This window comes from Nycticebus coucang, chromosome Y (genome assembly GCF_027406575.1).
Source record: "Nycticebus coucang isolate mNycCou1 chromosome Y, mNycCou1.pri, whole genome shotgun sequence".
NCBI classification, from domain to species: Eukaryota; Metazoa; Chordata; class Mammalia; order Primates; family Lorisidae; genus Nycticebus; species Nycticebus coucang.
The window spans coordinates 8,236,210-8,308,298 of NC_069805.1; positions in this window are offsets into that span (position 1 = coordinate 8,236,210).

A 72,089-nucleotide genomic window follows, 5' to 3' on the forward strand; every position below is an offset into this window, starting at 1 on the left:
GAAAGAAGCTGAGCAAAGAAATCTTAGATTTAAAAATAACCATCCAATATTTAGATTCATCAGACATCTACAGAACATTTCAATCCAACAAAACTGAATACACATACTTCTCATCACCCCATGGAAATTACTCCAAAATTGACCACATTTTAGGTCACAAGTCTAACCTCAGTAAATTTAAAGGAATAGAAATTTTTCCATGCATCTTCTCGGACCATCATGGAATAAAACTTGAATTGAGTAACAACAGGAATCTGCATACCCATACAAAAACATAGAAATTAAATAACCTTATGCTGAATGATAGCTGGGTCAGAGATGAGATTAAGAAAGAAATCGCCAATTTTTTGGAACAAAATGACAATGAAGACACAAACTATCAGAACCTCTGGGACACTGCAAAGGCAGTTCTAAGAGGGAAATTTATAGCACTGCAAGCCTTCCTCAAGAGAACGGAAAGAGAGGAAGGTTAAGAACTTAATGGGACATCTCACGCAACTGGAAAAAGAAGAACATTCCAACCCCAAACCCAGTAGAAGAAAAGACATAATCAAAATTAGAGCAAAAATAAATGAAATTGAAAACAAAAGAATAATACAACAGATCAATAAATCAAAAAGCTGGTTTTTTGAAAATGTCAATAAAATAGATAAACCTCTGGCCAACCTAATCAGGAAAAAAAGAGTAAAATCTCTAATGTCATCAATCAGAAACAACAAAGACGAAATAACCACAGACTCATAAGTAATCCGAAAAATCCTTAATGAATATTACAAGAAACTTTATTCTCAGAAATATGAAAATCTGAAGGAAATAGACCGATACTTGGAAGCACACCACCTTCCAAGACTTAACCAGAATCAACTGGAAATGTTGAACAGACCCATATCAAGTTCAGAAATAGCATCGACTATACAAAACCTCCCTAAAAAGAAAAGCCCGGGACCAGATGGTTTCACGTCAGAATTCTACCAAACCTTTAAAGAGGAATTAGTACCTATATTACTCAACCTGTTCCAAAATGTAGAAAAAGAAGGAAGACTACCCAACACGTTCTATGAAGCAAACATCACCCTGATCCCCAAACCAGGAAAAGACCCAACAAGAAAAGAAAATTATACACAAATATCACTAATGAATATAGATGCAAAAATATTCAACAAGACCCTAACAAACAGAATCCAGTAACACATCAAACAAATTATACATCATGACCAAGTTGGTTTTACCCCAGGGTCTCAAGGCTGGTTCAATATACGTAAATCTATAAATGTAATTCAGCACATAAACAAATTAAAAAACAAAGACCATATGATTCTCTCAATTGATGCAGAAAAAGCTTTCGATAATATCCAGCATCGCTTCATGATCAGAACACTCAAGAAAATTGGTCTAGAAGGGACTTTTCTTAAACTGATAGAGGCTATCTACAGCAAACCCACAGCCAATATCATATTGAATGGAGTTGAATTGGAATCATTTCCACTCAGATCAGGAACCAGACAAGGCTGCCCGTTGTCTCCATTGTTTTTCAACATTGTAATGGAAGTTTTAGCCACCGTAATTAGGGAAGAAAAGGCGATCAAGAGTATCCATATGGGTCAGAAGAGATCAAACTCTCGCTCTTCACAGATGATATGATTGTGTATCTGGAAAACAAGAGGGACTCTACTACAAAACTCCTAGAAGTGATCAAGGAATACAGCAGCGTCTCAGGTTACAAAATCAACATTCATAAATCGGTAGCCTTTATATACACCAACAACAGTCAAATTGAAAAAGCAGTTAAGGACTCTATCCCATTCACAGTAGTGCCAAAGAAGATGAAATATTTGGGAATTTACCTAACAAAAGACGTGAAAGATCTCTATAAAGAGAACTATGAAACTCTAAGAAAAGAAATAGCTTGAAATGTTAACAAATGGAAAAACATACCATGCTCATGGCTAGGAAGAATCAACATTATCAAAATGTCCATACTACCCAAAGCAATATATAATTTCAACGCACTCCCTATTAAAGCTCCACTGTCATGTTTTAAAGATCTTGAAAAAACATTACTTCCTTTTATATGGAATCAGAAAAAACCTCGAATAGCCAAGACATTACTCAGACATAAAAACAAAACAGGAGGAATCACACTACCAGACCTCAGACTTTACTACAAATTGATAGTGATCAAAACAGCATGGTATTGGCACAAAAACAGAGAAGTAGATATGTGGAACAGAATAGAGAACCAAGAGATGAATTCAGCTACTTACCGCTATTAGATTTTTGACAAGCCAATTAAAAACATTCAGTGGGGAAAAGATTCCCTATTTAACAAATGGTGCTGGGTGAACTGGCTGGCAACCTGCAGAAGACTGAAATTGGACCCACAGCTTTCACCATTAACTAAGATAGACCCTCATTGGATTAAACATTTAAACTTAAGACATGAAACTATAAAAATACTAGAGGAGAATGCAGGGAAAACCCTTGAAGAAATTGGTCTGGGTGAGTATTTCATGAGGATAACCCCCCGGGCAATTGAAGCAGCTTCAAAAATACACTACTGGGACTTGATCCAACTAAAAAGCTTCTGCACAGCTAAGAACACAGTAAGCAGAGTAAGCAGACAGCCCTCAGAATGGGAGAAGATATTTGCAGGGTATATCTCTGACAAAGGTTTAATAACCAGAATCCACAGAGAACTCAAACCTATCAGCAAGAAAAAAACAAGGGATCCCATTGCAGGCTGGGCAAGGGATTTGAAGAGAAACTTCTCTGAAGAAGACAGGCGCATGGCCTTCAGACATATGAAAAAATGCTCATCATCTTTAATCATCAGAGAAATGCAAATCAAAACTACTTAGAGATATCATCTAACTCCAATGAGACTAGCCTATATCACAAAATCTCAAGACCAGAGATGTTGGCGTGGATGCGGAGAAAAGCGAACACTTCTGCACTGCTGGTGGGAATACAAATTAATACATTCCTTTTGGAAAGATATATGGAGAACACTCAGATCTAAAAATAGATCTGCCATTCAATCCTGTAATTCCTCTGCTGGGCATATACCCAGAAGAGCAAAAATCACAACATAACAAAGATATTTGTACCAGAATGTTTATTGCAGCCCTATTCATAATAGCTAAGTCATGGAAGAAGCCCAAGTGCCTATTGATCCACGAATGGATTAATAAATTGTGGTATATGTATACCATGGAATACTATGCAGCCTTAAAGAAAGATGGAGACTTTACCTCTTTCATGTTTACATGGATGGAGCTGGAACATATTCTTCTTAGCAAAGTATCCCAAGAACGGAAGAAAAAGTACCCAATGTACACAGCCCTACTATGAAAGTAATTTGGGACTCTCACATGAAAGCTATAACCCAGCTACAACTTAACAATAGGGGGAAGTGGAAAAGGGGGGGTGGTGGGTGGAGGGAGGGGGATCGGTGGGATCACACCTGTGGTGCATATTACAGGGGTATTTGTGAAACTTGGTAAATGTAGAAGGTAAATGTTTTGGCACAGTAGCTGAGATAACGCCGGAAAGGCTATGTTAACCACTGTGATAAAAATGTGTCAAATGGTTTATGAAGCGAGTGTATGATGCCCCATGATCATATCAATGTATACAGTTATGATTTAATAAAAAAAATAAAAAATAAATAAAAGAATAAATAAAATGTACAGGGTTCTTACCTAAAGCGTTACCCCATCAAAAACCTCAACCCTCGCTTTTCTTGAATTATATTAAAAGAATGCTGATAGTAACCATTCATTTTTTTCATCTCTGTGTAATTATTTCCTATAGACCCAATATGAGTTCCTTTTTCCCAGGCATGGTTGACACAGGAGTATTAATTACTTAGAATTCCAGCAGCATTAAATGACATGACAGAGTGAGGAAAACCCCTGACCTCTACATAAATAAGAGGTAGTGTATATACAGGGACATCTTGATTTGTTTCTCCATACTGTATTCTTTTTTTTTATTATTTTTTTTTTTTTTGTAGAGACAGAGTCTTACTGTACCGCCCTCGGGTAGAGTGCAGTGGCGTCACACGGCTCAAAGCAACCTCTAACTCTTGGGCTTATGCGATTCTCTTGCCTCAGCCTCCCGAGTAGCTGGGACTACAGGCGCCCGCCACAATGCCCGGCTATTTTTTTGTTGCAGTTTGACCGGGGCTGGGTTTGAACCCGCCACCCTCGGCATATGGGTCCAGCGCCCTACTCACTGAGCCACAGGCGCCGCCCTCCATACTGTATTCTACGGCATGTAATATTCAAATAAGCCAATATGCCAATGATACACATGCAAATTGAGATGAGAATATCACTGGGAATTATGAATAATACTAAAACTATGATTTTGATAATACTAAAATTAATTAAAATTATCAAATAAAAAGTATATTTTCTTTTTCTTTAGTAGAAAGTCACTTCTCACTACCATTGGAGTGTTTAAAAAAAAAAGTTAAAAGGAAGAAGAAAGTCACCAACTTACATAACACAGGTCTATTCAGCAGGACTTCCACTGTCTGAGCTAATACTGGACATAGATGGCATGATTCTTGTGTCAATGTTCTGCATTCACCTGAGAAATAATTAACATTATAATTTTATTTAATTAAAATTAACTCTTTATTAGGAACATTGCATACCTGGAATCTAAATTCTATAGCAAACATGCCAGGAAAAAAAGGTTATAAAAACTTAGAGAATAGGCCAATCAAATCTAATTCATGCCCTGAAAAATACTAATAATTTAAGGTTAAGTAGTTATGTAACTTTAAGTGAACACATATGCCATAGGAACACCCCAAGTATGTATTTAATCGTCACAAAAAATTACAGTTTGGAAGAAACCAATCAATGAACAAATATTTCCTGAATAACTAACATACACTATGACAGTGTAATAGGAAGGGAGGAGTATTAAAATATATATTACCAGTCCTTTCCTCGGGAGCAATTGTAAGCAACGTGTTAAAAATATTAATATGCATAACTGATATCGAGTGATAAAGTTGTAATCTCAAAGTAGTTCAGATTTTAAACTCCCCAAAATCTCTATACCCAACATTTTATTTATGTTACCACTCTAATTCTATCCATAAAATGCTTATTAAATGCCTAGTATGTTTAACAAATTTGGATATGAGCAGGGTATCAGGGCATGCACTGACTGAAGAAAAACATGCATGTATAGGATAGAACGTGTCTTAATTTGACTTTGCGGTTCCTAGGAGACAGAAACCTATAATCGTAAACACAGTTAGATGTTTGCAAAGCAAAAAAAAAAAAAAAAAGAAAGAAAGAAAGAAAGAAAAAGAAAATCTGGGGCAATTCCCTTGCCCTTGAGAAAGTAGATTCAACTGGAGAGAAAAGGTACAGTGTGAAAAGTAGTAAGAGTAGTGTGCTACCGAGTGCTGAATAAATATTTCCAGTGATTTGTGTTCAGAGAGAGAAGGTCAGTGTGATTTCTGAAGTCATGGCCAGCACCCAGAAGATGTAGAACCTGAGCACAGCCATGATGGATTTGGATATAAAGAGAGAAAGCCGGGCGGCGCCTGTGGCTCAGTGAGTAGGGCGCCGGCCCCATATGCCGAGGGTGGCGGGTTCAAACCCAGCCCCGGCCAAACTGCAACAAAAAAAAATAGCCGGGCGTTGTGGCGGGCGCCTGTAGTCCCAGCTGCTCGGGAGGCTGAGGCAAGAGAATCGCGTAAGCCCAAGAGTTAGAGGTTGCTGTGAGCCGTGTGACGCCACGGCACTCTATCGGAGGGCAGTACAGTGAGACTCTGTCTCTACAAAAAAAAAAAAAAAAGAGAGAGAGAAAGCCAAATAGCACTTGGGAGTAAACACCGTAAACAACAAGATAGGTAGGAAAACAAGCCTTGGGGATGAACAGCAAATCACTCTGACCATAGAATTGGGTTTTTAAGTATAGAAGAGATGTAAGTGGTAACTGCATTTAACTCCAACTCATTGCAATAGCCATTGGTACAACCTATCACAATATCACATACTCCTGTTCCTCTGTTGCTTGTTTTATCTATCTTCTCTGGTTTTAAGAGGCTATTTTGCAATCATTGTATTGAATATTTTAAAACAAAACTAAAGCAAATAAAGCATATGTGGAAGGCAAATAATGGCCCTTCAAATATGTTTATGCCCCAATCCCTGGAATCTGTGACCATGCTACCTTACTTGGCAAAAGGGACTTTGTACATGAAATTATGGCGACAGATCTTAAAATTGGAGATTTACTGAGATTACCCCAGTGGTTCCACGGTAATCAAATATGCCTTAAAAATGGAAGAGGTCGGCAAAAGAGTCAGAGATAGGAGACAGAAGAAGAGGTGGGAAAAATTGAAAGTTAGAGACTGACTTCATGACTTCACCCCCCTCCCCCATTGCTGGCTTTGAAGACAGAGAAAGAGGCTACACGGCAAAAAATACAGTCAGCCTCAGTGACTAGAAAAACCCTGAGTGACAGTCATCAATGAAACACAGACCTCGGTCCTACACAAGTGCAAGGAACTGAATTCCACCAAGAAACTGAATGAGCAAGGAATCCGACTATCCCTTACAGAAGTTGTTCTCAACTTGTGGGTGGCAACCTCTTTTTAACAATGAAAATACATTGTGGCATTAGGAAGGTTGATAAACACTGCCTTAGAGCCTAGAGAAATGAACACAGCCCTGCCAACACTTCGATTTTAGCATAGTGAGAATCTTGTCTTACTTCTGTTTCCCAGAACATAAGATAATGACTTTGTATTGGTTTGAGCCGTAAGTTTTTGGTGATTTATTACAGTAATGGGAGAAAATTAACTTATCATTTATAATTTTACAGTTATGTAAATAACAAGAGAGATGTGGCTTAGCACCCATAGCTCAATTGTTATAGTTCCAGCAGAGGCTGGCGGTTTCCAACCCGGCCCAGCACATCTAAATGATGACAAGGAAACCTGTAACAAAAATTACAAAGGCATTATGGTGAGCGCCTGTAGTCCCAGCTCCTTGGGAGGCTGAGTCAAGAGAATTGCTTGATCCCAGGAGTTTGAGGTTGCTTTGATCTGTGATGCCATAGCACTCTATCCAGGGAGATAGCTTGAGGCTTTGCCTCAAAGAAAAAAGAAGAAAAAATAAATAAAATCAAAATGTATCAAATAAAGACCAAGTAGAATTCTAAAAACGAAATGTAAATATTCATGAATCCAGAGAACTTGAAAGAAATCTCTTATTTTGAGCCCATCGGTAAAGTCTTTCATAAGCTTCTGCTGCTTTATTTAATTTTTTTTTTGAGACAGTCTCTTTACGTCGCCCTGGGTAGAGGGCTGTGGTATCACAGCTCACAGGAACCTCAAACTCTTGAGCTTAAGTGATTTTCTTGCCTCAGCCTCCCAATTAGCTGGGACTAAAGGTGCTTGCCACAACGCCAGGCTATTTTTTGGTTGTAGATGTCATTGTTGATTGTCAGGCCCAGGTTGGATTCCAAACCGCCAGCTCCAGGGTATGTGGGCTGGGGCTCCAGCTGCTGCGCTGTAGGCACTGAGCACATAAGCTGATTATTTAGGCAATGGCATCTGTTCCATAATTCTAAACTAAAAAAAAAAAAAAAAAAATTAGCATTTAATATAATTTAAACTTTTAGTCAACGTTACACCTAAGCACCAATTATTTTGTTTAATTATAGAATGACTTGGGTACAGTATACTAAATTTGATCATTTATGCAATGATTTTTTACAGTTAAACAAATGTCAAATTTTAATGCTACCAATTACTTATCAATAGCTGTTTTAATGTCAACATGTCAGGGTGTAAATTTCCACTTTTTCAAAGATAAATAGCTTTCATGTGAAAGTCATAAAATAGTTTCATAGCAGGGCTGAGTACATTGTATACTTTTTCTTCCATTCTTGAGACATTTTACTAAGAAGAATATGTTCCAGCTGTAACCCTATTATAACCTAAGAATAAGAGAAAGGGGGAGAAGGATAGTAGAGAGGGGGGAGGATGGGCAGAGGGAGGGTGATAGGTGGGATTACACCTGCAGGGCATCTTACAAGGATACATGTGAAACTTAGTAAATGTAGAATATAAATGTTTTAGCACAATAACTAAGAAAATACCAGGAAGGCTATGTTAACCAGTGTGATGAAAATGTGTCAAACAGTCTATAAAAGCAGTGTACGGTGCCCCATGATCGCATTAATGTACACAGGTATGATTTTTTTTAAAGAAAAACGTTCAAAAAGTAAGATAAATAAAGATTAAACTTCTATTTCACAAAATGTCACACAGTTTCAAAAAGAATCTCTTAATAAAACAGCTTTAAAATTTTGGAAATGTAAGTAGCAATTTAATTAGTTCAATGAACTGTTACTCACCCAGCTGTTTGCCGATTTGTACACAAGAGAACTTTGTCATAATTATGAATCTGTTTTACTCTTCCCAGTGTCTTGAAAAAATCCTTTAAAATTAAGTGTGTGATGTTTTGCCCATGCTTTCCGGTAAAATTACATTACTTGAAATTGAAAGATCACTGTGAAGGGAAAACAATTTTTTTCACCTATTCTAATTAGCCTTCCCATATAGATATCAACTTTCTCTAAATTTTCATGGAAGGTCTAACAGGCATTTATTCACATTTTAAATCATGGATTAATTCAATTCCTTCTATGTGCCAAATACAAATAGTGTGCTAGTTGCTAGTAACACAAAATTTATAACAACAAAACTCCCTGCTCTCAACAAGTATATAGTCTAGTGAAAGGGAAATGCAAACCTAAACCTGAAGATTATGACATAAAGAAACGCATACTCCACATCACACATCTCTGATGTAAGCACAACATTCTTAGGCTGAAGATGATGTTTTATATATGTGTTAAACACTTGTTCTTGCCACCTCATTCTGGAGCAGAATGCCAAGGTGGACAAATAAAAGCTGCTTATTAAATATATGGTTGACTGATGTCAACACTGATTTCTTTGTTTTATATTACATACTGAATCCTAGCATTCTGGGAGGCCAAGGTGGGTGGACTGCCCCAGCTCACAGGTTCAAGACCAGCCTGAGCCAGAGCGAGACATCATCTCCAAAGAAAGTAGCCAGATGCAGGCAGGATCAGCACCGATAGCTCAGCGGTTAGGACACATGCACCAAGGCTGGTAGGTTCGAACCCTGCCAGAGACTGCTAAACAAACAAACAACAAAACAAAACAAACAAAAAAAGGAAATCAATTGTCTGAAGGAAAAGAAAAAGAAACCATATGTAACATTTTCATACATAATATTACAACATATTAACATAATTAATAATTATTACATAATAAAGAAAATGTAATTATGTAAATAAAATTTATTTTCATTCTATAGCGAGTGGATTAAATTCGCAAGTATTAAAAAGCATTATTTATGCATTGAAATAATTGACCTTAATGTGGTTCAGTGCTTAGGGCACTGGCTCAGGTATGCTGAAAAGTGACAACTACAACAAAAAATAGTTGGGCATTGTGGCACCTGTAGTTCCAGCTACTTGGGAGGTTAAGGCAAGAGAATCACTTTAAACCCATGAGTTTGAGGTTGCTATGAGCTGTGATGGCACGGCTCTCTACTGAGGGGGACATAGTGAGAATCTGTTTCAAAAAAGAAAAATAAATAAATAAACAATTGACCTTAATCTGAAAAATTCATACTTTAAGATTCAGTAACAAGTAGCTTAATTCTAACTAATCTCCAATGGAGTAAAGGTTGTTAAGGAGGGAACAGTCCAATTGGAATGCCATTCAAAGACATGTTATTTTTTGTTTAAAAAGATAAAATTCGTAAGATAATCTCCTAGAACAATAATACAGCTTTCTAAGATCCAGCATTAGTGGAGATCTAATTCTAAATCACAATAATATGTGGTCCAAATAGAGACCAAGATACAACATGAGTAGCTAAGCCTTTTATCTGGACATATAGAACAGCAAACATATCAACCTGATTAAAAAATATTAGCACAGACACAGGTATAGAGTACCTTCTCAATATATGCAATGTGAAAAGAGTTTACATACCCCTTTTACTTCCTTAAAAATGCCTACAAATTTTTCATTGATGGCTAAATGTCTATATTCAGTATCTCCAAATAAATTACTTCAAGTCTGCAAACTATTTTGAATGAAAAATGTTGAAAGTGCCTTGAGAGCTTCCAACATTTCCTACATGATTGGTAAGAGAAAAAAGCCCAAGGGACTTTTATTTCTTTCGATTATTTTATTTATTTATTTACTTATTTTTATGAGACAGACTCTCAAGCTGTCGTCCAGAGTAGAGTGCCATACCATCACAGTTAACAGCAACCTCTAACACTTGGGCTTAAGCAATTCTCTTGTCTCAGCCTCCCAAGTAGCTTGGACTACAGGCACCCACCACAAACACTGGCTATTTTTTGGTTGCAGTTGTCATTGTTGCTTAGAAGGCCTGGTCCAGGTTCAAACCTGCCACCCTAGGTGTATGTGGCCGGGGACCAGCCAACTGAGCTGGGACTGACTTTTAAACATTTCCTAATCTCAAGCTAAAATATAATAAGATCATTTTCAAATAATTTATTTCTATTAATCCAAAAAGTGTTGGCTACCCTTCAAATTACTGAATGTTAAACTTATCTCCAGAAAACAGTAAAGGTATACTTACTTTTGCATAACAGCAGATATGTACACATACACACATATATTTCTATTTATATATGTACATGTATATATGTATATGTATGGATATATGCATATATAATCATTCATTGCAGAACTGCTTGGAATTGCAAAGATTGCAAATAGTACAAATACCTATCAAATGATATATTTATTTTTTTAACAAGAGAAAATTCTTTATATAGTGACATAGTATGAACTTTGAGATACGGTAAGTGAAACACCTAGGTAAATTTATAATACCAACTGTTACAAAATAAAAAGGAATATACACATGTATATTTAATTGTATATACATAAAGTATACCTGGAAGTATCTACAGAAGAATAAGTACCACTGGCAGTCTCTAGACAAGGAACTGAGTAACTGGAAACAACTCACAGAAGGAGGCCTCTGTGAGGGGACTTTTGAACTGAAGACTGAGTGGTAGACAACAGACAGTCATGGGGGCCAAGCCTTCCCCAAACAGAGGAAACATTGAGTACAATTGACCCTAAAGCAGTAGAAAGGCAAGTATTGACTGGAGGTATGGGAAACTATTAAGGTGTTAAGCAGCAATATGCACTATATGTTTAAAAGTTTATTCCAGGGTGGCACCTGTGGCTCAGTGAGTAGGGCGCAGACCCCATATACCAAGGGTGGCTGGTTCAAACCCAGCCCTGGCTGAACTGCAACCCAAAAATAGCCGGGCATTGTGGCGGGTGCCTGGAGTCCCAGCTGCTCTGAAGGCTGAGGCAGGAGAATCACTGAAGCCCAAGAGCTAGAGGTTGCTGTGAGTCCTGTGACATCATGGGACTCTACTGAAGGTGGTAAAATGAGACTCTGTCTCTACAAAAAAAAAAAAAAAAAAAAATTAAAAGTTTATTCCAGCTTTGTAAAGAGAATGAATGGTTGAGGGGTACAAGTAAGGAAGCAGGTAGGATAAAATCAAAAACCAAGCCAGATGTGATAGTGACTTAGACCAAGATGGCAATAAGGCAGATGAAAAAGATATTCCAGGGTTGGCATCAGCCACATACACTGAGGCTGGTGAGTTCTAACCCAGTCTGGGGACCAGCTAAACAATGATGACTGCAAGAAAAAAAATAGCTGGGCGTTGTGGAGGGTGCCTGTAATCCCAGTTACTTGGGATTCAGAGGCAAGAGAATCACTTAAGCCCAAGAGTTTGAGGTTGTTGTGAGATGTGACCCCATGGCACTCTACCAAGGGCAACATAATGAGACTGTCTAAAAAAAAAAAAAAAAAAAAAGAGAGAGAGAGAGAAAAAAAGAAAAGAAAGGAAAAGGTATTCCAAAAACATGTTTTTCAAGGTCAACCCTAGAGGATGTGTTAACAGATTGGATTGTCTACAGTGACAGGGACCAAAAATTATTTATATCTTTCTTGCTTGAGTAGATAAATGATAATTTTCTTTACTAACCATGAGGGTGAAACAAGTTTAGGGAAAAATCCAGATTCTGCTCATGTTATGTTACTATGATGTCAATCAGATACACAACTGGATGTATAAATAGACAGCTGATTGTACAAATGTGGAGCTCTATTGAGATGTCAGGAACAGGGTTATAAATCTGACAGTCATAATGCTTGTTAGTATTTAAATCATAAGAGTAAAAGATTCCTTCTACAAAGAGAATACAGATTGAGGAAAGGACCAAACCCAGGACATCCCAATAATAAACCTAAGCTCTACATATTTCTACACTTCAACTAATGTGTATATTCTAACAGGCTTATCCTTTTATGTCTGTTATAATGTTATTTTTGAAATATTGGCTGACTTGACAAAAACAGTAAAGCTACTCAAATTAAATTTAATATTTGAGAGCAAAAAAGTATTTACAATTACCAGTACTTATACAAAAGAAAAAAAATGTCCACAAAGTGAAGCACTTTCTTTTCACTACAGCCTAGGACCTGGTTCAAAGTATTAGTTAGTAAATGCAGAATGAACAACAATCACACAGACTCAGGTGCAGATTACAGCTCCACCAGTTATTAGTTACAGAACTTAACCCAACTGCACTCTCTCCATGCCTTATTTTGCTCAGGGTTAAGAGTAGCTGTATTAAATGAAATAATAAATATCAATACTAGGCACACTGAAAACTTTATAAATTGCGTGATAAAATTAACATTCATTAAGAAACAGTAAGTGCTGGGCATTGTACTAAGGGCTTCACCTGGATTCTCTCAGAGTCCTCACAGCAGCCATGAGAAATTACCAGCTCTGTTCTCAATTCCTAAACAGAAGCTTAGAGAAGTTAAAGGACTCATTCAAATCGAAGCACACATATTTAATGATTACATCTTGTAGTAAGTGGTGGCTAACGCTCTTCTTTTTCATTACAGTGTAATGTTATTTTTTTTTACACACAGGAGTTAAAGTCTTAGTAACGGCTTATTTTCACTCACCTCAAGATTCTCTATAAAGTTGTCATTTTCACAGACCTTTTTTATGTGACACTGGCATGGCCAATTTATCTAGCCACTCAGGGACACTGAAGAGATAACTAGGTAGCTGGAAAGTTCAGCTAAAGTTTCTGGAGTTACTTGGGAGAGCTTGTGGACGATTTATGTTATAAAGAAACAGAGCCTGACCTCGTAAATCCTATACCGTGTTTAGCTAACAATAAAATTAGTAGTTATCAGTTCACATGAGCCAAAGGCAGAAGGGTAAATAGTTCTTTCAGGCTGTGGCTGTTGTCACTTCTCTTACCTTAGACACTGTTCTCCGGTTTCTGCCACGCCCCATTCCTCTGCCTCATCTGCATTGGTTTCAGATCCTGACCGCTGCTCTTCTCCTCTCTCCTATCTGAGACCACCGAAGACCTCCTGGGGTGCATGGGTGCCACGAAAAGTGGCGCCCCAGTCCACTAACCCCGTCCATTGAGTCTTCAAGAGGTTTTTTTTTTGTTGTTGTTTTTGTTTTTGTTTTTTTTTTAAACAGTCTCACTTTGTCCTCCCGGTAGAGTGCAGTCGGCATCACAACTCACAGCAACCTCAGCCTTCAGGGCTCAAGCGATTCTCTTGTCTCAGATTCCCAAGTAGCTTGGACTAAAGGCGCCTGCCACAACGTACGGCTTTTTTTTTTTTGAGAGGGGGGTCACGCTCTTGCTCAGGCTGGTCTCAAACATGTGAGCTCAGGTAATTCATCCGCCTCGGTCCTCCAGAGTGCTGGGATTACAGGTGTGACCCACCGCGCCCAAGGAACCTTTCTAAGCAGGGAAAGCACCAGAGAAACCCTTTGCTTATCCGGGGGCTCCTTGCCTCCCCAATCACACCCACTTATCTCCCGCTAAGCAGCTACACCCTCAGTGGCAGGAAGACCACAGCAGCTGCGGGACTAACCGCCACAGCCAGCGGGTGACCCAGAACATCACACACACCGCCCCGGTTTACCTTGTCCTTTTCCAGCCTTGTCTCCACGCAGCTTGAGGGAGAGTGTGTTGGTGGATGGCATCGAGGTCCCCCCTTTTCCACCGCTGAGGCCTTTGGCAGCCCCGGAAGTCGGCACTGCGATCACTTCCCTGGTGCCCAGGACCATAGCCCAGGGAGACCCGACCGCTGCAGCTGAGGTACAGCCACGGTCTGCCACAGAAACCGCTGCGACTGCGCAAGTACTGCGCATGTGCGGGCCTTACCTCTCAGGCATTCCAGCCCCGGAAGCCTCTACTGGTGAGCCGGGATCAGGCTCTAGGAAGCAGGAGGAGTGGAGTTGTGGGAGGGCGGCACTAGGTCTTCCGGTGGGAGGAGGAAATTTCAGGAATTAAGAGAGGCTGGAGTTCTAAATGTGTGCCCTTGAGAAATGCGTGTAAAACACAATGAGACCTGTGCCTAAATTATACGTTCTAATTAAATTATCTTTATCTGTGAGAAGTATTTATTGAGCAAACAGTGTGTACCCTGTACTCTGGTAGGCACTGGAGGAAGGAGTTGGTAGATGTTATTAGATTGTGATGGGTGCTCAGAAGGAAATGAAGTTCAGTGAATGAATGACGGTGGGAGAGGCCCAATTTACTCAGTAAGTTGGGAAAGGAGCTTACAGTTCAACTGAGATCTGATGGAGAAATAGAAACTTAAAGAGAAATCATTCCCAGGCAAGAAAAAGTGTAATGTAAGTTCAAGAAACTTGGTTCTTCCACAAATGGACCAGAGCAAGTGTTAACTGTGAAGCAATGAATAAGCATGGGAGTGAGAAAGGAGAGAAATCAATTCCAAGGAAACTCTGGAAGACAAATATTGTCATTTTTTTCCTTTCTTTTCTCACCTTTTAAATTTTGCATTGAAACAAAATCCTTGAATTTCTTGGAAAGTATTTATCTGAAACACTAACCGTTTAGCTCTTGTACATTTCATATTGTTTCACATATATAAACAGGTAGAGATATACTGTTTATCAGACTTCGGGGAAAATTGTCTATTACACAGATCACATAGAGAGCACTAACAGAATCACTCATCTCTACTCTGGTAAGTGAAGAAGAGAAGACTCAAGTAGAAAAAAGAAAAAAGATGAAAAAGAAGCAATAGCTAGGGATGAATTCAGTAGGAAAGGTGAAAGACCTAGTGTGGAAAAACATTAAAGTGCTATGGAGGAAACTTCAAACTTAAGTAAATGAAAGAATACATTGTTGTTTTCAGCAGGAAGACTCAGTATAAAGATACCATTTCTTTCTCATAGATAAATTTAAATTTAGCATAACCAAAATTAAAATATTAAAGATGTATATAAGTGTGTATATGCACAAATCTCAGACTTTCACAAATCTGTATGATTAAAGGGAATGACAGTGATAGCACACAAAATGATAGGGATTACAAAAGAACACACATGACTTCTATATGGGAAATCCTCAAAATAGTAAACATAGAAAGTGCCTGTGGCTCAGTGAGTAGGGCGCCGGCCCCATATGCGGAGGGTGGCAGGTTCAAACCCGGCCCCGGCCAAACTGCAACAAAAAAATAGGCGGGCGTTTTGGCGGGCGCCTGTAGTCCCAGTTGTTCGGGAGGCTGAGGCAAGAGAATCGTGTACGTCCAAGAGTTAGAGGTTGCTCTGAGCCGTGTGACGCCATGGCACTCTACCCGAGGGCGGTACAGTGAGACTCTGTCTCTACAAAAAAAAAAAAAAAAGTAGATTAGTTCCAGGAAAAGGAGTGTTGTTAGGAGGGAATGGAGAGTGTCAGCTCATAGAGGTTTGTTTTGGGGGGTAATGAAAATGTTCTCAAGCTACATTGTGGTGATGCTTGCATGACTGTGAATATACTACTGAAAACTGCTGAACTTTACACCTTAAATGGGGGAGTTGTATGGTACATGACATATTTCAAAATTTTTCTTTTTTTTTCTTTTCTTAAGTAAAGGGGAGGTAAACAGACAAAAATGTTTAGGTCATAAAAAAATACTAAGATACTTTATTTTTACAAAATTTATTCAGATACAATTTATGGGCCATAAACTTCACCTGTTTAAAATATAAAATACAACAGCTTTTAGTTTATTTACAGAGTTGGCAAATGTTGCTATACCCTCTTAGTATAGCATTTTACACAATAGGTAAGATAAAGGCTTAATGAACAAAAAGTTCTGAAATGAAGTTTTATGGCTTTATAACTTAGGGCTATTAATTAGAATTTGTAGAAGCTGACTGTGAATGTTTTAAACAGAAATGTATTTGTTGAAATAATATTGGGTAAGTCTTAGAATCAACAAGAAGGAAGAAGAACCAAGCTTATAAGAGAGAAATAAAAAGAGGCTAGGCACATAACCATTGCCAAAACTACTGCACAAAACATCTCATCCTGGACTAATTGTCACCCCTGAACCATGGGTAGACAGACTGCTTCACCCACACTAGTGACATGCTTCCAGAGCACAGCTGTTAGTTCTATCCCTGAAAACTCTGTGTTGCTTAAAATTTTTCTACCTCTTGAAGAATTCTCCGTAGTCCTCGATTTTTTGTGTCACTTCCTCTTGAGTCAAAGCTTCTCACTGACAGAGCTCAGATGAAGTATTTGTCCCTACTTCCAGGGGAACTGAGAAAATGGAAAATTAGCATTAAAAGTAACATGAAAGAGAATTCATGTCCTACACAACCCTCACTCCCACTAGGAAGTAAATCAATGGACAAATGAATGAAGGAAGGAATACATGAATAAATAAATAGAAAATATCCTCCACAATGTACCCTTGAGGTAAGCAATATCAATATATACTATACTCTTCTCATACTTATACTTGAAGTAGCATGATGCAATTTATTTCCCACTTAACCAAAATCTGACCTTATACCCCCCTAAAAATAAGCCATTGTTTTTCTATTCAGCTCAAAGTAAAATCAATGTATGTATCAATAGCGTATTACTTATGGAATAAATGCAAAGTAGCCACCAACCACCAGTCCTAGCTCACATCTTTCTTTTTTTCTTTTTTTTTCCTTTTTTTTATTTTTATTAAATCACAGCTGTGTACATTAATATGATCATGGGGCACCATACACTTGGTTCATAGATCGCTTGACACATTTTCATCATGCTAGTTAACATAGCTTTCATAAAATAACTAAGAATATATTTCTTGAGAAATAAAAGACAGATTAGAAAACAGGAGTAGGACAGCTCCCCTAGTTCAATGGGTAGGGTGCTAGGAACATACACAGAAGCTGTGAAGTTCAAACCCAGCCCTGTCCAGCTAAAACAACATCCTGGACAAATGCTATCCTCAAGACCTTATACCCCTAGATATACCTTATACCCCTCCACGTGGGTCTTTCCCTCTGCCAGAAACTCTGGTGTTTTTTTAGTCCTTCTGTCCAAAAGCTCTGGTGCTTTCTTACCTTTTTCTGTCTAATAAAATCCTATTTTACCACTGATCTGTTGTCTGCAGTTTCATTCTTTGACTCTCCAAGACCAAGGACCTACCAAAGAAAGAAATTCTGGTAACACTAGGATTACAGATTTGAGTCAAGGTGCCTACCATCTTATGGGCATTTTTAAACACACCTATTTCCCCCAGTATCTTTTTTTCTGGATTTGAATTAACATGCTAATATATATATACACTTTTTTTTCTTTTGAGACAGAGTCTGACTTTTTTGCCCTCGGTAGAGTGCCATGGCGTCATAGCTCACAGCAACCTCAAACTCTTGGGCTCACCAATTATCTTGCCTCAGCCTCCCAAGTAGCTGGGACTACAGGTGACTGCCACAACGTCCAGCTGTTTTTAGTGGCAGGGTCTCAGTCTGGCTCAGGCTGGAGCAGAACCTATTAGCTCACACCATCCAATCCCCTAGGCCTCCCAGAGTGGGAGGATTACAGGGTCTTACTATGTCACCCTCACTACTATGAGCCACTGTATCCAGCTAAGGTGCTAATCTTAATCTTTCTGTCAAAGGCTCCTTAAAACATCTTGGCTTTGGCCATAGCTCATTATCCAGATTCCAGGCCATTTAACCCCACAGATAAGAGTTGGAGTGAGGTATCTTTTTACTTACAGCTACGTACATATATCAAAATAGGAACTTTTTAGGTTTAGGATATCTCAGAGTTAAAAGATGAAAAAGATACACAGGAACTGGTGGGAATGTTGGGTGATTAAGCAGATAGTGTATGGAACAACTTTCCCTAGGGATCCACTTACACCAGGGTATGTTAAAACATTAACCAACTTTTCTGACAAGCAACTATCTGTCTGTCCATTTTCATTCCATACTCTGTCATCAATAAACTAAACAAAAGTCAATGTTCTGACACCTGGAATGGTCTATGTTAGGCTGTGACACATTAAGGAATGTATGATGTCCCCTAACAAGCCAATGCACTGATCTGACATTACAAAATTATTTAATAAAGTGAACTATTAAAACATTTTTGAAAAACTAGGTATAACTAAGTTGATATATCCTCAGATTAGGAATATTCTGGAAACCATATTTGACAAAGGATTATCATCTAGAATACATACAGAACTCTTACAACTCAGCAGCAAATAACCCAATTAAAAGATAGACAAGGCAGTGCCTGTAGCTCAGTGTGCAAGGCACTGGCTACATACACGGAGGCTGGCGAGTTTGAACCTGGCCAGGCCAGTTAAAACAGCAATGACAACAGCAACAAAGAAAAAGATAACTGGGAATTGTGGAGGGTGGCTGTAGTCCCAGCTACTTGGGAGGCTGAGGCAAGAGAATTGCTTGAAACCGAGGGTATTAGGTTGCTGTGAGCTGTAATGCCATGGTACTCTACCCAGGGGGACAGCTTGAGACTCTGTCTCAGACGAGAAAAAAAAAAAAAAAGATAGGCAAAATATGCTTGGTACTCATAGGACAGTAGTTATGGTGCCGGCCATATGTGGGTTCAAGCCCAGGCAGGGCCAGCTAAACAATAATGACAGCTGCCATAAGAATATAGCCTAGCGTTGTGGCAGGTGCCTGTAGTCCCAGCTACTTGGGAGGCTGAGGCAAGAGAATCACTTAAGCCCAAGAGTTGCAGGTTGATGTGAGCTGTGACACCATGGCACTCTACCAAGAGCAACATACTAAGACCCTGTCTCAAAAAAAAAAAAAAAAAGAAAGAAAGAAAAAAAGAAAGAAAGAAAACATAGGCATGAAATTTGTTTTTTTTGTTTTTTTTTTCATCTTTTGTATTGTCCTTTATTTTTAACATGAACTCATTCAAAACACCAAAGAAAAAGATTGTCAATGAAAAATCATTCAAGATTGACCAGCACGATTAGAACATTAGCAAACTATAAGAGCAAAATTGACAGCTGCTACATTCATAATTTTGTTTTATTTCTTTTTTCTTTTTTTTATTAAATCATAACTGTATACATTGATATGATCATGGGGCATCATACACTTGCTTCATAGACCATTTGACACATATTTGAAGAGAAATTTCCCCAAAGATGGATAGATGGCCAATAACCCATGAAAAAATTTTGCTCAATATCATTAGTCAAAGAAATGCTCATTTAACCCACAAGGAGAAAGTACATATGTATCCATGAAAAAGGCTAACATTATGTTGACAGAAAATAATAAATGATAGCAACTAAAACTTTTACACATTGTTGGTGGAATGCTGTCTCGTAATTTCTTATAAAACTAAATGTTTAACTACTCTATGACCTAGCAATTCCATGTCTATATACTAATTCCAAGTGAATAAAAACATATGTTGATAAAGGACTTACATAGGTCTTTTCAGAATAGCCCCACACCTGAAACAGCCCATGTGGCCAGTAACAGGAAAATGGATAAGCACACTGTGGTACATTCATACAAGGGAATACCACTCTGTGGTAAAAAGATGCTATATACATATGCAGCAACACTGATGAATCTCAAAAGCATTATGCCTAACAAGAAAAGCCAGAGAAAAAAGACAACACACTTCATGATTCCATTTATATAAATTCAAATGTAGATAAAAGTAGGCCAGGTGCAGTCGCTCATTCTTGTAATATTAGTACTGAGGAGGCTGAGGTGGGTGGATTGCCTGAGCTCACAGGTTCGAGACCAGCCTGAGCCAGAGCGATATCCCTGTCTCTAAAAATAGGCGGGCATTGTGGTGAGTGCCTGTGGTCCTAGCTACTTGGGAGGCTGAGGCAAGAGAATTGCTTACACCCAGGAGTTTGAGGTTGCTATGAGCTGTGACGCCATGGCACTCTAGCAGGGGTGACCAAGTGAGACTCTGTCTAAAACAAAACAAAACAAAACAAAAAACCGGAAAAAAATAGGTAAAAACTTACTAAATGCAGAATACATATGTCTACATACAATAACTAAGAAACTATGTTGAAAAGTTTGATGAGAATGTTTCAGATTGTATATGAAACCAGCACATTGTAACCCTTAATTCCACTAATGTACACAGCTGTGATTTAACAATTAAAAAAAAACAAGCAAAAACTAATATATGTTGGAGAAAAATTTTAAAACAGTGATTTGCCTCTATTGGGTTGGAGGTGGGGACTGACTGGGAAGGGGCATTTTGAGGTGATGGTAGGATGGTAGGAGTCTTCAAAAGTGCAAGTCAAACTCAAAATCAAGTAAACATATACTATATAAAATTTATAACAAAGAAAAAATTAGATGAGGGACTTAAGCTAATTTTCTCTATAGCACATTATAAAAAAAGTGAAGCATGAATGGAAGAAATATTTAAGTGGTAGAATCTGGTGATGAGTATTCAGCTATTAAATTATTTCAACCTTGCTGTTCCATCTGGAAATTTCTGTAGTAAAATATCAGAAAGACAGACAAGTGAACTGGGGTCAGCATCACAAGAGAACACATAGACCCACATCTCCAGGCACTGGTTGCCCCAGGTTGTGGCAGGGGAACAACCTACCTTATCTTTATAAGTATCAGGCAATGACTTGGCTGTCTCTGGGTCTTCAGGAAGGTATATATAAAAATCCCAGGATGTCTCTCTGTCCATAGCCAGAAGACTAGTGTTTCCCAATAGACTGGTGAAACTTGGTTCCCTTTTTGCTCCAGCAAGAATAGCTAAATTTATCATAACATAAGGGAGCTTGAAGATTACCTGTCCAAATGAAAAGACATGTAGCAAGTCATGAGTCCAAGGTAATTCTGGTTTGTTGAAGGAAAAAAAAGATTCTACTCCTTTTTTTATTTATTGTCCATTTTGTAAAGTTGCTTAAAAATGGTTTCTTACAAGAAAAGAATTACAATAATATTCTAAGAACTGAAAACAAATTAAACCCTTGGGAACTGAATTTTATGTCCACAGTCTAATAAACCAAATAATCTCAAAGAATTAGCTATCCTGTTTCTCTGAAAATAAGACAGTGTCTTATATTAATTTTTGCTCCCAAAGATGCGCTAGGTCTTATTTTCAGGGGATGTCTTATTTTTCCATAAAGAATATGGTACACATTTATTATTAAATGAAAATAAAGGAAATTTATTACCTGTATATGGTATGGTTACGGTAGTCGTCAACACAAACCAGACAAACTGTGAATCCTACCTTCAGTCATCATGAGGGCAGCCACGAGCATCAGGCAGTGTCACCAGAGACAGATCAGCACTCACCACCTTCGCTGAGTCCCGTCCGCTCTGATCCTCCTGTTCTTCTACACGCATCTGCGAAAGTCTCCTCCTCTCTCCCACCTCATGCTCATAGCTCACTCCGACCTTAACTCCGCCTCCACACAGCAGTGATGTCAGGACTCCATGTAAAGTCACTGGTTGCTAGATGCCAGTCGGGGTGGCCCTAGCAACAAGTTTACCGTAAATTAATTTTCATTCCGAGACAGAGACTGGGGGGGCCTTATTTTCGGGGGATTCCTTATATTTCACCCAGAAGGAAACTGTAAGTGGATCTTATTTTCGGAGGATGTTTTATTTTTGGGGAAACACAGTAGATGGCTGAAACCGCCACACTTGCTGTGATGCTAACACCATGGCCCCAGCTTACCTAAGGGCTGGGACCAACCCAGTATGGCAGCAGTGTCTGCTGGCATCTGATCCACGGTAATTTCAAAGTACCAGGCACCTTTCCATACTCCATGAGAGGCCTGTACCATAGAGTAACCCTTCTCTCCAACTCCAGTCAGCCGATCATCAGAGATCATTAACTGGGGAGCTGCAGTGACAGAGATTAAAAGAGGCCTGCAATTATTGGAGACTTGGGAGATAAATGTGAGTCTTCAGCCAGGTGCTGTGGCTTATGTCTATAATCCTAACACTCTGGGAAGCCAAAGTAGGAGTTTTGATTAAGCTTCAGAGTTTGACACCAGCCTGAGCAAGAGTGGGCATCCTTGCCTTATTCCTGATCTGATAAATGTGAGTCTTGCTTGGCCAGGACCCTGGGAATAGGGGCCTTTAGGAGACATGAGCGGATGGTGGAGCCTGTATCAGGTGATGGGTAAAAAGTCTGGCTTTGACTCCTTCCTCATCCCATGCACAGGACAAATCGGGCAAGCCAGGTGGTGGTGTCTCTTTTCACACAGTCAAGTTGGGCACCAATATTTGACTTCCACTGAAGAGAAGTTGAAGTGAGGCTTTGGTTGCTTGCCCCACTCCCCCCGAATACCTGCAGCACTCTCTGTGAGGAGAGGAGATTTGGGTTCAGAGGCCAAGGCTGACGGGTCAAATCCCAAGCACAGGCAGCCCTTTTCTCAGGAGATTGGGGTGCTACTACCTCTCTAGATCTGGCCAACCTGAACAGGCCTGGCCTTCCAGAAATCTGCCCTCACTGAGCTCCAGCGGGTCAGCCATCCTTGCCATCCCATGCAAGAGGGTCTTTTGGACCCTAGAAGATGTCTGGAGACACAGGCTGTGACTGAGAATCAGGCCCGGGACTGTAGAGTGCAGGCAGCAGAGCTCCACAGCGCTGCGCCGCCCTGGTCATGGCGGGCTCAGAGTCCTGACGCAGGCCGCCACCTGCCCTCTCATCCAGGGCCTTCCGGCACAGACTCTACTTCAGGAAAGTGGCCCATCCCTGCTCGACCCACGGGAATACTCACTGGCACCTCGACAAATGACCCAAGAAAACGAGTCCGTGCGTGGGGAGCTCCTGCTCACAAGGCAGACCGTGGATAAGCTCCTGGAGGAGAAAGTTCAGGCCATCCTGCTGGCCCAGCTGGCATTCCAGGAGCTGCGCCAAGACCAAGGTGAATGGATTTGGTAAGGGCTGGCCCAGCGTGGGACAACCTAGTGGCCTCTGTGCCTTCTCACACTCTTTCCTGGTGCTTTAGGAGCTCCTGGAAGCCTGCAGGAAATGGAACCATCAGCTGCAGGCCCAGTTCAGCCTGATCACTGACATTGGGAAGCGTAATTGGGATGGCTCTTGCCAAGGGGAGGGACATGGAAAGGGCTGAGATGTGTCAGGGAGGGCTGGCCTTTCTCTGGCCTGGAGCATGCACTGTGGGAGGAGGGCTCACTCAGCCTCCCTCCTTGGGCTTTTCTGAGGATCCTTCTTGCTGCCCCCAGTGGGAGTCCAAAAGGAGGAGGGAAAGGAAGAAGTCGAGGAGGGTCCAGCCAAGACCCACACACAAGACCATGGAGAAGTGGAGGGAGGGAGTGGAGGAATGGTAGCCCAAGAGAAAGAGTGAACTTTTGATGGGGAGATTGATAGGCCCAGGATGAGCATCCTGGAGGATGTGGAGAGCCCAGGAGCTCAGGTAGGTCCTAACTCTTCCTGCCTCTCCTCTGTCCTCCATTTCAGACCTGCTCTGTGTCCCTGCAGGAGACCCTTGTGTTCCTAGTTTCCCTGCACCCTGGTCTCTCCTGACACCCACCCCCCACCATTCTTTGGGAGCAATTTCACAGACACTGTGCCACAAATGAACCACAGGTACACCTCTGAGACACCCCTGGTGGGGAAGGCTCTTCTCAGCTTCCCTGAGTCCCTACATGCCAAGCACACTAAACAAACATACCCACTTTTTCCCTGCAGGTGGCAATTTTTCTCAGGGGTCATGCTGAGGAAGAGAAAGAGTCAGCCCCTTTGACTGGGCACCTGAAGGAACCAATGTGACAGCATCAGGGCCCACCTCAACAGGTGGCCCCAGCTCAGCAGCAGCTGGAGGTGCTGCTCCAGGGATCCTGTCCCACCAGGCAAGGCTGCAGCAGCCACAGGGCCCAGAAGTGGGGCCGATCAGTGCACAGCAGGGAGGATTCCCTGGAGGCACCTAGAGCCCTGCCCAGACTCCCACTCAGGGCCCAGGGCGGGCAACCCACAGTCATTGTGGTTAGTAGAGCGGGTGGGCAGGGTGGGAGTTAGCAGGGGAGGGCCACAGGGGTATCAGAACTCTGCCTCTCTCCCCCTGAAGGATTTTCCCCAACCACATAGAGCTGGCACAGGGAGAGGCCAGGGAGGGGTCACTACCCCAGAGGCCCCCTGCACAGTAGGTCATGCAGCTGCTGGGCCAAGGTAAGAAGCCCCAGAAGCACCCCAGGTGAGACACACCTACCGAACTCCCCTTCTTCTACCGGGCTGCTTAAAAGAACATACACAACATTCTCACCTGCTAGGGGTGGCTTTTTCCCCCCCACCTCCTTATGCAGCTGAAGTTCTTTATTTTTTTTATTTTTTTTTAATCAACATTTTTTTTTTATTTATTTTATTTATTTTTTTTGTGTGTGTGTGTGTGATTTTTGGCCAGGGCTGGGTTTGAACCTGCCACCTCCGGCATGTGGGACCGGTGCCCTACTCCTTGAGCCACAGGCGCCGCCCCAACAGCTGAAGTTCTTTAATACAGGGCCACCACCTGGCTGTCTCCATTCTCTTCTCCTGTCACCTCTGCTTTCCCTCATCCTGCTCCCTTAATCCCTTTCTCAGGATTTTTCATCACTAACATTGACAACAGAGTTGAAAGGATTCACTTGTGAGTGTGTGCATCTTTGTCTGTTGAACCAGCCTTCTCTGCTAAATGATGACCTCTCCTGGGCATCCTATGCCCCCGCCTGCAAAAGAGGGCATTGGATGGAGTAAGCGTGCCATGAGTATGCCCAGCCTGGGGAGATGAACCCTGCCTAAGAGTACAGTTCTCAGAGCCTCAGGCCTTTGACCCATGGATCTAGAGAGAGTACAGAGCCAGGCAAACCAAGGCCCCTTCCCCCTGGTGGAAGCTGACCAGCACAGAGAGGTCTCTCTCCACGGTAGAAAGCAGCGCTCCCCCATGCAGGAGATCCCTACCCAAGGACTTGATTTACTGGCTCAGTTGTTGATGGGCCAGGGAGTATTGACGTCAGTCAAGCAGTGATGGTCCCTTTCCTGTGGCAGAATCTGTGTGGGAAGACCCTGGACGTGAGGGCAGGTGGAGGCCTGCTTCCGGACGCTGAGCCCGCGGTGACCAGGGGAGTGCAGCGCTAAATACGCCCTCAAGGCCCGGGTCTGATTCTCAGTACGAGCCTGTGGCTCCAGACATCTTCTAAGGTCCAACAGGCCCTCTGGCAGGAGATAGCAAGGATGACTGACCCGCTGGAGCTCGGAGAGGGCAGAGTTCTGGGAAGGTCATGCCTGGTCAGGGAAGCCAGGTCTGGAGACCAAGTGGCGCCCCTACCGCCAGCGAAAAGAGCTGCCCGTGTCAGATCCGACCCTTCAGGGTTGGCCTCTGAAAATCCAAATTTCCTACTCTCCTAACAGCGAGTGCTGCGGAGCTTGGGGGAAAGTGGAGTGAGACATTGGTCCCTGCAGCTCTGCAACTAAAGACTCATTTCAACTTCTCTTTAGTGGAAGTAAAAGATTGGTGCCCTGTCTTGAAAATGTGAAAAGAGACACCCCCAACCGATTTGCCCAATTTGCCCTGTGAATGGGGAGAGGTAGGGGTCATAGCCAGACTTCTTACCCGTTACCTGATGACTCTCTTCACGATCCACTCATGTCCCCTAAAGGCTCCTATGCCCAGAGTGCTGGCCAAGCAAGACTCACATTCTCCGGCGAGTAATCACCATCACCGGTAGCCTGGGAACTACTTTCCCGTTCTCTTCCTCTCTTATTCTTGATGTAAGAAGAGGGCAAATTGTGTTTGAGTTGCTACTCCATATCTGTGGAGGGGGCAAGCGGTAGTGCTCATGAACAGTGGAAGCCTTTCTGCCACGGTCACCTTTCCAAGGATCTTGTTCGTCTGTCGGTATACTTTACAGTTTTGACAAAAGACTAGGTATCGTGTGCACCATCTGATTTCATGACGCAGACAACCAGACAAGTGAGTGTGATCGTAACTCAGTGGATGGAAGAAACCCATGACATGGCTCACAAAAGGCAAGAGAATAATGGCGTCTAAATTCAGTCGTCTGACACGAAGTTACTGAGTTTTGGCAGGAATCTGCAAGTGCCAGGGGACAAAACCAAAATGTTTTGAAAAATAACCAGAGAAGGAAGCCTCCAGTGGGCACGAGCTGTGCACTGTGCCATGTGGAGTCAGACAGCGGGGCCCTACCTTGCACAGGTGTGACTGGCGCACCCCAGCATGGATCCAACTTTGATGTCAGTGTATCCTAATGGCACAAGGGTGGTGAATACGTGCGCCCAGTCAAGCTGGGAACCTCACAGAAAGAGGCCAAGGTGGACATCATTTCAGGGAGAGGTCTACCTGACAAGTCACAACCTGACACAACCTGAATATCTAGGCAGATCTTATCCTTGAGCCCAAAAATGCTTTTTGACTCTCCAGAGCTTCTGGGAAAACGATGCTCCGCAAAGTTGCCCCACTTAAGCGTGTGGCAGCCAGAGAACCTCAGGTTGAGATGATTGGGGGAAGATGCCTGGCTGTGAAGTTCACTTTGCGGGAGGTCTGACCCACAGAAGCCAAGTAGATCTCACTCCAGATAGAAGCGAGTGAACACAAGGAGAGAACTCCGTGAAAAATATCAGTCTCTCCAGTCGCACAGCGCAGTGAACTAAGCCTGTTCCCCCATTGCCACTCAGGGATATTGCCGAAGACTGAGTGAAGGGAGTGAGGGAGCCCGAGGCTTCTTAGACCTGAATGCTCTGCTCCTTAGACCCCTTCCCCGGGAAATCTGCATGGAGATGGGCGAAAGCTGAAAGGGAGTGAACAGCTGGGGTAGGCGGCTGTCCGATGAGGGGCCAGGCTTTGGGCGGTAATGTCAGTTCTGAGGGGCGTGGTGACTTCACTGCGTTTTACTCCTGCCCACCTAGTCCACCCGTGTCCCCACTCTCTGCTCTGCTGGGTGGGAGGGACTGGAGCACAGGGCAGAGCCCAGGGAGGGCAGGATTGGGGTGGCAGGAGGCCAGGGTCCAGGCCAGAGCCCAGACTAGGGGGAATCACCAGCCCCGAGTCACTGGAGGGTCACCGGGCTGTCTGTTGAGGGGCCACGCCTGGCTGAGGAGACGTTGCGGAGGGAGTCGAGTGGTACCCTGGGGGCAGCTCTGTTTTCGTCAGGCATGGCACACAGACTGTAGCCGTGGTCCTGTCCTGGGACCCTGTGGTGGGGTGGGGACTTCGGGCTATGTTGGGAGCCACCACGCTGGCACATTGTACCTTCTTTCTGGCTCTGGCCAGTTTGTCCTGTAGGATTTCTTCCGACATCCCGGGTGGTGGCGGGAGAAAGCGGGACCTATGGAAAGGGGGATGGGAATTCATGGATGGGACCCAGCTGAATACAGCGCCACATCCAGACAGACTCCACTCCCTAGCGGAGCAGAAAGACAACTGAGCATGGACAAGTGGGATCCAGAGTTACCAGGGAAACAGCTGTGGGTGGGCGTGGCGTCAATTGTCCCAGCCCACTGGTCCAGGAGGAAAGGCGTGCCAAAGGGGACATGGCCAGTCAGCCCAGCGGAGGAGAGTTACAATGGATGCTGCCCACGGGGCACCGGCTCCAGCCCCGCCCACGACACGAAGATGGGGGTGTGCGGGTGGGGTGAGCCCAGCGGGACCCTGGATGGCCTCCTTGAAAGACTTCTAGGACCTCCTGCACCTGAGAGAGGCTGCTCTCCCGGCTAAACTCCGAACCCAGTGGCGCCTCTGAACCCCCACCACCTCCCGCCGCTTGGGGAGGTCTGTGGCTCCCCGATCTCGGCACAGCCCCGTGCACGCAGTCTTCCTTATTCCCGAAATCAGCTCCAGGGACACCCAACCGGTCCTCTGAAAAGACCCCTTCCTCAAGGGTCAATTATCAGATCCTGGAAGCCTCTCTGTCCCACTCGCCTCCGAATCCAGCCCAGGGCATTCCCACTGCTTCTCCAGCTATTCCTCCTCCTGGACCCTGAGGTCAGTCCCCTTTCCTCTGAAAGCCAGCTCTGGGTCCCGAGTTTACCGTGGCCAGGGTCCTTCCAAAGCCCTGTCTGTGCACCGGGACCTCTGCCCTACCCTCAGCAAGTCAATCACTGCTGCCCCCCGCCCTTCTCTGCATTCCAACCCCAGGCCTGCCCAGCTCAGAACCCCCAGGCCATTTCTCAAGCCCTGTCCTCCCTTTCCCCTTGCTCTCCCATCTTCCAAGCGGTGCTGTGCCGTCCTGGCCAGAGACTAGGGTGACCACTCCTCCTCCTGCTTCCCCGCCCTGATTCTGCAGCCTGGCTCCCTTAGTGTCTGTCCCGTAACTAGCTGATTCTCAATCTAAATCAACCTCTTTTGATACTAATCGGAAGAGAAACAAACAAGTCCCTTCACACTTAGGATTTTGGAAGGAGAGGGCTGCCGGTGCCTGCCGAGTCCTAGAACTTGTCCTTCACTCCTTGGCGTGGCAGCGGCGTTTTCTTGAGAGCGGTCTCATCTGCGCCCTCTGCTGACTATTGGCTCACTCTGGATTTTCCTGTATTGCACACTAGGCTACCCTGGCCCCCCAGCTACAGAGAGATTTTGATGGCTTGAACGTTTCATCTGTGAGATATGAGCATTTAGATGTTGCCAGACGTGGCCACAGTGCCCTCCCAGGTGCTACTCTGCCTGTGCAGTAGAGCTTGTGTCCACATACTTGGGCCAAACCGGTCATGATCGATATCGATTCTTTATCTACCAGGTCTCAAAAGGGTCTGTTTTCAATTAGCGTTGATGGATGAAGGCCAGCCTTTCTCATGTGTACTTATGGGTTGTGTGTCTATCCTGTGCCTGCCCTGGAAGGGAGTCAGGTCCTGCCCTCACCTCGTGGAGACCTGGCCTGCAGGCAGGGCCCAGCTGAGGCCTGCTACCCCCACCTCCTGAGAGTCCCAAGCAGGGTGGGGGCTGAGGGAGCAGGAGGTCCCCTCTTGGGTTTGGGAGGGCTGGTGGTGGTCAAGGGGAGGACAAAGGATGCTGGTCAGGGCAGGGAGCGGATGGTGGGGATTGGATCGGATCTCGGAATGTGGGGTGGACTCAGGGGCACAGATGTTAGACCACCTGGAGGGATGCCTTGCCTGAGCAGGACGGGAATGAGAGGGATGGCGGGCTGCCTGGCTCTTATGGTCACTGGTAAAGAACACGGTGCCACCACCCCCACCCACAGCTCAGCTGCCAATTGGCCTTGCAGCTGAGGTTGTCAGCGAGGGTTTGGGGAAGATAGAGAGGTGTATGTAGGGCTCTAGGTGCCCAGTTTTGCCACAGAGGGCTTTTCTCTGGCACCCAGGCCTTCTACTCTTGTGCTCCATGGATTTTCTGAGGAGGGGCCATTGAGATGAGGTCCCGGAAGGGAGCAGAGGCAGAGATACTGTTCTCTCAGCCACACCTGCTGCCAGGGCTTAGCCAGTGACCTCGGTTTGGGTGTGAAATTTACACTCCCTGCCCTATGGCCTCAGCTCAAAATAGTACGGGGGAATGGCTGCTTTCTGCCAGGGAGAGGGACCTCTCTTTGATGGTCAGCTTCCAGCAGGAGGAAGGGGCCTGGGCATGCCTGGTTCAGTCCTTTATCCTGCTCTGTGGGCCAAGAGCCAGAGTCTCTGAGATCCGAACCCATAGACATGGTTCATCTCCCCAGACCAGGCATACTGATCTCACGCTTACTGCATGGAAGACCCTCTTCAGCATTCTTGGACACAGGATGCACAAAAAAGGTCATCATTTAGCAGAGGACACTGATTCAACAGACAAAGATACACACCCTCACAAAAGAATCCTTTCAACTCTGTCATTGCTACTGAGGAAAAAACCTGAGGGAAGGATTAAGGGAGCAGGATGTGGGAGGGCAGAGGTGACAGTAGGAGAGAAGCTGGAGGGCCAGGGGTGGTTTGTATTAAAGAACTCCAGCTGCACAAGAAGGCAGGGGAAGGAGCCACCCCTAGCAGGTGAGGATGTTGAGTATGGTCTTTGCTGCAGCCCAGTAGAAGAAGATGAGGCAGGTGGTTGTATCCCATCTATGATGCTCCTGGGGCTTCTGAGGTTGGCCCAGCAGCTGCATGACCTGTGGTGCAGGGGTCCTCTGGGGCAGAGACCCCTCCATGGCATCTACGTGTACCAGGTTCACGTGGTTGGGGAAAACCTTTTGGGAGAGAGAAGCAGAGCTCTGAGACCTTTGTGGCCCTCTCTTGCTCACGCCCACCCTGCCCATGGTCTCTACTCACCACCCTACTTCGAGGGTGACCTGGGCCCTGAGTGGACTCCTGGGCAGAGCTCTGGGTGGACCCAGGGAATCCTCCCTGATGCATGCTCCTCGTTTCCACTGCTGGGCCTTGTGGCTGCTGCCGCCTGGCTTTGGGGGACTGAAGCCCTGGAGCCACCACCTCCAGTTGCTGCTGAGATGGGGCGCCCTGTTGAGGTTGGCCCTAATGCTACCATATTGGGTACTGCAGCTGCCCAGGCAAAGGGGTTGACTCTTTCTCCTCCTCGCTAGAGCCCCGAGAAAAAATGCCATCTGCAGGGAAGAAGTGGGTATGCTTGTGGAGGATGCTTGGCAGGTAGGGACTCAGAGAAGCCAAGAAGTGTCCTCCCAACCTGGGGTTTCTCAGGGGTGCACCTGTGGTTCATTTGTGGCACAGTGTCTGGCCACTGGCTCCTAAGGAATGGTGGCGGGTGGGTGTCAGGAGAGACCAAAGAGCAGGGAAGCCAGGAACACAAGGGTCTCTGGCAGGGACACAGAGCAGGTCGGCAATGGTGCACAGAGGAGGAACAAAAAGAGAAAGGGCTATAGTTGGGTTATAGCCTTCATGTGAAAGCTATAATTTATCTTCATAGTAGGGCTGAGTACATTGGATACTTTTTCTTCCATTCCTGAGATACTTTGCTAAGAAGAATATGTTCCAACTCCATCCATGTAAACATGAAAGAGGTAAAGTCTCCATCTTTTTTAAGGTTGCATAATATTCCATGGTATACATGTACCACTATCTGCTAGTCCATTCCTGGGTCGTTGGGCACTTGGGTTTCTTCTGTGACTTAGCAATTATGAATCAGACTGCAATAAACATTCTGCTACACATGTCTTTGTTATATTGAGATTTTTGGTCTTCTGTGTATAAACCTAGTTTATATGTTACACAATCTGAATGTTGTAAAACTAATTAAGAACTGTGAAAATACCATAGCCACTGTTGGCTATAACAGTTATGAATATGAAACAATTGAGAATACTTCTTTAGATCATCTAATACTTAAGGACTTACTACATCTAGAATGCTATGCTGAAGGACAGTATGATTAAAAAATCTTGATATTTTCTCACATCAAGGTGAAAGATGAATGCGAAGAAACATACCCTTGTAGGAAAATAGTTATAACATTTAACATGTAGCTACTTTATAACTTCGTAGGAAGACATGGATAGTTACTACGTTGCATTAACTAAGACCTTATTGTTTGTCTCACTGATGACATTTAAAATGTAAATTAATGTGCTTTTAATTCTTATTGATTGGTTATAAATGTAATTTGTGATTTATCTTCCTCAGTGTATGAAGCTTTAAACCAAAACTAAATTTCCAAACCATCATCTATAAATGTTAATGATATGAAATACAACTTCTGGATTCTAAAAATTTTAGTAATGAGAATATAAAGTTTTATTAAATGAGCCTATTATGATATGGCATAACTCTTTGGTCAGTAAAACTGTTGACATCACATAGTGAGGAGTAAAGAGTTATTTTTCTTTGGAAAGTGAAGGGGAAGGAATTCATATCTCTATCACTTAAAATGAGAGAAGAAAACACTTCTAAGACTTTTATTTAATACCTGCATTTAAAAAACAACTTTAAAATAATATTGCTAATTTTTTCTAGTTGATAAGCATGAAAGTTTTCAGAGAAATGATTAACATAAAAAATTAATAAAAATAATAGTTAATATATGTATTTTTTTGAGACTCATGAGTCTCACCATATTACCCTTGGTAGAGTGCCATGGTGTCACAGCTCACAGCAACCTCAAACTCTTGGGCTCAAGTGATTCTCTTGCCTCAGCCTCCCAAGCATCTGGGACCACAGGCGCCTCACCACAACACCTGGCTGCTTTTTGTTGCATTTGTCTTTGTGGCTGGCACCATAACTACTGCACTACGGGTGCTGAGCCAATAGTTAATATTTATTGAAAAACTGACTGTGTTTATTTCTCCTGCTAATAAGATGAATATTTTATTAGTAGCTCAGTTTTCTAAAGAGGAAATGACATTATGAGCATCTAACAGCATTTACATCATCCTATAGGTGGTGGAAGTGATTATATTACCTGAAAGAGACACTTTTTAGTTGTTAGGTTTCTATGTGTTTCTTGGCAGTGTGAAATGTCAGCAGTTTTTCACATCTGCACATAGTGTATTTACCTTAAACATGCTGAGAGCTTTTGAGATATATATTTTAAGGCTGATCTGTTTTTATAAATTGTTTTGAATTAATTAAAACTAGTAGACAACTAGGCCCGGTGTGGTGGCTCATGCCTGTAATCCTAGAATTGGGAGACCATGGTGGGTGGAACACCTGAGCTCAGGAGTTTGAGTCCAGCCCGAGCAAGAGCAAGACCTTACCTCTAAAAAAAGCTGGGCATTGTGGTGGGTGCCTGTAGTTAAAACTACTGAGGAGGCTGAGGTAAGAGAACCACTTGACCCCAAGAGTTTGAGTTTGCTGTGTGCTATGATGTCATGGCACTCTACTAAGAGTGACAAGGTGAGATTCTGTCTCAAAAAAAAAAAAATAAAATAAAGAAAGAAAGAAAAAGAAAGGTGCCCATTTCACAGTGGTTATGGCACCACCCATATACACTGAGGCTGGCAGATATGAACACTACCCACACCAGCTAAACAACCTTGACAAGTGTAACAAAAAACAGCCAGGCATTGTGGCAAGTGCCTGTAGTTCCAGCTACATGGGAGGTAGAGGCAAGAGAACCATTTAATCCCAAGAGTTTGAGGTTGCTATGAGCTGTGAGATGTGAGCCAGATACTCTACTGAGGGTGACATAGTAAAACTGTCTCAAAACAAAACAACAACAAAAAAAATTGGTAGACAACTGATTAAGAAATCAAGACAAAAAGACTGATCTGAAAAGTATCTAATGACTTTCTGGTTATAAGAAAGGAAGTTCAAGTTCATTATGTTAAATATTAGGTTTTTATAACACTAATAAAACCATTATGTAAAACTCAGACAAATATTTACATGTAGATGAATCTGATGTAACACCTATATTACCCCTTACTTTGAATTAGTAAAAATACTGACAGGCTTTATTCATAATTCAGAATATTAGACATTTATTGTCAGCTGAAGTGTTATTCAGAGATATTGGCCAACCAACAGACTGATCAGGGAACAAGAATGCTGGATCCACTTTCAGCACTTCTTGGTTTTCAGTGTAGCATGTTGTGTACTTATAAGAGCCTGTTTTTAAAGATGTCAAATGTGAACAAAGGTAAGACTCTATTTATATTTTATTAATACCCAACTAGGTTTTGTAAAATAGTTCAGCTCTCATAGTTGATAATATTTTTGGATTGCTTGACCCAGTGGATTATCTGCATTAATTTTGCCTACTAGTAAAGTTATCAGTCAAAAAATCAACCGTGTATCAATTAAAGTTCTTTTTTTTTCTTTGACATAAAGTCTCACTTTGTTGCCCTTTGGATGCCACTATGTGGTATCATAGCTCACAGCAACCTAAAACTCTTGGGCTCAAGCAGTCCTCTTGCCTCAGCCTCCCTAGAAGCTGGGGCTACAAGGTGCCCACCACAACACCAAGTTATTTTCAGAGATGGGGTCTTTATATTGCTCAGGCTGGTCTCCCACTCCTGAACTCAAGCAATCTAGCCACCCATCCATTAACGTTCTTTTTTTTTTTTTTATTTTTGGCCGGGGCTGGGCTTGAACCCGCCACCTCCGGCATATGGGACCGGCGCCCTACCCGTTGAGCCACAGGTGCAGCCCTCCATTAACGTTCTTAAACATAATATAACATCTGGGTTTATCTGATTACTCTTGAAGTACCTTGAAGTAATTCATTATTTCATAGTTAAAAATAGCAAAATTTGCTAACTTTTCCTTCCCAGAAATCCCTACATTATCCTCATAGTATCACTTCCAGTGCTTTCCTTTCCATCTAGGGAAGAGATGCAATTAAAGATCTCTTGTCAAGTATTTGTAGTATAATTTCACCTATGAAGAATATTTCTTGTTATCATATATAGCAAAAATGTTCAAGTTTCATAATTTTAAGTCTCCTCTCTTTTGCACACCTTCCTTATCGGAACTTGGCCAATTAATAAATCTCTGAACAGAAAGATTCTGTGCTTTGGAGGAAAAGTGTAAAAACATCCAGAAACCACTTAGTGGTATAGGTGGAAAGCGTATAAGTAAACCTTTCAACAAAATCCATTCTGAGACAGCAAGTTAGAAGTCTTTTGTAAGAAAGGGAAAAGAAAGACCTTGATAAAACTCCTTAAATGAGTCAGAACTTTGTCACGTAGAAGTGATTGAAAGGCCTGATCATGGAGGCAGTCCTGCAAACAGGTACCCATATATCTCAGGAATTTCTAAAGACCATTTCTTAAGATGGATGACAGCCTCCAGATGGTCTATTAAAGGTCAAGCATTCAAACAGCTTGTTCTCCCAGAGTTTTATTTTGTGGTTTTGTTTTGATTATAAAATGTTAGAATCTTTTAGATAAGGTTGGTGGAATGGTTATCAGTTAATCAACAGACTCAGTGGTGCTGGGCAATTGAAGCCTAGGTCATGGGACCTGAGCCACAAGAGTCATGAAATTTGAGTCACAAGATTATTAATTAGTAGTGTGTATGTGTAGTATGGTTTATATAATTGTGGTAAAAATAAAGAACATTGCTAAATGCCTAAGAGAGCTTGTAGTCTTTCTTATCTGCCATACAATTTCACTGCAGGTCTCAGCCTCTGCATTGCTACTTTCTACACCATTACTACAACAAGTGGTGCCCAAAAAATATAGAGAGCAGTAAGCTATTTTTAAATTCTTTTAAGCTTTCCTATAAGTCTTAAGTTATTTCAGAAGAAAAAGCTTTAAATATTATAATGAACTCCTTTGTATACTTTCAACTTGTAGTCAAAGTTTGAACCACATTTCAACCACATTTCTCTCTCTCTCTTTTTTTTTTTTTTTGAGACAGAGCCTCAAGCAATATCCCTGGGTAGAGTGCTGTGCTGTCACAGCTCACAGCAACCTCAAACTTCTGGGCTTAAGCGATTCTCTTGCCTCAGCCTCCCAAGTACTTGGGAGTATAGGCGCCCACCACAATTCCCAGCTATTTTTTGGTAGCAGTTGTCATTGTTTGGCAGGCACGGACTGGATTTCAACCCAGCAGCTCTGATGTATGTGGCTGGCACTTTAGGTGCTTGAGCTATAGGCACCACCATCAGCCACATTTCTCATTTGTTAATATGTTATTGTGTGTACATGTATGTATACATGCACATAAATACATTTCCATTTCATTTGTGTTCCCTGTTCAGATAGCCTCTGTCTTTCATTGAGAATCTATTTTCTTACTACCTCAATCTTAGAATACGCATTAAAGTAATTTAATAATTTCTAAACTACATCACTGATAAAACATATACTTACTACCTGGAGCAGAGTTTGGTAAACTATGGCTGGAAGGCTGGATGCCTGTTATTATTAACTGTATTGGAACAGCCATGCCCATTTATTTACAGGTTGCCTTTGGGTGTTTTTGGCTGCTTTTGCACTATGATGGTCGAATTAAGTCATTGCATCAAAGTCATTATACCATAAGCATAAGCTATCGGACTTTTTAAAGAAAATGTGTGATGATTTCTATTCTAGAGTCTAGAGTTTAATATTTAATTACAGTTTCATTGCTTCCCAGTTCCACATACTTAACCGTATACTGTGATCATGCCCATGTTTTCTTTTAAGCGTTTTATAATTTTTTTTAGAAATATCACGAATTATAATTATTTTCTTTTTTTTTATTGTTGGGGATTCATTGAGGGTACAATAAGCCAGGCTACACTGATTGCAATTGTTAGGTAAAGTCCCTCTTGCAATCATGTCTTGCCCCCATAAAGTGTAACACACACCAAGACCCCACCCCCGTCCCTCCATCCCTCTTTCTGTTTCCCCCCCATAACCATAATCGTCATTAATTGTAATCATATCAAAATTGAGTACATAGGATTCATGCTTCTCCATTCTTGGGAAGCTTTACTAAGAATAAGGTCTTCCATATCAATCCAGGTTAATACGAAGGATGTAAAGTCTCCATTTTTTGTGTTTTTTTTTTTTTTTTTTGTTTGTTTGTTTTATGGCCGGGGCTGGGTTTGAACCCACCACCTCCGGCATATGGGACTGGCGCCCTACTCCTTGAGCCACAAGCACCACCCATCTCCATTTTTTTTTAATGGCTGAATAGTATTCCATGGTATACATATACCACAGCTTGTTAATCCATTCCTGGGTTGGTGGGCATTTAGGCTGTTTCCACATTTTGGCGATTGTAAATTGAGCTGCAATAAACAGTCTAGTACAAGTGTCCTTATGATAAAAGGATTTCTTTCCTTCTGGGTAGATGCCCAGTAATGGGATTGCAGGATCAAATGGGAGGTCTACCTTGAGTTCTTTGAGGTTTCTAAATACTTCCTTCCAGAAAGGTTGTACTAGTTTGCAGTCCCACCAGCAGTGTAAAAGTGTTCCCTTCTCTCCACAAACACGCCAGCATCTGCAGTTTTGAGATTTTGTGATGTGGGCCATTCTCACTGGGGTTAGATGATATCTCAGGGTTGTTTTGATTTGTATTTCTCCAATATATAGAGATGATGAACATTTTTTCATGTGTTTGTTAGCCATTCCTCTGTCGTCCTTAGAGAAAGTTCTATTCATGTCTCTTGCCCATTGATATAAGGGATTGTTGGCTATTTTTATGTGGATTAATTTGAGTTCTCTATAGATCCTAGTTATCAAGCTTTTGTCTGATTGAAAATATGCAAATATCTTTTCCCATTGTGTAGGTTGTCTCTTTGCTTTGGTTATTGCTCCTTAGCTGTACAGAAGCTTTTCAGTTTAATGAAGTCCCATTTGTTTATTTTTGCTGTTGTTGCAATTGCCATGGCAGACTTCTTCATGAAGTCTTTCCCCAGGCCAATATCTTCCAGTATTTTTCCTATGCTTTCTTTAAGGATTTTTGTTGTTTCATGCCTTAAGTTTAAGTCCTTATCCATGTTGAATCAATTTTTGTGAGTGGGGAATGGTGTGGGTCCAGTTTCAGTCTTTTACATGTAGACATCCAGTTCTCCCAACACCATTTATTGAATAGGGAGTCTTTCCCCCAAGGTATGTTCTTGTTGGGTTTATCAAAGATTAGATGGTTGTAAAATGTTAGTTTCATTTCTTGGTTTTCAATTTGATTCCAAGTGTCTATGTCTGTTTTTGGGCCAGTACCATGCTGTCTTGAGCACTATGGCTTTGTAGTACAGACTAAAATCTGGTATGCTGCTGCCCCCAGCTTTATTTTTGTTACAGAGAACTATCTTAGCTATATGGGGTTTTTTCCGCTTCCATACAAAATGCAGAATCATTTTATCCAAATCTTGAAAGTATGATGTTGGTATTTTGATAGGAATGGCATTGAATAGGTAGATTGCTTTGGGAAGTATAGACATGTTAACAATGTTGATTCTTCCCATCCATGAGCATGGTATGCTCTTCCATTTGTTAATATCCTCTGCTATTTCCTTTCCTGAGGATTTCATAGTTTTCTTTATAGAGATCCTTCACCTCCTTTGTTAGGTATACTCCTAGGTATTTCATTTTCTTTGAGACTATGGTGAAGGGAGTTGTGTCCTAAATTAGCGTCTCATCTTGACTGTTATTTGTGTACACAAAGGCTACTGACTTGTGGAAATTGATTTTATATCCAGAAACATTACTGTATTTTTTGATGACTTCTAGGAGTCTTGTGGTTGGGTCTTTGCGGTTCTCTAAGTATAAGATCATGTCGTCGGCAAAGAGGGAGAGTTTGACCTCCTCTGCTCCCATTTGTATTCCTTTTATTTCCTTGTCTTGCCTAATTGTATGGGCTAGAACTTCTAGCACTACGTTGAATAGTAAAGGTGACAGAGGACAACCTTGTCTGGTTCCAGTTCTAAGAAGAAAAGCTTTCAGTTTTACTCCATTCAGTAAAATATTGGCTGTGGGTTTGTCATAGATAGCTTCAATCAGTTTTTGAAATGTGCCACCTATACCTATACTCTTCAGTGTTCTAATTAGAAAAGGATGCTGGATTTTATCAAATGTTTTACCTGCATCTATTGAGAGGATCATGTGATCTTCATTTTTGCCTCTGTTAATATGGTGTATAATGTTTATAGACTTGCATATGTTAAACCAGCCTTGTATCCCTGGGATGAAGCCTACTTGATCATGATGAATGACTTTTTTGATGATAAGCTGTAATCTATTGGCTAGGATTTTGTTGAGAATTTTTGCGTCCATATTCATGAGTGACATTGGTCTGAAATTCTCCTTTTTGTTTGGGTCTTTTCCTGGTTTTGGTATCAGGGTGATGTTTGCTTCATAGAATGTGTTGGGGAAGATTCCTTCTTCCTCAATTTTTTGGAATAATTTCTGCAGTACAGGAATAAGCTCTTCCTTCAAGGTTTGATAGAATTCTGGTGTGAAGCCATCTGGACGAGGGCATTTTTTGGTTGGAAGAATTTTTATTGTTTCTTTGATCTCAATGCTTGAAATTGGTCTGTTCAGGAGCTCTATTTCTTCCTGGCTGAGTCTAGGGAGAGGGTGTGATTCCAAATATTGATCCATTTCTTTCACATTGTCAAATTTCTGGGCATAGAGTTTCTGGTAGTATTCAGAAATGATCTCTTGTATCTCTGTGGGATCAGTTGTTATTTCCCCTTTATCATTTCTGATTGAGGTTACTAGAGATATTACTTTTCTATTCCTTGTTAGTCTGGCCAATGGTTTATCTATTTTATTTATTTTTTTCAAAAAACCAACTCCTTGTTTCATTAATTTTCTAAATGATTATTTTGTTTTCAATTTCATTGATCTCTGATATGATTCTGTATATTTCTTTTCTTCTGCTGAGTTTAGGCTTAGATTGTTCTTCTTTTTCCAATTCCATAAGATCTCTTGTGAGATTGTTGATGTGCTCTGTTTTTCGAATGTAGGTATCTTAAGCGATGAATTTTCCTCTCAAAACTGCTTTTGCAGTATCCCACAGGTTTTGGTAGCTTGTGTCTTCATTGTTGTTATGCTCAAGGAAGTTAATAATTTCCTTTTTTATTTCTTCCTGCACCCATCTGTTATTCAACAGAAGATTGTTTAATTTCCATGCCTTTGGGTGGGGTTGAGCATTTTTGTTAGAGTTGAGTTCCACCTTTAGTGCCTTATGGTCTGAGAAGATACAAGGTAAAATTTCAATTCTTTTGATTCTGTTGATATTTGTTTTGTGTCCCAGGATATGATCAATTTTGGAGAATGTTCCATGGGGTTATGAGAAGAATGTATATTCTTTATCTTCGGCTGGAGTGTTCTATATGCGTCTATCAAGCACAGTTGTTCTAGGGTCTCATTTAAATCTCTTATATCCTTGCTTAATTTCTGTTTAGAGGATCTCTACAGCTCTGTAAGAGGAGTGTTAAAGTCCCCTGTAATTATGGTATTATCAGATATCATATTGCTCAGACTGAGTAAGATCTGTTTCAAGAATCTGGGAGCATTTAAATTGGGTGCATAGATATTTAGAATTGAAATGTCTTCTTGTTGTATTTTTCCCTTGACCAATATAAAGTGACCATCTTTGTCTTTTTTGACTTTAGTTGCTTTAAATCCACATGTATCTGAAAATAAGATTGCAACTCCTCTTTTCTTCTGAATTCCATTTGCCTGAAAAATTGTCTTCCAACCCTTGACTCGGAGCTTTAATTTGTCTTTTGAAGCCAGGTGTGTTTTTTGCAGACAGCAAATGGATGGCTTGTGTTTTTTAATCCAGTCAACCAATCTATGTCTCTTCAGTGGGGAATTCAAGCCATTAACATTTATTGAGATAATTGATAAGTGTGGTAGTATTCTATTCATCTTATTTTGTGAGAGTCCATTGCTTTGTTTTATCTTTTGCATCAGTGTGGAGGTTAGGTTCTGTCCTTTAATTTCTGAGATCTTACTTTGCTGCTGATCCATTGTGCTGGTCAGTGTGCAGGACAGGTTGAAGTATTTCCTGTAGAGCTGGTCTTGTTTTGGCGAATTTCCTCAATGTTTGTATATCAGTAAATGATTTGATTTCTCCATCAATTTTGAAGCTTAGCTTAGCAGGGTACAGATTTCTGGGTTGGAAATTTTTCTGTTTAAGTTCATTAAAGGTAGATGACCATTGTCTTCTTGCTTGGAAAGTTTCATTAGAGAAGTCTGCGGTCACTCTGATGGATTTGCCCCTGTAGGTCAACTGGCGCTTACTCCAGGCAGCTTGCAGAATCTTTTCTTTTGTCTTGACTTTGGACAGGTTCATCACAATGTGTCTTGGAGAAGCTCGGTTAGAGTTGAGGCGACGTGGGGTCCGATAGCCCTCTGAAAGCAGTGTGTCAGAATCTTTGGTGATATTTGCGAAATTTTCTTTTATAATATTCTCTAGTATGGCTTCCATTTCTCTGGGGCATTCTTCTTCCCCTTCTGGAATTCCTATAACTCGTATGTTGGAACGCTTCATAAAGTCCCATAATTCTGACAGTGAATGTTCTGCTTTCTCTCTCTTCTTTTCTGCCTCTTTTACTATCTGAGTTATCTCAAAAACTTTGTCTTCTACCTCTGAAATTCTTTCTTCTGCATGGTCTAACCTGTTGCTGATACTTTCCATTGCATCTTTAAGTTCCCTGATTGTTTCATTTCCTTCAGCTCTGCTATATCCTTTTTATATTCTTCATATCGTTCATCTCTTGTTTGATTCTGTTTTTGAATTTCCTTTTGGTTATTTTCCACTTTATTAGCAGTTTCCTTCATTGTTTCCATCATTTCTTTCATTGTTTTCAACATGTGTATTCTAAATTCCCTTTCTGTCATTCCTAACATTTCTGTATAGGTGGAATCCTCTGCAGTTGCTACCTCATGGTCCCTTGGCGGGGTTGTTCTGGACTGGTTCTTCATGTTGCCTGGAGTTTTCTGTTGATTCTTCCTCATGAATGATTTCTTTTATCTGTTTCCTTGCCGTAATTTTCCTTTTACTTCCTCTTGCTCTTTAAATTCTCGTGCCTGTGGAAGTTGTGGGCGGGTTTAGACGGATTGAACACACGCGACCACTTCCCAGTTTTCCAATGTTTTAGTCCTCCTCTTGGGGTCCAGAAGTCTCTCGCTGACTCCCTGTACCCTCTCAGGAGTGATGATAGGCAGATCCCACCAGTCAGAGATCCCTGGAGTCCTATCTTTGCAGACTCACGGTTCCCAGATGCAAGGAAGCTGTTACTTGGCTGCCATCTTGCTCCGCCTCCCTATTATTTTCTTTTTTATTGTTAAATCATAGCTTTGTACATTGGTGCAATTAAGAGATACAATGTGCTGGTTTCATATACAATCTGAAATAGTCTCATCAAACTGTTCAATGTAGCCTTCATGCCATTTTCTTAGTATTTTATGTAGAATTTGTATTCTTCATTTAGTAAGTTTCGCCTGTATCCATTCTAAGAAACACCGAGGTGTGGCCCGACACATTACCTCCCTGTGCCCTATTCTCCCCCCTCGCTCCTCTACCCTTGTCCCTTTAGCCATATTGTTGTGCTATAGTTGGGGTATAACCTTCATGTGAAAGCTATAAATTAGCTTCATAGTAGTGCTGAGTACATTGTATATTTTTTCTTCAATTCTTGAGATACTTTGCTAAGAACAAAATGTGCCAGCTCAATCCATGTAAACATGAAAGTGGTAAAGTCTCCATCTTTCCTTAAGGCTGCATAATATTCCATGATATACATGTTCCACAATTTGCTAGTCCATTCGTGGGTCGATGGGCACTTGGACTTCTTCCATGACTTAGCAATTATGAATTGGGCTGCAATAAACATTCTCATAAAGATGTCTTTGTTATATTGTGATTTTTGGTCTTCTGGGTATAAAACTACTAAGGGAATTATAGAATAGAATGGCAGGTCTATTTTTAGATTTCTAAGTATTCTCCAAACAACCTTCCAGAAGGAACACATTTAGTGTACATTCCCACCAGCAATGTAGAAGTGTGCCCTTTTCTCCACATCCAGGCCCAAATCTCTAGTTTTGTGATTTTTTTATGTGGTTTACTCTTACTGGGATTAGGTGATATCTCAAAGTATTTTTTATTTGCATTTCTCTGATGATTAAGGATGATGAGCTTTTTTTCATGTGTTTGTATATCGAGTGTCCGTCTTCCTTAGAGAAGTTTCTCTTCAAGTTCCTTACCCACCCTGAGATGGGATCACGTGTTCTTTTCTTGCTAATACGTTTGAATTCTTTGTGGATTCTGGTTATTAGACCTTTATTGGAGGTATAACCTGCAAATATTTTCTCCCATTCTGAGGGCTGTCTACTTGCTTTACTTAATATGTTCTTCGCTGTGCAGAAGCTGTTTAGTTTGATCAGGTCCCAGTAATGTATTTTTATTACTGCTTCAATTGCCTGGGGAGTCCTTCTCATAAAATATTCACCCAGGCTGATTCCTTCAAGAGATTTCCCCTCACTTTCTTCAAATATTTTTATAGTTTCATGTCTTAAGTTTAAATCTTTTATCCAGTGAGAGTCTATCTTAGTTAATGGTGAAAGTATGTGTCTAGTTTAAGTCTTCTACAACTTGCCATCCAGTTCACCCAGCACCATTTGTTAAATAGGGAATCTTTTCTCCACTGAATGTTTTTAATTGGCTTGTCAAAGATCAGATAATGGTAAGTAGTTGGATTCATCTCTTGGTTCTCTATTCTGTTCCAGACATCTACCTCTCTATTTTTGTGCCAGTACAATGTTTTTTGTTTGTCTTTTTCTTTTTTGTTTTTGATCACTATCAATTCGTAGTACAGTCTTAGATCTTGTAGCGTCATTCCTCCTGCTTTGTTTTTATTTCTGAGTAATATTTTGGCTATTTGAGTTTTTTTCTGATTCCATATAAAATGAAGTGGTAAAGATGAAATAACTACAGACCCCTCAGAAATTCAAAAAATCCTTAATGAATATTACAAGAAACTTTACTCTCAGAAATATGAAAATATGAAAGAAATCGACTGATACTTGGAAGTAGTACACCTACCAAGACTTAACCAGACAAAGTGTAAACGTTGAAAAGACCAATATCAAGTTCTGAAATAGCATCAACTATAAAAAATCTCCCCAAAAAGAAAAGCCCAGGATGAGATGGCTTTACAGCAGAATTCTACCAAACCTTTAAAGAAGAATTAGTACCTATATTACTAAACCTCTTCCAAAATATAACAAAAGAAGGAATACTACCAAACACATTCCATGAATCAAACATCATCTTGATCCCTAAACCAGGAAAAGATCCAACAAGAAAAGAAACTTATAAACCAATATCACTAGTGAATATTGATGCAAAAATACTCAATAAGATCCTAACAAACGGAATTAAACAACGCATCAAAAAAATTATACACCATGACCAAGTGAGATTTATCCCAGGGTCTCAATGCTGGTTCAATAAAGGTAAATCTATAAATGTAATTCAGCACATAAACAAAATAAAAAATAAAGACCATATGATTTTCTCAATTGGTGCAGAAAAAGCCTTTGATAATATCCAGCATCGCTTCACGATCACAACACTTATGAAAATTTGTATAGAAGGGACATTTCTTAAACTCATAGAGGCCATCTACAGCAAACCTACAGCCAATACCGTATGGAAAGGAATTAAATTGAAACCATTAGATCAGAAACCAGGCAAGATTGCTCATTGTCTCTATTGCTCTTTAACATTGTAATGGAAGTTTTAGCCATTGCAGTTAGGGAAGAAAAGGTGATCAATAATATCCACATAGGGTCAGAAGAGATCAAACTTTCACTCTTCACAGAAGATATAATCATATATCTGGAAAAAACTAGCTATTCTACTACAAAACTTTTAGGCGTGATCAACAAATACAGTAGTTTCTCAGGCTACAAAATCAACACCCATAAATCTGTAGCCTTTATATTTGCCAATAATAGCCAAGCTGAAAAAACAGTCAAGGACCCTATTCCGTTCATAGTAGCACCAAAGAAGATGAAATATTTGGGAGTATACCTAACAAATGACGTGAAAAATCTCTAGTAAAGAGAACTATGAATCTTTTAAGAAAAGAAATAGCTGAAGATTTTAACGAATGGAAAAACATACCATGCTCATGGCTGGGAAGAATCAATATTCTTAAAATGTCTATATAACAAAACCAATATATAATTTTAAGGCAATTCCTATTAAAGCTCCATTGCCATATTTTAAAGATCTTGAAGAAAATACTTTGAGTTTTATAATTTTGACATTTAAATCCATGATCCATTTAAAATTTTTTGTTTCACATGATATTTGTTAAAGGTTCCCTTTTTTGCCTATGGAGAGTCTTAACTCACAAAAAAATATTCTATTATATTTACCCGTACTTTTGTCCAATTGATTGTTTTCTTCCTGAAGTTCAAGCTTCCTTCAGGATAGAGGAATTTTTCAGTCATCCAGGGTAGATATGCTAGCCACAAATCTGTTTTCTTTGCCTGAAAATGTGATTTCCCTTTCATTCCAGAAAGATATTTTCACTGGACATGGAATTCAGGGTTGACATTTTTTGGGGGGGAGTGTATATGAAAGATTTTTTCCATTTCCTTCTGGCCTTTACAAGATGAGAAATCTATATTCATTCAGGTAATTTCCTGCCCTTTAGGCAATTATTCTGCAGCTTTTTTTTTTATTATTATCAAATCATTGCTGTGTACATTAATGCGATTATGGGGCACCATACACTGGTTTTATAGACCGTTTGACACATTTTCATCACACTGGTTAACAAAGCCTTCCTGGCATTTTCTTAGTTATTATGTTAAGACATTTATTTATTTTTTTAATTTTTTTATTAAATCATAACTGTATACAATGATATGATTATGGGGCATCATACACTCACTTCATAAACCATTTGACACATTTTTATCACAGTGGTTAACATAGCCTTTCCGGCGTTATCTCAGTTACTGTGCCAAAACATTTACATTCTACATTTACCAAGTTTCGCAAATACTTACTAAGTTTCACATGTACCCTTGTAAGATGCACCACAGGTGTAATCCCACCAATCACCCTCCCTCCGCCAATCCTCTCCCCTCCCTTCCTTCCCTCTACCCTTCCCCATATTCTTAGATTATAACTGGGTTATAGCTTTAATATGAAAGCCATACATTAGTTTCATAGTGGGTCTGAGTACATTGGATATTTTTTCTTCCATTCTTGAGATACTTTACTAAGAAAAATATGTTCCAGCTCCATCCATGTAAACATGAAAGAGGTAAAGTCTCCATCTTTCTTTAAGGCTGCATAATATTCCATGGTGTACATATACCACAGTTTATTAATCCATTTGTGGATCGATGGGCACTTGGGCCTTTTCCATGACTTAGCAATTATGAATTGGGCTGCAATAAACATTCTGGTACAAATATCTTTGTTATAATGTGATTTTTTTTTCTTCCGGGTATATACCTAGTAGAGGAATTATAGGATCGAATGGCAGGTCTATTTTTAGATCTCTAAGTGTTCTCCAAACATCTTTTCAAAAGGAATGTATTAATTTGCATTCCCACAAGCAGTGTAGACGTGTTCCCTTTTCTCCACATCTTCGCCAATATGTCTGGTCTTGGGATTTTGTGATATGGGCTAATCTTACTGGAGTTGGATTATATCTCAAAATAGTTTTGATTTGCATTTCTCTGATGAGTAAGGATGATGATGAGTATTTTTTCATATGTCTGTAGTCTGTGGCCTGTCTTCTTCAGAGAAGTTTTTCTTCAAGTCCCTTGCCCAGCCTGTGATCAATCACTTGTTCTTTTCCTGCTTATACATTTGAGTTCTCTGTGGATTCTGGTTATTAAAACTTTGTCAGAGGCAAAACCTGCAAATATCTTCTCCCATTATGAGGACTGTTTACTTGCTTTACTTACTGTGTAGAAGCTTTTTGGCTGTGCCTAAGCTTTTTAGTTTGATTAGGTCCCAGTATTGTATTGTTGAAGCTGCTTAATTTGCCCGGTGGTGTCCTCCTCATAAAATACTCGTCCAGACCGATTTCGTCAAGGGTTTTCCCTGCACACTCTTCTATTTTTTTTTAATTATTAAATCATAGCTGTGTACATTAATGAAATCATGGGGCACCATACACTGGTTTTATAAACGGTTTGACACATTTCAATCACACTGGTTAACATAGCCTCCCTGGCATTTTCTTAGTTATTGCCTTAAGACATTTATATTCTACATTTACTAAGACAGAGACTTTACCTCTTTCATGTTTGCATGGATGGAGCTGGAACATATTCTTCTTAATAAAGTATCTCAATAATGGAAGAAAAAGTATTCAATGTTCTCAGAGCTACTCTGAAACTAATGTATGGCTTTCATATGAAGGCTATAACTTAGTTATAACCTAAGAATATGGGGAATGGGGAGAGGAAGGGGAGGGAGGAGGAGAATGGGCAGAGGGAGGGTGATTATTGGGATTACATCTGTGGTGCATCTTACAAGGGTACATGTGACTCTTCTAGTATTTTTATAGTTTCATGTCTTAAGTTTTATTCTTTAATCCAGTAACAGTCTATCTTAGTTAATAGTGAAAAGTGTGGGTCCAGTTTCAGTCTTCTACATGTTGCAAGCCAGTTCACCCAGCACCACTTGTTAAATACGGTATATTTTCCCCACTGAATGTTTTTAATTGGCTTGTAAAAGATCAAATAATGGTAAATAGTTGGGTTCATCTCTAGGTTCTCTATTCTGTTTCTTACATCTACCTCTCTGTTTATGTGGCAGTACCATGCTCTTTTGATCACTATCAATTTATAGTATAGTCTGGGCTCCAGTAGTATGAATCCTCCTTCTTTGTTTCTATTTCTGAGTAATATCTTGACTATTGGAAGTTTTTGCTGATTCCATATAAAATGAAGTATTATTTTTTCAAGATCTTTAAAGTATGACAGTAGAGCTTTAGTAGGGATTGCATTCAAATTGTATATTGTTTTGACTAATATGGACATTTTAACAATGTTGATTCTTCCCAGCCATGAGCATGGTCAGTTTTTCCATTTGTTAACATTTTCAGCTATTTCTTTTCTTAGAGTTTCAAAATTCTCTTTATAGAGATTTTTCACATCCTTTGTTAGATAAACTCCCAAATATTTCATCTCCTTTGGCACTACTGTTAACGGAATATAGTCCTTCACTCCTTTTTCAGCTTGACTATTATTGGTATATATAAAGGCTACCAATTCATGAATGTTGATTTTGTAACCTGAGATGCTGCTATATTCCTTTTTCACTTCTAAGAGTTTTGAAGTAGAATCTCTGATGTTTTCCAGATATATAATCATATCATCTGTTAAGAGTGAATGTTTGATCTCTTCTGACCATATATGGATACCCTTGATCGCCTTTTCTTTTCTAATTGTGATGGCTAAAACTTCATTACAATGTTAAAGAGCAGTGGAGACAATGAACAGCCTTGTCTGGTTCCTGATCTGATTGGAAATGATTTTGATTTAACTCCATTCATTATGATATTTACTGTGGGTTTGCTATAGATGGCCTCTATCAGTTTAAGAAAAATCCCTTCTATACCAATTTTCTTAAGTGTTCTGATCATGAAGTGATGCTGGATATTATCAAAAGATTTTCTGCATCAATTGAGAGAATCATATGGTCTTTGTTTTTTAATTTGTTTATGTGCTGAATTATACTTATAGATTTATGTATATAGAACCACCACAGAGACTCTGGGATAAAACTGACTTTTTCTTGATGTACAATTTGTTTGATGTGTTGCTGGATTCTGTTTGTTAGGATCTTGTTGAATATTTTTGCATCTATATTTGTTAATGATATTTGTCTATAATTTTCTTTTCTTGTTAGGTTTTTTCCTGGTTTTGGGTTCAGGGTAATGTTTGCTTCATAGAATGTGTTGGGTAGTCTTTTTTATTTTTCTATATTTTGGAACAGGCTGAGTAATATAGGTACTAGTTTCTATTTAAATGTTTCTTTGGAATTCTGATGTGAAGCCATCTGATCCCGAGTTTTTCTTTTTAGCAAGATTTCATGTGCATGATGCTGTTTCATAACTTGATATTGGCCTGTTCAACATTTCCAGTTGATTCTGGCTAAGTCTTGGAAGGTGACGTGCTTCCACGTAATGGTAAATTTCCTTCAGATTTTCATATTTTTTAGAATAAAGTTTCTTGCAATATTCATTAAAGATTTTTTTAATTTCTGAGGAGTCTGTTGTTATTTTGTCTCTGTCGTTTCTGACTGATGAAATTAAAGATTTTACTCTTTTTTTTCTGGTTAGGTTAGCCTAAGTTTTATCTATTTTATTGACCTTTTCAAAAAACCAACTTTTTGATTTATTGATCTTTTGTATAATTCTTTTGTTATAATCCTGTTCTAATTCTGTTAATTCTGTTCTACTTTTGGTTATTTCTTTTCTTCTACTGGGTTTGTGGTTGGAATGTTCTTCCTTTTCCCGTTGCTTGAGACATCCCATTAAGTTGTTTACTTCCTCTCTTTTCATTCTCTTGAGGAAGGCTTGCAGTACTATAAAATTTCCTCTTAGGACTTCTTTGCAGTATTCCAGAGGTTATGATAATTCGTGTCTTCATTGTCATTTTATTCCAAAAGTTTGGCAATTTCTTTCTTAATCTTGTCTATGACCCAGCTATCATTCAGCATAAGGTTATTTAACTTCCGTGTTTTTGTATGAGTATGCAGATTCCTGTTGTTACTGAGTTCAACTTTTATTCCTTGGTGGTTTGAGAAGATGCAAGGAATAATTTCTATTCCTTTAAATTTACTGAGGTTAGACTTGTGACCTAAGATATGATTGAGTTTTGAGTATGTTCCATGGGCTGATAAGAAGTACGTGTATTCAGTTTTTTGGGGAGGAGATGTTCTATATTTAGCAGACATCTGTCTGCTAAATCCAAGTGTTGGATGGTAACGTTTAAATCTAAAATTTCTTTGCTCAGTTTCTTTTCTTTCTTTCTTTTTTTTTTTGACAGTTAACCACATCCTTCCCTGTATATTTAAACACAGCTTTCAGAGATTTGATATTTGATATTTAAACACAGATTTGATATTTGATATTTAAACACAGATTTGATATTTGATATTTAAACACAGATTTGATATTTGATATTTAAACACAGCTTTCAGAGATTTTATCAAATCTTGGTTTAGAGTATAGATTATTATACAGGTCTTATGAACTAATTTCTATTTAGAATTAATTTACTTTCCCCATTTAGCTCCACACAAGATTGTCAGGAAACATCTATTCCTTTGGGTGCAGGTATTTTCTTCACAACTTGTTGGCTTATTTTGTCCATATCTGATTTCAGGCGTAACTGATTTCCAGCATCTTCCTCCAGCTCAGTTTGGCATTCTTTGGCAGACCTCCACTTCCCGGCAGAGTCAAATCAATATGAAGTTGATACCAAGAAAGATATCCCCAGATCAAAACCATAGTGTTTGCTTCTTGGTCTTTAGACTCTTCTGTTCCAGGCAGAAAGGGTCAGTCATTAACTTCCATCCAGTGGATGTTTGAGAATGTTCATTTGGTCAATGAACAAGCAACTCTGCAAGTGGTCCATCTTGTATCGGATAAGGCAGACTGCCCAGCTACTCACCTGCCACACCACCTCCTCTCCTTCGGGGTCTATCCCTGAGATTTGCATGGCCTGGAAGTGGGGTACACAAGCCAGGAAGCCAGAGATGCTCTCACAGCCTTCAGGGAAGGTGTCCAGGCAGTTGACCAGCACACACAGGCTAGGATTCACGAACACACGCAGGAGGAAGGGCTCAATTTGGCACAGCTCACATATGCATGGCAGGCAGGTGCAGTACAGCACCTCAGGCAGCTCCAGAGCCAGCACATGCTGGGGCACCCACAGCTGCAGCACACTCAGCCTCACACAGCACCAGTGCTGCATCACCTGCACCTACCGCCACACCAGTTGCTCCAGGTTGGGTCCACTCATCTGAGCCCACTCCACCGGTGCCACAACGGTGCACAGCACTGGGTCAATGACCTGGCACATGTGCAGGAAGGTCAGCTGTGGTGCTTCCAGCACCAGGCGCCTCACATAGTGCCAATAGGAGCACTGGTGTGCTGTGCCCTAAAGGCTGTCCCAGGCTATGGCAGAGCTGCAGGCCCGGGTGATGCTGGCTTCTGTCTCCTCTAGCCACAGCAGAGCTGGCCTTTGCTCAGCTTCTTATTGGAGGATCTATCCAACACTGCCAAAGGAACGTTGAAATCTCCGACTATTATGGAGCTGGAGGAAATCAACTTGGTCATGACTATTAGAGTGTCTCTTATAAATTGAGACACATTCTGATTGGGTGCATAAATATTAATAATTGAAATCTCATAATATTGAGTATTACCCTTAACAAATATGAAGTGACCATTCTTATTCTTTCTTACGTTTGTTGGTTTAAAGCCTATTGTGTCTGCAAATAGAATTGCAACACCTGCTTTTTTTTATTATCATTTGCCTGAAATATGGATGACCATCCTTCACCCTGAATCTATATTTATCTTTTAAGGTAAGATGTGATTCTTGTATGAAGCAAATATCTGGCCTGAGGTTTTGTATCAAGTCAGCCAACCAGTGCCTCTTTAGAGGACAGTTTAGCCATTCACATTAAAGGAGAATATTGATAAGTCTTGTAAAATTTGGGGTATCGAGTTTTTCAAAAGTCCAGTGACTCGCCACTGTGGAAGTTGGAGTTTGATCAAAAGTTTTTGAGTGAGTTTACTTTTGTGATAGAGGATTGGGCTGGTCATTATAAAGGATAGGTCTGACAATACCCTGAAGAGCTTGTTTGGTTATGGCAAATTTCTTCAACATATGAATGTCATTAAAGTATTTAATTTATCCATCATAAATGAAACTCAGTTTAGCTGGATACAGGATCTGTGGTTGAAAGTTATTTTGCTTTTAGAGATTAAAAGTCGATGACCACCATATTTTGGCTTAAAAAACTTCGGCGGAGAGATGTGCAGTCATTCTAATATTCTTCCCTTTGTAGGAAATGGATTTCTTACATCTGGCTACTATCAGAATTTTCTTCTTCATATTCACTTTAGCAAAGTTAATTATGATGTGCTTGGGGGGTGTCTTATTTGGGTTAAGTCATGCTGGGGTTCTGAAACTGTCTGCTATCTGAATTTCAGAATCTCTTGGCATGTCTGGAAAATTATCTTTCATAATTTCATTGAAAAGGGCCTCTGTGCCTTGCAAGGCCAGTTCATCACTTTCAGGGATTCCAATGAGGCAGATATAAGCCTTCTTTAAATTGTCCCAGAGCTCTCTGAGAGAATAATCCATTTTTGTTCTCCCTTTCTCTTCTTCTTTGAGAGTTTGAGAGCATTCAAAAGTTTTGCCTTCAATGTCAGAAATCCTTTCTTCTGCTTGCTCCACTCTGTTAGTGAGGGATTCTAATGTATTTTTCAGATCTTTGAGGGCTGCAAATTCTTGCTTTAGTGTGTCAAAATCTTTGGTGGTTTTTTCTTTAAATTTGTTAAATTCTTGGGACAACTTTTGAATTTCTCCTTGAATTTCTAATTCCGACTTTTGAATTGCTCCTCAAATTTCTAATTCCAAATTTTCCTCCATTTTATTAATCATGTTTACAATACAAATTTTGAATTTGATTTCAGACAACTCAACCAACTGTTTATGAATGGGATCTTCAGTTACATCTGCCGTATCTTTCCTTGGGAGGGTTGATCGATACTTGTTATTCATGCTACCAGAGTTTTTCCAATAATTCTGCCCCATGATTATTTTATACCATTTGACTTTTCCCTTGGATATTTTTCGAGGAACTTTACAGGGCTACCGCCTGAGAAACTGGGGACCTGTTTGGTGTTGTGGGGCTAAGTGGTTCTGTCTTGTTTTCAGCTGGTCTCAGTCTGACCCTAGTGAAACAGTTACTCTGGGTTAAAGTCTCAACTGTGGAAAAGTACCACTAATTAAGTCACCTACACCCAACAGGTAACAATTGGAAAAGGAAAATCAAACCTTTCTACAACCACACCTCCAGGGCACCACTTGGATAGTCCTTTGGAAATTGGCTCAGTTCACAAAAAGTCCCAATCAATTGTCTCAGTCAGCACCTGTCTCAGGTGGGAGAGTTTGAAAAGTCTCTGGCAACTAGATTGCAGGGGTCTGTTGACAACTCAAATATGACTTGGTCCAGTGCTCCATGAAGTCAGGAGGATCTACCCAGCAAATAGATTACTCTGGAAAGTTTGATGCCTCCTTCCCCACCTTGCACCTCTGTCACACCCAATCACAGATATCTCCACAGGGCTGTGACCCAGTTGCCTCCAGTGAGCAGATACTTCAGGCGATTGTACCTGCCTGAATCACAAGGAAATTCATATCTGCTCATCCAGGCCACTGCTCTCTGCCTCCACCCAGCAGGGTGAGGTGAATCCTGACAACCTCAGGTGCTTGATGGAGGCTTGGGTGTGTTCACTCACTTCCAGCCCCATCCCGGATGTTACTGACAGAAAAAAACAACTTTGCGGGAATTTGTTTGTGTCCCTGCTAAATTCCCCTGAAGAAGAGAAGCTGTTTTGAGTTCCAGAACCTGCACCTCAGGGCCTGTGTTTGCTCCAGCAGGTTTGTATTTGCAGCATGGTTAGCTGTCAGTTCTAGCCTCCTGCCTTCATTTGTCTATAGGCTGACAATCTCCTGAGGTCCAGGTGCATCTTGGGTGCAGTAAAGTGGTCTTCTGGGTCAGCCCCACCCTGGGAGTCTGTGGCAGTGTGCATGCATTTTCTAGTCCCTGAGCTCCACCCAGGCCGGTATTACCTCAGGCAAACCCTTTACTCATGGGGCCTGCGTTTCCATCCCAGATCTGTTCTGCGATGGTTGCCACCTGAGATGATGCCTGGCCTCCTCTGGTTGCCCATAGAAACAGGGGGTGTGACTTTGGGATATCCGGAGGTAAGTGCTTTTGTTGCCAAAAATGGCTGCTGCTCAGTGTCTCAGGGCACCGCAGCTCCGGCGTGGTTCCCTCTCAGCCAACCATCCTCTCTTCACTCCTATGCCGCAGAATCAGCACTGACTGGCTGCAGTCTAGGCCCTGTCCACACCCCTCGAGAAATCACCCAAGAATCTGGACTCCTGGGGGACAGGCCTCTAGACCTCAGATTGACAGTGGAGGGGAGTGCTTTTTATATTTTAGGGTATGTTAACATACTGATTTTTTTTTTTTTTTTGAGACAGAGTCTTACCACATCACCCTGTGTAGAGTGCAAAGAGCACACGGCAACCTCAAATCTTAGGCTTTAGTCTCTTGCCTCAGCAAGGCACCAAATAGCTGGGACTACAGGTGCCTGACACAATGGCTATTTATAGTTTTCATTGTTGTTTGGGGGTGGGGGGGCTGGCGTAGTTTCAAACCCACCTGCTCTGGTGTATGTGGCTGGCACCCTAGCAATTGAGCTATGGGCACCGAGTCAACATATTGATATTTTTATCTAATTCTCACTGAGGGAAAGCAATTCCTGTTGATTTATATCTCATATGGAAGTATGTGTTGATAAGTTTACTAATTTGTAAAATTTATTTTTTTAACAGATCCTGTCTGCCATTCATGACCAATTATAGTTTTCATTGCAATATATGCCATCATACTGTTAATACTTACTTTTTCCAGAAGCAAGCAAGTAACAGCAAACTCTGGACTATTTCAAGATAACTATGTGCTGCAAAAGAAGCAGATCTAGGCATAGCAGAATCAGAAGACCTTTTTCTGGTAGCTGGTAGAAGTTAAGTTGGGGTTTAATTCTGAATAATTGCTATTGCCTTTTTCAGATAAAGTGATGGCTCCACTTTTTTTTTTTTTTTTTTTTTTTGATACAGAGTTTCACTATGTCACCCTCGGTAGAGTTCCATGGTATCACAGCTCACAGCAAACTCAAACTCTTTGGCTTAAGAGAGTGTCTTGCCTCAGCCTCCCAAGTAGCTAGGATTACAGGCGCCTGCCACAATGCCTGGCCATTTTTTTTTTGTTGTTGTTGTTCTTTTATTGCAGTTGTCATTGTTGTTTCACTGGCCTGGGCCAAGTTCGAACCTGCCAGCCTTGGTGCAAGTGGCTGGCACCATAACCACTGTTCTCTGAGCCAATGGCTCCACTTTTTCTGCTAAAGTTATCATATAATGGACCATCTTGTTGAATATTCCTTTGGTGATAGAGATACGGTACTACAGGTAACTTCTTTCCTTTTTATTTTTCATACAATTGAAGGAAATGTGCCTTTGGCCAACCTAACATGGCAGTCCCAAACACAGGATGAACATCCAAAAACCATGTTTACCAAAGACAGGGTAGAAACGGAATGAACATAATTGCAATTATGCCAATGGGTGGAACTTCTAATACACTCTTAAGTGCTTTTCTCTCCAATTTTTATGAATATGTGAATCAGGTTAGTGGTTACATTTTTCTGGTATTATTTATTGATTTTCTAGATATGTGTCACTTGGCTTAGCTATCTGTAATATGAATCCTTAAATAATTTTGCTTGGCTTTCCAGAAGCAAACAATTGTCAATCCCATAATAATCAGATCTGAGGTGAGCAATGTCAGCCTAAAGAAGGTGAGCCTTGGGCGGCGCCTGTGGCTCAGTGAGTAGGGTGCCGGCCCCATATGCCGAGGGTGGCAGGTTCAAACCCAGCCCCCACCAAACTGCAACAAAAAAATAGCCGGGCATTGTGGAGGGCTCCTGTAGTCCCAGCTACTCGGGAGGCTGAGGAAAGAGAATCGCGTAAACCCAAGAGTTAGAGGTTGCTGTGAGCTGTGTGACGCCACAGCACTCTACCCGAGGGCGGTACAGTGAGACTCTGTCTCTACAAGAAAAAAAAAAGAAGGTGAGCCTTTTTATGGATGCCTATTATAAATTTTGTCAAGGAGGTCAGTTTCTTTTTGTTACCAAACAAATTAGGTTTTGTTATTAAACTAGAAAACCAAGTGACTAAAATCAGAAATCAAAAATAGGTGATTAGCTCCTTCATTAGTTTTTCCTACTGTGATTTCTGATTAAAAAAACGGGAAAAAGACATAAATTATAAATGGAATTTACATTCTGTCCATTGTTGAATGCATTCATACTAACCTGCTTTCATTTAAAACCAAAACAAAAGTTCCACAGGACAATGTTAAACCTTTAATGTTTTCCCTCTGCACTTTAATATTTTCTATTTTAGGCAATGCCACTTTTGACCTACAAATTGATTGTGACCTATAGTTTGAAAAACACTGGTGTGGTGTGTCTTGTGAGATCAGTGCGGTCTGGATGAAACTGGCAAAGGCCATGTGTACTAAAGAGGAATTTACACTTAATCTTGTAAGTTGCAGCAGTCAGTAGAGGTTCTTCTTCCTCTTTTTTTCTGTACTAAAAGTCATTAAACGGGGAGTGTTATAGATTACATTTTTCTTAGTTAATATATTCCCAGATTCTTTTAAAATTTTCAAACACAGAAAAATTTAATTAGCATAGTGAAAATCTTTATGCTCTGCTTAGATTTGCTAGTTTTAATATTTTGCTACATTGCTTTATCTCTCTGAGTCCTTATTTTTCCTGTAAACCATATAATATTAATTTAGAGAAAAGTTGAAGGGCTTCCTAGTTGGATCCCCACTCTCCGCTGCCAGAGGTTCTGTTCCCCTTCTTTTGCTTATCAATTTTTCTATTGGTCTGGGCACAATGGCTCAAGCTTGTAATCCTAGCACTATGGGAGGCCAAGGTAGGAGGATTGCTTGAACTCACTAGTTCAAGACCAGCCTGAGCAAGTATGAGACCCTATCTCTAAAAATAGCTGGACATTTTGGTGGGTGCCCTAAGTCCCAGCTCCTTGGGAGGCTAAGGCAAGAGGATGTCTTAACCCCAAGAATTTGAGGTTGCTGTAAGCCATGATGCCATGACACTCTACCTAAATCAAAAAAGTGAGACTATCTCAAAATTTTTTTTTTCTCTCAACCTTTTTGTGTCAATAAACTGATTCTTGTCACTTGTCAGTGTGGTCTGTGGTTTCAGTCTTTGTACTCTGAGACCAAAGATTCAGCATAGAGAAAAATTCTGGCAATGACACTTTCTTTAAAAGAATTATGGTTTAAGAGAAAAGAAGAGGAAAAAAAATTTCTTATACCTGTCTTTGGATTCTAGGACTCTGGGAGGCAAAGGGCAGAGGATCTCTTAAGCTCGGGTGTTTGAGACCAGCCTAAGCAAGAGCAAGACCCCATCTCTACCAAAAAATAGAAAAATTAGCCTTCTCTTTTCTCCAAAGTAGAGTGCTGTGGAACCATCATAACTCATGGCAACCTCCTGTCTCAGCCTCTCAAGTAGCTGGAAATACATGCATGCACCACCATGCCCAGCTTTTTCTATTTTTTCGTAGAGGTGGGGTGTGGGGGTCTTCTTCTTACTCAGGCTGATTTTGAACTCCCAGACTAAAGTGATCCTTTTTCCCTGGTGTTTGGATTGTAAGTGTAAGCTATCATCTCAGCCCCAGAGTTCTGTTTTAGTCACAGGGAGTTTGAGGTGCCTTTAGGATGTTCACATGGAAATATCTCAAACGGGAGCTCAGGAGGGAATTTGGGAGACATTTTCCAGTGCATAACTAAGGGACTATGGTTGAGCTTTCCCACCAAATGGGTTGAAAGCTTTATGTGGCTGAGATGTATATAGCCTTTTGTTTTGTTTTGTTTTGTTTTGTTTTGTTTTGTTCTGAGACAGTTTCTCACTCTGATGCCCTGGTGAGAGAGCTGGGGTGTCATAGCTCACACAAACCTCAAACTTCTGGGCTCAAAGAGTCCTCTTGCCTTAGCCTCACAAGTCCTACACCTGGCTAATTTTTCTATTTTAGTAGAGACAGGGTCTCATTCTTGCCCAGTCTGGTCTTGAAGTCCTGAGCTTAGGCAATTTGCCTTCCTAAAGGGCTAGTATTACAGATGTGAGCCACCACATCTGGCCAGATTTGTATATACTTCTTAAAATCCTAATGAGGCCATGTGCTGTGGCTCATGCCTCTAATTCTAGAACTATGGAAGCCCAAAGTAGGTGTATTGCTGGAGCTTATGAGTTCGAGACCAGCTTGAGAAAAAGGGAGACCCCTTCTCTACTAAATATAGAAAAATGGAGACAAGAGGATCACTTGAGCCTAAGAGTTAGAGGTTGCTGTGAGCTATGCTGCCATATCTCTCTACCCTGGACAACAGCTTGAGAGTCTGTCTCAAAAAAAAATAAATAAAATCCTCACAATATATTTGCATATGTGTTGTGTTAATTGAATACAAAGATGACAACGCAGAGGCTGAGACCTGCAGTGAAATTGTATTGTGGATAAGGAAGACTACAAGCTCTTAGGCATGTAGCAATGTTCTTCATGTTTACCACAACTTATATAGACCATACTGCACGTACACACTACTACTTAATAATCTTGTGACTCAATTTTCATAACTCTTGTGACTCAGGTCCCATGACCTAGGCTTGAATTGCCCAGCACCACTGAGTCTGTTGATTAACTGATAACCATTCCACCAAACTTATCTAAAACTATTCTAACATTTTATAACCAAAACGAAACCACACACACACACACACACACACACACACACACACACACACACACACACACAACCTCTGGGAGAACAAGCTGTTTGAATGCTTGACCTTTAACAGACCATCTGGAGGCTGTCATCCATCTTAAGGAGTGGTCTTGAGAAATTCCTGAGATAAACAGGTATTTGTTTGCAGGGCTGCCTCCACGAGTATAGGCCTTTCAATCACTTTTACATGACAAAGCCCTGACTCATTTGAGGAGTTCTATCCAGGTCTTTCTTTTGCCCTTGCTCACAAGAGATTTCTAACTTGCTCTCTTAGAATGGATCTTGTTTAAAGGTTTATTTATAGGCCTTTCACCTATACATGTGATTGCATGCAATTAAATATTTAGTGATTCAGTGATTAAAAGATTAAGTGTGGATTTTTTTCTTGCTTCTGACAAGGTGTTTGAAAATACTATTGTCTTATTTATCAATATAACTTTGAAAACAAATACAAGATTCTTAATATATTTTCATTTAAAAATTAGGATATTGGGTGGTGCTTGTGACTCATTGAGTAAGACACTGGCCCCACATACTCAGGGTGGCAGGTTTGAACAAAGCCCCGGCCAAACTGCAACAAAAAATAGCTGGGGATTATGGCAGGTGCCTGTAGTCACAGCTACTTGGGAGACTCAGGCAAGAGAATCACGTAAGCCCAAAGGCTGTAAGCTGTGACACCACAGCACTCTACCGAGAGCAAGAAAAGGAGACTCTAAAAAAAAGAAAGAAAGAAAATGAGGACAGGCTGGGTGACTGTCGCTTAGTGGTTACAGCATCAGTCACAAACACCAAGGATGGTGGGTGTGAATGGAGACCTAGCCAGCTAAACAACAATGACAACTGCAACAAAAAAAAATACCCAGGTGTTGTGGCTGGGGCCTATAGTCCCAGCTACTTGTGAGGCTGAGGCAAGAGAATCACTTAATCGCAAGAGTTTGAGGTTGCTTAGAGCTGTCATGCCACTGCACTCTATCAAGTGTGACATGCTGAGATTGTGTCTCAAAAGAAAATGAGGACAGTCTGGGCGCCCATAGGTCAGTTGTTAGGGCACTGGACACATGCTCGAGAGCTGGTACGTTTGAACCCTTCCAGGGCCTGCTAAACAAAACAAACAAAAAAAATAGCTGGGTGCCCGTCATCCCAGCTACTAGGGAGGCTGAGGCAGGAGAATCACTTAAGCCCAAGAATTTGAGGTTGCTGTGAGCTATATGACTGCCCTCTACTGAAGGCAACATAGTGAGACTCTGTGTCAGAAAAAAATAATAAAAAGGGGTGGTGGTGCCTGTGGCTCAGTAAGTAGGGCACCGGCCCCATATGCCAAGAGTGGTGGGTTCAAACCCAGCCCTGGCCAAACTGCAATAACTAAAAAATAGCCAGGCGTTGAGTTGGGCACCTATACTCTCAGCTCCTTGGGAGGCTGAGGCAAGAGAATCTCTAAGCCCAGGAGTTGGAGGTTGCTATGAGCTGTCTGACACCACAACACTATACTGAGGGCAAGAAAGTGAGACTCTGTCTTGACAATCAATCAATCAATCGATCAATAAATAAATAAATAGAAAATGAGGACAGATTGGACTTCCATTCGCAGTGGTTAGGGTGCTGGCCACATGCTCTAGAGTTGGTAAGTTTGAACCCTGCCCAGGCCTGCTAAACAAAACAAACAAACAAACAAACAGCCAGATGCTGTAGAAGGTGCCTGTAGGTCCAGCTACCAGAGAGGCTGAGGCAAGATAATCCCTTGAGTTTGAGATTTCTGTGAGCTATGACAAGCCCAAGAGTTTGAGGTTGCTGTGAGCTATGACAAGCCCAAAAGTTTGATGTTGCTGTGAGCTATGATGTCAGGGCACCCTACCAAGTGTGACAAAGTGAGACTGTCTCAATTAAAAAAAAAAGAAAAGAAAAGAAAATTAGGACAATTTAATATTAAGTCTTTTTTTTCCTTTTGCATGGTAATGGAATATGTTCTCTCTCTTGCCTGGGCTTGAGTGTAGTGGCATCATCATAGCTCACTGCAACCTCAAACTCCTGAGCTCAAGCAATCCACCTGCCTTACACTCCCAAATAGTTGAAATTACAGGGGTGTATCATCAGGCCTGGCTAATTTTTTTATTTTTATTTTTAAAGTCTGGGTCTTGGTATGTTGCTCAGGCTAATCTCAAACTCCAGGGCTTAAAAGAAACTCCCTCTACAGCCTTCCAAAGTGCTGCAATTATAAACATGAGCCTACTGTGCCTGGCCAGTATTAAATCTTTGAGTATGAGATATAGCTAACTGAACATTTTTATAGTTTTCACAAACTAAATCAGAGAGTTGCATATTGTCTTTCAGCATTCTTTTTTTTTTTTTTTGAGACGGTCTCAAGCTGTCACCCAGGGTAGAGTGCCATGACATTATACCTCACAGCAACCTCCAACCAACACTTTGTTTCAAGTGATCCTCTTGCTTCACGTGTTCTGTTTTTAGCAGAGATGGGTGTCTTGCTTTTGCTCAGGCTGGTTTCAAACTCATGAGCTCAAGCAATCTACCCACTTGGGCCTCCCAGAGTGCTCAGATTACAGATATGAGCCATTGTGCCTGGCCTGTGTATTGTCTTAAGTTAGCATCTCCTATGCTCATAGGAGTTTTATGGACTGAAGAATTTTTCTACTGCAAGTATAATTTTACATTGAAATTGGCAACCTTTTTATTTTTTATTTTTAAGAAAATCCTTGTTTTAAACATCATTGTCTTTAGAATTAGAATACCTGGGAAGAAGTCAACAGCAAGTTGTTCACAAGCTTATATCTGTGATGTGCATGGATGGGTAGGTGAGAATTATGAACGACATTGGCTCTCTTTATGTTTCTGTTTGAATTTTTTGATGGTCATGTGTTAATCTTCTAATCAGAGGGAAAAACAATACTGTCATTATTGGAGACATATGTAGAAATTTAATTTTGTTTGTTTTGTTTTGTTTTTTGTTATAATTAACTCCCCAATTGTCTAGCAAGAGTAATCGACTTTTGGAATTGGTGGTTGATCACTTATGCTTTGGTTCTTTTTTTTTTTTTTTTTTTTGTAGAGACCATGTCTCCCTATGTTCCCTAGGCTAGTCTTGAACTCTTGGCCTCAAGTGATCCTTCTCCCTTGGGTTCTGAAAGTGTTAATAGGATTTTTTTTTCTTTTCTTTGTTTTTCTTTTTCTTTCTTTTTTTTTTTTCTTTTTCAGACAGTCTCATTCTGTCACCCTAGGTAGAATGCTGTGGCATTATAGCTCACAGCAAGCAGCCTCAAACTCTGGTACTCAAGTAGTCTTCTTGCCTCAATCTCCCAAGTGGCTGGAACTACAGGCACCCACCACAGCACCCAGCTAATTTTTCTATTTTTCATTGAGATGGGGTCTTGCTCTTTCTCAGGCTGGTCTCAAACTTCTGAGTTCAAAGAATACTCTCTCATTGGCCTCCCAGAGTGCTAGGATTATAGGTGTGAGTTGCCAGAACTGGCCCTCTGCTGTGTCTTAAAATGTTTGATTTGTTAGCTTTGAAAATTCAGGATTTTATATAGAAATTTAGACCCTGTCTCTTGCACAATGTTGATGTTTGACTACACTGCTCCTGAACTCCAGTTTGCCATGCACTGTCCACTCCTTTACTCAGGTGATTGGTTGGTTGCCATTCGTTGTTCTTCTTAAACTGTTCTGATCCTTACACTTGGACTGCCTCATGTGTGCCAGTAACAATGCTTGCCAATCTCTGAAGTGTCCAATTTTGGGACTCCTTCAGGATTGTAAGTTTCAGGGGCTTGGCACCTGTAGCCCAGTGGTTAGGGCTCCAGCCACATACACTGGAGTTGAACCCAGATCAGGCCTACTAAACAACAATGACAACAACAACAACAAAGAATAGCCAGGCATTGTGGCAGCCACATGTAGTCCCAGGAACTTGGGATGCTGAGGCAAGAGAATCTCGTAAGCCCAAGAATTTGAGGTTGCTGTGAGCTATGATGCCATGGCACTCTACTGAGGGTAACTTAGTGAGATTCTTGTCAAAAAAACAATGATTGTCAGTTTTAGTTCCCATTCAATTAGAATTTCTCCTGTTTATGAGCATTGCCAGATTGACATATGTAGCCTCCTTTTTTAATTGGGTATTATTTCTTCAAGGATCTTAACATTGGTCCTGCTTAGGACAACCAAAAAAAAAAGCAGTGCAGTATGTACCAATGGGAATCTAAATGGTAAGTTTTAAAATTTGTCACTTAAGTAGTTGAAATATTTTTTTTCAACTATTGAATCCAAATGTGCCTAGAGCTGGGCATTCTTTGAGTAAACCCTTAACCTGGATATTTACCAAGATGTTTTCAAGCCCAAACTCAGCTTTTAGAAGCTAACCAAAGATTTGGCAAACGATAATGGAGAAGAACTTTTGTCATTTTACAGCACAGTTTGGTTTTCAGTGAGACATGTTTAGGCTAAAACAATGTGCAATTTTTAGGTCAGATTTACTGTGTGTTTATTAGCATCTCCATCTTTATCCTCCTAACTAACATTTAATTTAGAAGGAATCAGTTGCTGTCAACTCTTTTTCATAACTCAGCTGTTACTTAACAAACTTCCTGTGTGCATCATCTAATATTACTTGCCCTGAAACTTCAGCTTATCCATCTGAGAGCATTTCTGTATTGATCACCTGCTGCAGCATGTTCTTCTGTTATTAACCCATCTTCAAGAGAAAAGCCCTTCCTTAGTAATGGAAATCTCAAGAGGGTTGGGGTAGCTGAGAGATAGTTAGCTATTCATCTGACACATGGCATCATTAGCTTGTGTTTTGGAATGGTAGTATTTTAAATATCAAATAATTTCCACTGTTATAAGGTGAGTTGGAAATAGATAAGTGTATTGTTTTATCTTTTTAAAGCGTATTTTTTCCTTTTACTTATTTTGACAGATACTTGGTGCCACTACTGTTTTTACAGGTGTAGTCACTTTTGAAGATGGATTCCTCCTCTGTCTTCTTTCAGTCTCTCAGACTTAAGTATATTGTGGTTTGGAAAATGCTTTCTGCTGACTTGTGGTAGAAACTAAAACTAAATCATTTTAAAGCATTGTGAAATGGAGCCAATAGCACTTAATCTGAAACAATATTTCAGTAGAATGTCAGTAATTAAAAGCTTGTATGTTGTCATACTCAGCCTAACATGGCCACTAATAATTAAAATGCAAATAACAATTAAAAATATAATAGTTTTTTCTTACATACAGGGAATTGGAAAAAGAAAACAAAAAATTAACCATTTGTGATTACAGTAATTCTAAAAATAGAGTTAATGACATTGCAGCAGTTCAGCATTTTTCCTAATGGAAATTCTGCATAAATCTGGTCTTGTTTATGTAGACTATGACCTACATCCATGTTGGATCCTTTTTTATTGGAGCAGAACTGCTGATAATTTACAAGCTTGCCTCATGTGAAGATATAGTTTTCTATACAGTTGTTTACATAAAGGTATTTTTCTGCAGTTTCAGGGACATTTTTTGGATGAGGAGGAAAAACCTAATTGAGAGGAATAATAGAACTGGACAAATTTCAAAGTTTACTATTTCTTAAATACACAAGGTAGTTCTGGGCATAGTTGCTTTTGCCTGTCATCCAGGCAGTCTGGAAAGCCAAGGTGGGTAGATTGCTTGAGCTCAGGAGTTGGAGATCAGCCTGAGCAAGAGTGAGACCCCATTTCTAAAAAAAAGCTGAGCATTGTGGTTGGTGCCCGAAGTCCTAGCTACTTGAGGGACTGAGGCAAGAGAAGAACTTGAGCCCAAAAGTTTGAGGTTGCTGTGAACTGTGACACAATGGCACAGGGCAAAAAGGGAGACTCTGTCTCAAAAAACAAAACAAAACAAAAACAAAAAAAAACACAAGGTAATTTTCCTTGTATTTCTAATATGCAGCTATATTTTTGTATGAAATATGTAAATTGTCTATTGATATTGATTCCTCAGTAGTCAGAGTAGTCTAACATGAAATTTGTGCATTAGAATGATTTTAATAAATGTTGCATTGCCAAATGGATATGGAACTAAAACTTTCCTACTAAATTTAAAGCCTTCTTTCTTCTGTTCTGTACACCCACTGAGAACCACAGGGTTAAGGTATCTTAAGAAAGGATAGCTGGGGGAGAGGGAGTGAAATCAATATTGAATGTTAGTTCTTTTACTCAATTCTCTGCCTCTCCCTTTCATGAATCTTTTCTTCCCTTTGTCTAATAAATGTAACAGATAGTAAGTGTTTCTCTGAGTTTCTGTTCATTAGCCTATAATGGGGTCCTCAAACTGTGGCCCGTGGGTCACATGAGGGGGTGTGAATTGTATTTGTTTCCGTTTTGTTTTTTTACTTCAAAATAAGATATGTGCAGGCATAGGAATTTGTTCATAGTTGTTTTTTTTTAAACTATAGTCCGGCCCTCCAATGGTCTGAGGGACAGTGAATTGGCCCCCTGTTTAAAAAGTTTGAGGATGCCTGGATAAATATACTAAAGGAAATCACTTTCATTCTTTTTCTCCACTTCTTTCCTACAATGTAAATGCTCAGAAACCACCAGGAAGATCCCTACAAAGTGTAAGTAATTTAACCAAAATTTATTTGCCAAATAAAGCTAATCCTTCTCATTTCCCCATTTTGCTGCAGAGGGCAGAATGATTTATCTGAGTTATGACAAGTGTTGTGAAGTTCTGTGTGTTCCAACTGAAATCTACTAGGACTATTATTTCAGTTGGAAATAAATGCAGTTGAACTAGAGGGGAGTTTAGTTTCTTGATTTTATTTTTTCCTTTCTTCAGTGATCCTTTGTTTTCTTCTCAGTGCCTTCCCCTTCATGGCTATCCCTTGGAACAGCCATTTAACAAAGATGGCTATGGGTATATTCTCCCTGAGCCTGATTACCATGCCCCCGACACTGAGGAGCTTGAACTTGATTGCTGGGCAGGATAACCTATTTCTGGAGACCTCTACAGAGCCCACTTGTAGGAACTGGTTTTGTTGGCCCTACATGACAGAGGTAAGTAAGGTATTCAAGGTTACGTCTGTTTAGGGTTACTTTGAACTATTGTCATTGTCAGTCTAGAATTACACAAACATCTCAGTCTCTTACCACTACACTGGCTCCCATCTCTACATACAGCCAGAATGTGGAAGAAATATTTTCCTTCTCTGTCTCTTCCTGTAAGTTCTAGCCATTTTACAAACATATATACAATTTTAAAAACTTTTTTTTCCTTTTTTTTTTTTTTTTTTAGATAGAGTTTCACTCTTTTACCCCAGGCAAGAGTGCTGTGGCATTATTATAGCTCACATAAACCTCAAAATTAGTGGGTTTAAGCAATAATTCTCCTGCCTTAGTTTCCCAGGTAGCTGAGACTACAGGTGCCTGCCAGACCATCAGGCTAATTTTTTTATTTTTAGTAGAGATGGTGTCTTACTCTTGCTTAGGCTGGTCTCTAAATTTGAAGCTCAAGCAATCCTCCCACTTTGGGCTTCCAGAGTTAGGATTATAGACATAAGCCACCGCACCTGGCTATGTGTTGATTTTTTTTTTTTTTTAAGACAGTGGCGCCATAGTGCACAGCAACCTGAAACACCTGGGCTCAAGCAATTCTCTTGTCCAGCCTCCCAAGTAGCTGGGACTACATGCACCAGCCACAACTCCTGAGTACCTTTTGGTTGTTGTTGTTGTTGTTGTTTAGCAGGCTGAGACTGGGTTTGAACCCACCAACCCTGGAGCATGTGGCTGGCTCCCTAAGCATTGAGCTACAGAAGCCCAACCTGTGTTTAGATTGTTAAACTCATGAACTGATTTGTCAATATTTTTGTTGTTTATTTAAGAGAAAAAAATTCTGTCATCCAAGTTGGAGTGTTCAATCTCCTGCCTCAGTCTCCTGAATAGCTAGGGCTATAAGCTCAGTATTTTTTTTTTGTTTGTTTGTTTGTTTTTTGTTTTAACTGGAGTATAAGGCCTCATGTTTTTGTGACAATTGTCTCCAATAATCTCAATAATTGCATGCCTGTTTTAATCTCTGTCACTGCAGGTCCCCAGTTAGAAATATCTGATGATGGTCTGACTATAGTTGGAGAGAAGAGTTATTCTATGGTGTGGAGCTCTCATGGGGTTGAGCTACAGAAGCCCATCAGAAAGTTGCCTGGTACTTTGAAATCATCGTGGATGAGATGCCACCAGAAACTGCTGCCAGAATGGCTTGGTCCCAGACTTTAGTAAGCTGGGGCCTTGGTGTTAGCATCACAGCAGGTGTGGAAGTATCAGCCATCTAACTGAGTCTTTTTTGGTGGACCTAATCCCCATCTCTGCATCTGGATGACAGTGAAAGGTGGCCAAACTCTCTTCCCTTGGTAATGAGAGGATCACTTGAGGCCACGGGTTTGAGGTTGCAGTGAGCTATGAGGATGCCATAGCACTGTAGCTTGGGGAACAGAGTGAGGCCTTGTCCAGAAAGCAGAAAGAAAAGAAAAGAAAGAGAACATAAGTCGATGATGGGTTCAGTGACAGTGATGTGACTTGTCAGAGTTCATGTTACTAATGTACAGGTCACAGGGGTTTGAACTCTGAGTCTCATAAAGCTAGCATATCCCCCCATACACCATACTTTGCCACCGCTGAGATTATATATCTCACATCTCAAGAGAGCAGCTGAGACCCTTCAGGGAAAGACAGAGAGTAGAGTCAACTGTGGTGTGTCAGGTAACCAAGTCTCCTCTCTGTAGACAGTCTATGAGCATATGGAGCCATTAAACACTGCTTATGAGGAAAATAACATGTCAAGGGAAATGAAACCTCTCTTCCTCTTGCAGTACTTTCTGGTCAGATGCTCATTCACAGATTGAGATCTATCATTCAATGTCAGCATTATCCACAAGTTACTCCTAGCAACTTTCCAAACTTTTTAGGACATATCATATTTATGATGATGATAGTGGCAGTGATGGCTTAGATGAAGACACTACCCCTGGGGGGGGGGCAATGGATGCTGGTCTATACTGTGGACACTTAAGATCAGCTTTTGTGAGACCCAGTATATTCACACAAGAAGATACATATACTAATACTGACATATACAATTTTAATCTTGGAAAACAATGCATGGTTCTCATCATCTTAGATACAGTCAGCAGAAAACCTTCACAGATAAACTATGTGAGATCTTCCACAGAGATTAACTATTTTGGGTGTGGATGGAAATGATAAATAGTGAGGGTTGAAGATCAGTTAAATGATTTAAAACCAAACCAAACCAAAAATCCTGGTACCTCAATAAAAGCATTTCTTTAGAGGTTTGTATGCCCCTTAGGTGGAAAGTCAAAGCAGCTTTAAAAAATAATACTGTTAGGCCCAGTTATGATAATAGCAGTAAGTGCAATTCTGTCACAGGTACAAAATATATTAATTCTGGTTTATGCTAGTTTGGAGTGTACAGAGATAACCATGAGCACCACCACCATCCCATCCAAAATGTGAATGAAAATGACAAAATGTAAAAGAAAAAGCCTGCGAACTGATGGATGTGACAGTAAGTGGCACATCAATGGAAAAGAACCCCAAAACTCTGTAAAATAATTTAGAGAGGTTGGTTCTGAGGCCCACAAGTTGTCCCGCCACAGTTGGGTTACAGCTTGGCTTCGCATAATTTTGGAAGATGGGTATGACATATAAAATCATCATTCCATATGTGGAAAGTGTACATGAGTTTGGCCTGGAAAGGCAGGACCTCTGTAAGTGGAGGAGGGAGTGGGTTGACAGGTGACAGCTGGCTTTATAGCTACTTTGATTCTGGGTAAGGGAATGGCATCATAGTTCACTGCAACCTCAGACTTGGGGGGATCCATCTGCCTCAGCCTCTGGAAGCCACTGAAATTACAGATGCCTGCCACAACACCCAACTACTTTTAGAGACAACGGTCTCAGTCTTGGTCATGCTGGGGTCTCCAACCTGTGAGCTTAGGGCAATCCACCCACCTCAGCTTCCCAGAGTGCTAGGACCACAGGTGTGAGCTACTGCAACAGCCTACTTGTGGGATTTTTTTTTTTATCATCCTAGATATTCTCACAGGCTTAGATAAGACAAAAACAAAAAAGCTAGCTAACCAACAAACAAAAATCACTGAGCCCATAGGCTATCCCTAAGACTTAGATTTTGTGTTTCCTTGCCTTTTCATAACTGAGCAACATACAAAATTAAAGAATGGACACACACTTTCAAAAGGTTTGTATGCAGCCCCTTTTATTTATTAACCAGACAAGAGCTTTGTTATTTGTGTCCTGAAGCTAGTATTCCCATTACCCTTGTGGCCAAAGTGCTTGCCTGTCAGTCATTAGGGTAAAGCCAGTTTACCACTTACACAGAGGTGCTTACATTCCAAGTAGCATCCACTTGAACACTGGGAACAACAAGTTCAAGAAATAAATAGATCTACATTTCTGACCCTAAAAAGCATTTACTCCCATGGTGTGACCCATGAAAAGTCCATATTGGCACTTTGGGAAGCCTAGGTGAGAGCTGAAGCTAGAAAAGTGTGGACTGCAAGATGGAGACTGAGAAGCAAAGCTGAAGCAAAATAGCTGACCTGTAGTCAAAGCTACTCCTGAAGCTGAGGCGAGAGAATCGCTTGAACCCAAGAGTCTGAGGTCACTGTGAGCTGTGATGCCATGGCTCTCTACCCAGGCAAAAGCTTGACACTCTTTCTTAGAAAAGAAAAAAAAAAAAACATAGGCAAAATAGGCTCAGTCCCTATAGGACAATGGTTATGACACCAGCCATATGCGGGTTGGAACCTGGCCAAGGCCAGCTAAAAAAAAGGACAACTACCATAATAAAATAGCCAGGTGTTGTGGTGGGCACCTGTAGTCCCAGATACTTGGGAGGCTGAGGCAAAAGGGTCACTTAAGCCCAAGAGGTGAAGGTTGCCGTGAGAGGTCACACCACAGCACTCTACCAAGGGCAACATAGTAAGATTCTATCTCAAAAAAAAAAAAAAAAAAGAAAGAAAAGAAAGAAAGAAAAGAAAAAGAAAGAAAGAAAACATAGGCAAAATATTTGAAGGGAAATTTCCCAAAAGATGGATAAATGGCCAATAACTCATGAAAAAAATTTGCTCAATATCATTAGTCAAAGAAATGCTCATTGTACCCACAAGGAGAAACTACATGTGTATTCATGAAAAAGGCTAAAATTATGTTGACAGAAAATAATAAATGATAGCAACTAAAACTCTTACACATTGTTGGTGGAATGCAGTCTGATAATTTCTTATAAAACCAAATGTTTAACTGTTTAACTACCCTATGACTCCATAATTCCATGTCTATATACTGACCCCAAGTAAATAAAAATATATGTTGACAAAGGACATATATAGGTCTTTTCATAATAGCATCTTATTCATAATAGCCCCACATCTGAAACAGCCCATGCAGCCAGTAACAGGAAAATGGATAAGCACAATGTGCTACATTCATACAAAGGGATACGACTCTGTGGCAAAAAGATGCCACAGACATATGCAGCAAAACAGATCTCAAAAGAAGTATGCCTAACAAAAAAAGACAAAGACAAAAGACAACACACTTCATGATTCCATTTATATAAATTCAAAAGTAGGTAAAAGCAGGCTAGGCACGGTGGTTCATGCCTGTAATCTCAGCACTGAGGAGGTCAAGTTGGGTGGATTGTCTGACCTCACAGGTTTGAGACCAGCCTGAGCCAGAAGAGATCCCTGTCTCTAATAATAGCAGGCGTTGTAGTCAGTGCCTGTTGTCCTAGATACTCAGAAGGCTGAGCAACAGAATTGCTTAAGCCCAAGAGATTTAGGTTGCTATAAGCTGTTATGCCATAGCACTCTACCAAGGGGGAAAAAGTGAGACTCTGTCTCAAAAAGAAGAAACAAACAACAGCAACAACAACAACAAAAACTAGCTAAAAATTAATATATGGTGAGGAAAAAGTTAAAAGAGTGATTTACCTCTATGAGGTTGGGGATGCAGACCAAATGGGCAGGAGCATCCTGAGGTGATGGTAGGATGGTAGGAGTCTACAATAGTGTTAGTCGACTCAAAATCCAGTAAATATATACTATATAAATTTTATAAAATAAATTAGAGAAGTTTGAACTTAAGCTAATTTTATATGTAGCACATAAAATAAAAGTGCTGTAGCACATTAAAAAAAAAAAAAGAAATGTTCAAATGGTAGAATATGGTGATGAGTATTCAGCTCTTAAATTCTTTCAACCTTGCTGTTCCATCTGGAAATATTTGTAATAAAATATCAGGAGGACAGACAAATGAACCGGAGTCAGCATCACAAGAGAACACACAAACACAACAGCTCCAGAAAGTGGTTGCCCCAGGTTTTGATAGGGGGAACAACCTACCTTATCTTTATAAGTATCAGACAATGACTTGGCCGTCTCTGTGTCTTCAGGAAGGTTAATATAAAATCCCAGGACGTCTCCCCGTCCATAGCCAGAAGACTAGTGTTTCCCAATGGACTGGTGGAACTTGGTTCCCTTTTTGCTCTACCACGTACAGTTAATATTTTTATAACCTAAGGGAGCTTGAAGATCACCTGTCCCGATAAAAATATATGTAGGAAGACAGGAATCCAAGGCAATTCTGTTTTGCTGAAGGAAAAAAGATTCTACTCCTTTTTCATTTATTGTCCATTTTCTAAAGTTGCCTACAAATAATTTCTTACAAGCAAAAAATTGCAAAAAATATTCCAAGAACTGCAAACAAATTAAACCCCTGGGAACTGAATTTTATGCCCACAGTCTAATAAACCAAATAATCTTGCATACTTAGCTAGATGGCTGATACCGACACACCTGCTGTGATGCTAACAACATGGCCGAAGCTTATCTAAGGGTTTGGACCAACCCAGTCTGTCGGCAGTGTCTGGTGGCATCTCATCTATGGTGATTTTAAAGTACCAGGCACCTTTCTGTACCCTCATGGTGAGAGGCACACACCATAGATTATCCCTTCTCTCCAACCACAGTCAGGCCATCATCAGAGATCTTTAACTGAAGAACTGAAGTGACAGAGATTAAAATAGGCTTGTAATTATTGAGATTAGTGGAGACAACTGTCACAAAAACATGAGGCCTTCTACTCCAGTAAGACAAAACTAAAAAATACTGAGCTTGCAGTCCTAGCTATTCAGGAAGTATAGACAGGAGATTGCGCACTCCAGCCTGGGTGATAAAAACTGTGATTCTGAAATAAATAGACAACAAATATTGACATAGCAATTCAGGAGTTGAAAAATCTCAACACAGGTTGGGCACCCATAGCTCAGTGCTTAGGGTGCCAACCAGATGCTCCAGGGCTGGTGAGTTTGAACCCGGCCCGGGCCTGCTTAACCATAATAATTAAAAAAAAAAAATAGCCAGGTGTTTTTCTGGGTGGCAAAAGTGGGTATATTGCTTGAGCTCATGAGTTTGAAACCAGCCTGAGCAAAAGCAAGACCCCCATCTCTGCTAAAAAACAGAAAACCTGAAACAAGAGAATTGCTTGAACCCAAGAGTTGGAGGTTGCTGTGAGCTATGATGATGCCACTGCATTGAAGTCCAGGCAAGAGAGAGAACATCCTCCATTACCATGAAAAAGAATAAAAAGATTTAATA